This window comes from Amblyomma mixtum, chromosome 1, assembly GCF_055824585.1.
Source record: "Amblyomma mixtum isolate Tamu chromosome 1, ASM5582458v1, whole genome shotgun sequence".
In the NCBI taxonomy this organism is placed as follows: Eukaryota; Metazoa; Arthropoda; class Arachnida; order Ixodida; family Ixodidae; genus Amblyomma; species Amblyomma mixtum.
In genome coordinates this window covers 290,153,939-290,225,817 of record NC_143012.1, presented here as the reverse complement: position 1 = coordinate 290,225,817, position 71,879 = coordinate 290,153,939, and the positions used below count along the sequence as shown (strand labels likewise).

Below are 71,879 nucleotides of genomic sequence, written 5' to 3'. Positions count from 1 at the left end.
GTGTGTCTTTTGCCGACCTGATCCTAGACTGCTGTAGTCGTGCTCTCCCGACGCGCAAGATGCCTGAGGACGTCCAACACCAGCCCTACAAGTGGGCCAGGCTGTCATCTGTGCCGGCTCCCTTCGTCAACGGGACCCGACCATTTTCAGCGGGACTGACGAGAACGATGTTGAAGATTGGCTCACATCGTACGAGCGGGTGAGCGTATACAACAAATGGGACGATGTGACGAAGCTAAACAACGTCATCTTTTATCTCGCTGGTGTGGCTAACCTCTGGTATCGCAACCATGAGGCAGATATTCAAACCTGGTCCACCTTTAAGACTAAATTTGCAGACGTATTTGGTCGACCGGCTGTCAGGCAACTCCGAGCCGAACAGCGATTGCGTGAACGATCTCAGCAGGCTAGTGAAAGCTTCACTAGCTACATTGAAGATGTCGTCGACTTGTGCAAGCGGGTCAACGCTCGTATGTCGGAAGCCGACAAGATCCAACACATCTTGAAAGGCATCGATGACGACGCTTTTCAGATGCTTCTAGCGCGCGACTTGCGTACCGTTGCTGAAGTCGTCACGCTGTGTCAAAGCTTTGAGCAGTTGCGCAAGCAGAGGATTCTGACACGCCAGCGGCCACAGCAGGTTGAGTCGCTCGCTGGGCTCACGCCTGCTCCTGACCCCTCGCTGCTACAGCAGATTAAAGACTTCGTGCGGGAAGAAGTGGCACGTCAACTTTCCTTTCTGCCGAGCGCTCACGACCGACCATCATATCTGACACCAGCGCTCCGACATACAATTCAAGAGCAAGTTGCTGAGGCTCTTCCACCGGCTCATCCGTCACCACCTGTCACGGTTCCGCTGACATACGCTGACGTTGTCGCCAGACCACAACCTGTGGCGGCTCCGCTCACATATGCCGAAGCCGTCGCGAGACCGCCTCCTGTCTCGGCTCCAGTGACATATGCCGATGTCGCAAGACCGCAGCCGCCAATCTATAGTGCGCCTCCGGCGCATTTGCGAGGGCCAGTGGCTTACCGTCGACCTACTCCAAGGGTCAGCGATTCCTGGCGCACAACGGACAATCGGCCGATTTGCTTCTTTTGTGGTCTCCCAGGTCATGTAGCTCGGCATTGCCGCCGTCGTCTCCCGGACGCGGAAATTCCTCCCCAAGCTCCTGGGTACTGGCCCCCACCGAGTCAGTACTCTGTGCCAGCTGCGCCGCCGCAAAGTCGTACTTTCTCGCCAGACCGTTCTACCCTCTCCAGCCGCCGGCCCTCTTCTCCACGACGCCGGTCTATCTCGCCTATGCGACGTCGCCCCACCGCTAACCAGGAGGAAAACTAGGCACCGCAGTTCCTGAGGCGAGAACTGCGTCCACAACGAACTTCGAAAGGCCTCATCCGTCAGCCGCTAACCTCATTGAAATTTCCGTCGACGGCGTTTCTGTCATGGCGCTTGTCGACACTGGTGCTGCCGTTTCCGTCATGGACGCAAAGCTGTGTAGTTCTTTACGAAAAGTAAGGACGCCAATTGCTGGACTCTCACTGCGCACTGCCAGCGCTCAGAACATCCAGCCGTCAGCAGCGTGTACCGCTCGCGTTGTAATTCAGGGGACCATCTATGCCGTCGAATTCGTCGTACTGCCCTGCTGTTCTCATGCTGTTATCCTGGGCTGGGATTTCCTATCGCGCCATGCTGCTATCATCGATTGTGCTCGAGCCGAAGTCGAGTTCTCTCACCTGCCCGAAGCTGTCTTGGACACTGCCCCTCCTGGTGCCTGTGTTAAGGCCCTCGTTGCCGAAGACATTGACCTGCCTCCCTGCTCTTCAGTCCTCGTACCCCTCTCTTGCGGCCCTCTTCGCGACGACACTGTCCTCTTCACTCCGTCCCCTATCTTTCTGCACCGCAAGTGTCTGCCTCTGCCATACGCCGTACTGACTATATCCGCTGGCCTCTCCGTACTGTTCGTGTCTAACCCATTCTCATTCCCCAACGCCTTGCGCCTAGGTGAATGTCTCGGCACGGTACAACCATTCGCGTCTCTGCTCATCCGCGAAGAGATGGACGACGCGCCGCACCTCTCCATAGCCGCACTCAGCCCACCTACTGCTGCGCCCGATCCCTCCTCAACCGAAGCATTCCTTCGCTCCATCGACGACAACCTTCCAGCGCCGCAAAGGGCACAGCTTCTCACTTTACTTAATCAGTTTCGCTCGTCATTTGACTCACATCAAAGTTCCTTGGGCCAAACTTCCACTGTCACCCATGCCATCGACACAGGTGACCACGCACCGCTGCGACAACGTCCCTATCGTGTGTCTGTCGCCGAGCGCCAAGTTATTGAAGACCAAGTCGACAAGATGCTCCAGAGCGGCGTCATTCAGCCCTCAAGCAGCCCATGGGCGTCGCCTGTGGTGCTCGTCAAAAAGAAGGATGGCTCCATACGCTTCTGTGTAGATTACCGCCGCCTTAATAAGATTACGCGCAAAGATGTCTATCCCCTGCCGCGCATAGACGACGCTCTGGACTCTTTGCAAGGGGCCGAACTCTTTTCCTCTCTCGATTTGCGTTCCGGGTACTGGCAAGTTCCTATGAAAGAAGCCGATCGCCCCAAAACCGCCTTTGTGACACCGGATGGCTTGTATGAATTTACGGTGATGCCCTTCGGGCTTTGTAACGCCCCCGCGACTTTTGAGAGGATGATGGACACCATTTTGCGCGGACTTAAGTGGAAGACATGCCTTTGCTACCTCGACGACATTGTGGTCTTTTCCCCGGACTTTGACATCCACCTCTCCCGTTTGAAGCACGTCTTGACCTGCCTCTCTGACGCCGGCCTGCAGCTGAACTTAAAAAAATGCCGTTTTGCCGCCCGTCAATTAACCATCTTAGGTCATGTTGTCTCTAAGCAGGGCGTCAGTCCCGACCCAGCGAAACTTCGTGCTGTGGTTGCCTTTCCCAAACCTACCTCCATCAAAGACCTGCGCAGCTTCCTGGGTTTGTGCTCGTATTTCCGCCGGTTTATTCGCAACTTTGCGTCCATTGCTGCGCCTTTGACTCAACTGCTGTCTGGAAGTGCGGATTTATCACTGTGGTCTCCAGCGTGCGACGACGCATACAACACCTTGCGCCGTCTCCTCACGGCGCCGCTTATTCTGCGCCATTTCGACTCGGCCGCTCCTACCGAAGTTCACACGGACGCCAGCGGTGTTGGCCTCGGCGCTGTCCTCGCCCAACGAAAACCTGGCTTTGACGAATACGTCGTTGCTTATGCTAGCCGCACACTCACACCAGCAGAACGCAACTACTCCGTAGCTGAAACAGAGTGTTTGGCGATTGTATGGGCCCTCGCGAAGTTTCGACCGTACATCTATGGGCGCCCTTTTGACGTTGTGACCGACCACCATGCGCTCTGTTGGCTTTGCAACCTGAAAGACCCCTCTGGCCGCCTCGCTAGGTGGGCCCTTCGCTTGCAAGAATATGATATCCGCGTCGTGTATCGCACCGGCCGCAAGCACCAAGACGCTGATGCACTGTCCCGCTGCCCCCTTCCAGCCGAGATCGCCAGCCTTTCCACCTCCGACGCTTCTCTGCCCTTGCTTCGCCTCAGCGACATGCCTTCAGCGCAACGCATGGATCCATAGATCGCTTCCCTTCTTGACTTTCTCGCCAACCCGACGGCTGCTTCACCGTCTCGTGCGCTCCGCCGCCAAGCTGCCCATTTTGCGATTCGTGACACCCTACTTTATCGCCGTAACTACAACTCCGAAGGCCGTAAGTGGCTGCTCGTTATTCCACGTCACTTACGCTCGGAGATATGCGCATACTTCCATGCTGCCCCCCACAGCGGTCACGCGGGCGTTTTCAAGACCTACACCCGCATACGGCTGCGCTACTACTGGCGCGGAATGTACACCTTTATCATGAGGTACGTCCGCTCATGCATTCCCTGCCAACGTCGCAAGACACCTCCCCATTGTTCTGCTGCTGAGCTGCAGCCGTTACCATGCCCTCCACGCCCATTCGACCGCATTGGCATCGATTTATACGGTCCGCTTCCATACACTGCAGCCGGCAACCGTTGGGCTATAGTAGCGGTGGATCACCTTACACGCTATGCCGAAACTGCTGCCCTGCCGGCTGCCACAGCGACGGACGTCGCCTCCTTCATTTTGCACCGATTCATCCTTCGCCACGGTGCACCTCGTGAACTGCTCAGTGACCGAGGCCGCGTGTTATTATCTGAGGTGGTGAAGGCGCTTCTCAAAGAGTGCAACACGATTCACCGAACTACCACCGCCTATCATCCGCAGACCAATGGCCTCACTGAACGATTTAACCGCACACTCGGAGACATGCTCTCCAAGTACGTCGCTTCTGACCACACGAATTGGGACCTCGTCCTTCCGTACGTTACTTATGCGTACAATACCGCTACGCAGTCTACCACCGGATTCTCTCCTTTCTTCCTACTTTACGGCCGCCAACCCTCTGCTACTATCGACACAATTCTCCCTTACCGCCCTGATGAATCCGAATATCGGCCTGTTTCCGAAGCCGCGCAACACGCTGAAGCCTGCCGCCAAATTGCCCGGTCACTCACGACTGACACCCAGCATCGCCAGCGCTCCCGCCTCGACCACGACCAAACCTCACCGAACTACACTTCTGGCGCACTTGTGTGGCTCTGGATCCCTTCAGGAACTCCCGGTCTCTCCTCAAAATTTCTTGCGAAGTACCATGGTCCCTACCGTGTGCTGGAGCGACCTCTCCGGTTAATTATATCGTGGAACCCCTCACGCCGTCTCCTCACCTCCGCCGCCGAGGACGGGAGACCGTTCATCGTGGTGGAGCAGCGCAAAGGACGGGACACAAGAAACAAGGAAAGACGTACACAGGCGCTGACTATCAACTGAATTTTTATTGCGAAATACAGAGAATATATAGCGATCATGAGGGGGTGGAACATAGATAAAAGGTTGCTCGGTCACCGGAATCCAGAAGACAGTCACGTCAGTAGATAAAGTATGTTGGTGAATGTGGTGGCGGTGAAAGACGATAAAGAGAAGCGGAGGGTGTATAGGGCCAAGGCGCGAAATAACGGATGATCGGTAATGAAAGATGAGGTCGCCCTAAAGGGGCTAAAAGCTATAGACAATCACGATGCAACAGCACGATGCAACAGCACCAACTAGCCCAGCAACTTGCTCTTCTAGACCGTTCATGTCCAGCGCCTCAAGCCCTACTACGACCCTGCCGTCTTGCCATCATCCTAAGTCGCCAGGATGGCTCCTCTTGTCCCCGGGGCGATTGTAAGGATAAAGAAGATGCGTCTGATGATTTGAAAAGACGAAGACGAGGTGACAGTGTTCTCGAGAGTTTTTGCCATTGCAACGCTTGTGTGTCTTTTGCCGACCTGATCCTAGACTGCTGCCGTTGCCGTTCCCGTCGCCCCAGTACCTCGTAACAAACCCCCCGTTACAATTTATTTATTTATTTATTTATTTATACAAAATAACCCTAAGGGTCCTCAGTTCGAGGCTATTACGTGGGCGGGGAGAGGGGGGTACAGGCATGTAATCAAAAGTAAACAGGTAAACCACAATTTCAATAAAGTACAACAAAAAAGATAAAAGCATATGAGTCATTGCAAGCAAAATAGAAAACACAAAATTAAACATAAAAGCGTAAAGGAGAAAAAAAGCATGAACAGAGCAGCAGACAGTAACATTAATACAAGTTATACAATGTCTCTCAAACAACGACATGAAATTAAAACAAGAGTCATCAATAACAGAAATACAAGACAGGATTAGCAAAACGTTCAGTTGGGCGAGTTGGTAGATATTCATGATTTGAACAGCGCGAACTACAAGGGACAAGGAAAAGAAGGGACACAGGACGAGCGCTGGCTCGCAACTAAAAGGTTTATTCACTGAGACCTTCTTATATGAAGAAACAATCAAAGGGAAGAAACAACAAAAAAACTAAAAACCATGAAACGCAACATTCGTCAGGTGCTCCCGAGAAAATTAATCTCCCTATCGCAAAGGAAAACAGATGGTTTGCTGACGCAATTCAGTTGATCCCCTGCGATGTGAAAAGCCTCGACAACTTCTCGTGTCGTCTGATCACTGTGGGTGTATAGTACACGTGTTTGATTGAATAATGCAATGCATTTTTTCTTTTTCTTTTTCATGTCTTTACATTCTAGACAATGTTTGACCAAATGTGAAAGGTCATCACCATTGTTTAAGCTGTTCCTGTGCTCTTGCAGGCGCTTGTTAAGGCAACGCCCTGTCTGACCAATGTAACGCGATCCACAGGAAAGGGGCACACTGTATACAACACATGTTTTACAGGCCACAAACTTATCCCTGTGCGCAACGCCACATCCTTCTTTTTTCTTCTTGGCCTCTTTCTTTCTTTCAATGGCAGGACATATCTGCTTGAGCTTGACGGGGGCTGAAAGAAACACGCCAACTTTGTACCTACTTGCTACGTTCTTTAGTCCGTGGGAGACGCGGTGAACATATGGCAAAACGGCAAATTTCTTCTTTTCAGGCTGGACGTCTGTCGTAAGCGGAGTGGCCTGACGCTTTAATGACTGAATTAAACGAGAACACGCCCCTGCTATCATCTGGTCTTGATATCCAGCAAATTTAACCCTAGACAACTGGGTCTGGAAGCTATCTTGAATGGCGTGATGACAGGATTTGGCCAAAGCACTTCGCAAGCAGGAACTGATTATGCTTTTTTTTACCAATTTGGAATGACCGGAGTGAGAATTAAGAAGTGTCTTTGACGACCTCGGGTTATACTTCCAGCAAACATGGTTCTGCTCGAAATGCAGCCGCAGGTCTAAAAACTGCAGTTCGTCGTTAACTGGTGCCTCAAAAGTGAACTGTAACCCCGACCCACACTCCCTGAACACTTTTAGAATGTCAACCATTCGAGCCGGAAAACGCCCACGTTCTACAAAAATAAGATAGTCTGTGGAAAACTTCCTAGAATTGCTACGGTTTTATTTGCATTCCACTTTCATAGGGTGGCAAGGCAAGATATTTGCGCAGAAATCCGGAGTGTGCATCGGGTCCAGCGTCGCCCCTGTCTTAAGTGACATTTTTCTGTTGTACGTTGACAGGGATCTGGAAAAGAACCTGTCTGGCCTACATCTCAAGACCGTCAGATATGTCGATGACTATCTTATTTTTGTAGAACGTGGGCGTTTTCCGGCTCGAATGGTTGACATTCTAAAAGTGTTCAGGGAGTGTGGGTCGGGGTTACAGTTCACTTTTGAGGCAGCAGTTAACGACGAACTGCAGTTTTAGAGCGCAGCTCTTTGGCGTCCGTTCCGGGGTTTCGCGTCGTCGTCGGCGTCGGCGTCGGCCTCGTAACCAGCTCCGCCCCCAATGTCACGCTTTTCAATTGGTCGAAATGCTCGTGACGTCACAGTGCGCGAATTTCAAATGGGGCCAATTGTACTTTGGCTAGTAACCATGCAACCAATCAAAGGGATCGTATAGTGATGCTGCAACTAAGTTGGACTGAGTTTAGTTAATTGCTTAATTAATCAATTAACCTAATTAATATAGAGGAGAATGAAGAGGTCAGAAGAAAAGAAAAGAAAGACGCGCGCCGCAGCGACAACAAATTCCGCGGAAGGTGACGCTGCTGAAAAAAAACAGATAAGTACGAAGCCGCGTTCCCTCCACCACCACGCACTTCCCCACTCAGTAAGACGTTGCTCGTTTCATATACGTTGTGTCGAACATCCTAGACAGTTCCAACAATTGACAGGTTAATGACAGGACACGATGGATAGAAATGCAAGAATATAAATATGAAATAGCCTAATTAACCTTTCTAGTTAGACCGCATAAATCAATAAAACCGAGAACGAAATTGGTCGAGTTGGGAAATCGAACCAGGGTCTCCGGAGTGCGATACGAGCACGCTAGCCACTCCGTAATGCCAGCTGAATGGTTTGGAATGAACAAAGGCGCGTCTAGCTAATACGGCGTCTTCGTTCACTCCCATCTTCCCCCTTTCCCTTACGGCGAGGTGCAGGTGTCCACCCAGATATGCGAGAGAGATACATTTCCTTTCCTCAAAAAATAAATTTACCGTCCAGCAAGGCGTACAGCCGAATTGGCGACGGCGTTCTGTGGACTCCTGGCAGCGTTGCAAGACGCTGTCGCGTTCCACTCTTACAGGCGAAGCTTAACATGTTAACCACACATCAGTAACACACGCAGACAGCCAATGGACGCGTCATTCGCTGGCAGCACTTCATTCATCATTCACAACCACATTCTTAACGTACGCTCCCTTGCCGCACATGCCAAGGACGTACACCACGATCACATTCTGCGCCATTCCTCTGTACTTTGCTTTGCTGAAACCTGGATGGATCCCGAAGAGCCTCTCGAAATCATAGATTTCCTATACTGCTGTGGTGCTCGCAGAGACCACAACAGAGCGGCGGGAGTCGCTATCTACTTGCGCACAGGTCTCTCTGCAATACCAGTCGAAATGTTTGGCACGTCACATGAAGTTGGCGAACTGTGCGCCGCAAAGTTGCCCAATGGCTTGCTGGTAGTAGCTGCCTACTTCGCCCCTACCGCACTCACGAAAGACGTCGTGCACTTCCTGCAACTCGCATTAACCGTCCATCGATCCACACCGATGTTAGTAGTGGGGGACTTTAATGTTGACATAAAGACAAACAGCAATTTCCTAACACTTATGCGGGAGAACATCCCGTTCCTCTCGCTCGTAACGCGTCCCACGGCTGTGACAACCTCGCGAGGCACTTGTATAGATCTCGTCTTTGAGAATCAAGCATTGGTGTACCAAGTCGAACATATATCAGTCTATTTCTCCGACCACAAAGCTTCCTTCATGACTGTCAAGAACTGTTAGAGGAGTCTTTGTTAAAGGAATACGTGTGAAAAATAAAAAAAAAATTCTGTGATAGCGCATACATGTGTTGCTCGATTTCTTTGCCTCAATCTATCGAAAAGGTGAAACAGCTTATTTGCTGCGCTCAAATTTCGCATTAGGAAGTAACGTAATCGTCGGTAATTTTTTAGACCTGCGGCTGCATTTCGAGCAGAACCATGTTTGCTGGAAGTATAACCCGAGGTCGTCAAAGACACTTCTTAATTCTCACTCCGGTCATTCCAAATTGGTAAAAAATAGCATAATCAGTTCCTGCTTGCGAAGTGCTTTGACCAAATCCTGTCATCACGCCATTCAAGATAGCTTCCAGACCCAGTTGTCTATGGTTAAGTTTGCTGGATATCAAGACCAGATGATAGCAGGGGCGTGTTCTCGTTTAATTCACTCATTAAAGCGTCAGGCCACTCCGCTTACGACAGACGTCCAGCCTGAAAAGAAGAAATTTGCCGTTTTGCCATATGTTCACCGCGTCTCCCACGGACTAAAGAACGTAGCAAGTAGGTACAAAGTTGGCGTGTTTCTTTCAGCCCCCGTCAAGCTCAAGCAGATATGTCCTGCCATTGAAAGAAAGAAAGAGGCCAAGAAGAAAAAAGAAGGATGTGGCGTTGCGCACAGGGATAAGTTTGTGGCCTGTAAAACATGTGTTGTATACAGTGTGCCCCTTTCCTGTGGATCGCGTTACATTGGTCAGACAGGGCGTTGCCTTAACAAGCGCCTGCAAGAGCACAGGAACAGCTTAAACAATGGTGATGACCTTTCACATTTGGTCAAACATTGTCTAGAATGTAAAGTCATGAAAAAGAAAAAGAAAAAATGCACTGCATTATTCAATCAAACACGTGTACTATACACCCACAGTGATAAGACGACACGAGAAGTTGTCGAGGCTTTTCACATCGCAGGGGATCAACTGAATTGCGTCAGCAAACCATCTGTTTTCCTTTGCGATAGGGAGATGAATTTTCTCGGGAGCACCTGACGAATGTTGCGTTTCATGGTTTTTAGTTTTTTTTATGTTGTTTCTTCCCTTTGATTGTTTCTTCATATAAGAAGGTTTCAGTGAATAAACCTTTTAGTTGCGAGTCAGCGCTCGTCCTGTGTCCCTTCTTTTCTTGTTCCTTGTAGTTCGCGCTGTTCAAATCATGAGTACAAGACAGGAACCTAATGTACAAGTAAGTTAACAATGTGCCAAAAAATTAAGTAGAGGTAGTGCCAGCCAATAGATTATAACATTTATCCGCATCAGTGACGGTAGCAACATATGAAGGCAGAGCGTTCCAGTCAGTTAGATGCATAGCTATATGTACGACATGACAAGTGCTTCACTTTAAATGGAGGGTCGCGGCGGTCCAAAATGGAAGAAAGGCAAAGAAAAAAATAGTCATTGTGAAGCGTTGAGTGATGATACAGTTTATGAAAATGTGATAAACGTGCAACTTTACGACAGAGACATGGATCCTCAAGATCAGCGCATTTCTTCAAGGCTGGTATGACGCGAATAATCAGAGAAGATGAAATGAACTGCGCGACTGCAGGCAGTGATCAAGGTAGTGGGAGGGTGAATTGAATCAAAACATGTATACTACAATTTAAGAAAAATGGACGTGTTACTTAAAAAAAAAAGCTCACGCTATGATTGTTCTTAGTAACAAAATATCATGAAAATACTGTTGTAGTAATTTTGGTGCAGCTTGTATTCTAAGAGTGGCTCCCACTTTGTGATAGAGGCAATATTGAAACACAATAAGGAAAACAAAGCCATGTTTTAAACCTATGAGGAAACGATCACAGATCGAGTTTTATTGTATCAATTGCAGTGTACAATGCGCTGCTATTGCTCTGTTGCAGCACTGCCATCCTACCATTCCTCTGCGGCTCCTTGACTTTCATCCAAAAAGGTAAGTATATATATATATATATATATTTGCACCCGAATTGCGGCACTATATGAGCTTTCTGAATGTAACGTGCTATAGCAAACACATGGGACAAAGGGTATTGCATTATTACCTAAGTAGAACTGACGAACTGTTTCATTCCAAAGTCCGGTTAATAGAACAAGTTTCTGAAAGTTTTCAGCCTGGTGTTTAATGATGGTTACTGTTCACTTGTAAAAATTGTAAAAACGCCTGATGAGGTGTATAATGTTTGCAACTTTCAGAGCACATGTGCTTCGCTGCTTTGGCAGTAAGCAGTAATAAATACAGCAGGCGCACTATATCGCACATAGCATCGAAAAGTACCGAAGGGCATGACAGCGCAATAAGATAACGCTCGAATTCATGTATCGTGTTCGATAAAAGTGTAGAAAATGTTCGCATTTCTTCTAATTTATTTTAATGTCCTACTGAAAGAGTTTTCTAGTAATTCACGTCACTACTCTCAGCATCTTTATTAAGTTAACAATATAAGCATCTTTAGAGCCCCAGAAGAGGTTCTTGTTACGCTGTACCCGTAATCACACCTAATGAAAACCTTAGTTTGCTAACTTAGGTGGCCAAAAGTCGCTGCATTGTCTTCACGCAAGGCCATAAGAGCAGCTGGTGAACCATGATTCTTGTGGACAGCCAGCAAAGCAACGGCACTGGCTTGAACTGAAGCTGAGGCCTTTAACACGGCTGAGTGGTATCCTGACGCCTTTAAGATTGCGACTGCCGCTATTACGCTCACTTATTCCGTCCTCGTACATTGTCACAGTTCTGCTTTTCATGGTTAGCATGCCATAAAGATGGTCAACATTTGTTTTGTTTAGATTTTTTTCACTGGCTACCACTTCTTGTGCTGTTTTGTTTCAGTGACTGAACCTAAGCCCACGCATCGGAAAACTGTTAAATCATTCAACGCCCTTCCATGAATGTGCGCTTTCTTTTTCTTTTGTTGTTCCTGCCTTTGCCGGTTTACCATTTCGCGCTTTTCTTCTCGCAGCTTCTGTGGGCTGTACGGAACAGGGGCGTAAATGAATGAATGAAAGGGAATGACTGCCCGGTCCCCGTGAGGTGACTGTAATTGTCTCTAGTTGCTAAACCCTAGCTTCGTATCATGTTCGCATCCTTTGGCATCGTGCTTCCTCATGCGTGGGCACTGTGCGTGGTCGTGACCGTTTCCGGCTTAGCAAGAATGGCGAGAGAGGCTGCCGACTTGGTTGGAATTTCTACTTTTCGCATCAACTTTCCCTACGCGCCGCTTTCCCCGCCTGGAGTTCTTTCGCGAAAGAGTTGCTGTTTCTTGCAGCTACTAGTGTCATAAAGCTCGTTTCCTATTCCCATTATCTGTTCTAGTAGAGCGCAAATTCTGATTTTTATTGAGTTTTTTTTACAACGGAATCAGTTTTACAGAGCCCTTCCTTTGTAGTTCCACGCGCAGCCCATGATGACATCATTTCAAAGCCGGTATCGCGTCATTTGAATGTGCCAAGAAGCAGTATGCTATGAGGTCGTGATCTACCGCAGACGGCGTAACACACACGGCTTTTCTCCTGTTACTAGGCCGATTCACAACGGGAGGAAGAAGCCCGGGATCGCCACCGCCGCTCTTCTTAAACGCATTCTTAAGCCGCCGTTCACTTAATTGCATTTTTAAGCGTATTAATCGGCTAGAAGTGATTAATGGAAAGAGCGAGAGCCGCTAATCGTAGCTTTGCCATTTTTTTCTCTGTCACCTAGAGAACGTTGTTGGAGAACCATGCAAGGTACAGTATATTATTGCCTGCCACTGATCGTTACTTATCGCTCGGGAGCGAGCAACTTTGAAAATTTCAGCAGTACCACCAAAACTGAAAAAAGTAATGGAATTATGTCCTTTTTTTTTGGTTGATCGGAATGGCTGCATACTGCGGCTTTGAAGTGTTCCGCCAAAGAAGGGTAGTGTGAAGCGCTCTGCACATTACTTAGATTATCATGAAAGGGTGAAAAGCGGCCCTTGGCATCCATGAAAAAATTTCAACATCATGATGATGCTCCAGGAAGTAGTTACCTATTTATTACTTCGGGAATATGCCGATATAAGAAAACTTCCCGCTTACTTTAACAGCGTGGCGCTGCTTGCGCAATGAGATAAACATGGATTAACGGCCCGAATTCGACTTTTCGAAGTAAGTTGCAGTAGTAATGTAATGTAGAGTAATGTAGAAAGCGTGATTTAATTAACCTCTAACAGACTTTCGGCACTTATAAGCCTCCTGTACCCCGCTGTCTTGCGCCCTTGCTTCCTTAATCCCGCATAATTTACTTGTATCAACCAATAACGCAGATAGATTATTAGGAGCTCATAGAACAATGTAGGGACGCTGGCGCAGGACAAGTATAATGTGGTCGAGAGATATGAATCCGAAACAATGTCTCAAAAACGGATACTCCTCGCCGACTAGTTTCGCTGTCTCTCTTCAGTTTCCCATTGGCCGAGGAGAAGTAGAGAATGGGTTAGACCCGCTCACGTAGACGATGGCCTTTGCGGCTCCGCTTGCGAGCAGGGCACGGATCTAGATCAGTACAAGAATAGCCATTCCTACACTGCCCACCCATTGAGCACTCTGCTCTACGCCCAGGGCAGATATGCGCAAGTCCTCCCAAAAGTACAGGGGCACATCTTTATTTCGTTTCGTTTGGCTACCTCTATTAATGTACATATTCCCGTTTTTTTTTTTTCGCAGCTTGCCACGAATCTGAAGCCTCATTCGTGTCACAACTTTGTTCCCATTTCTCCTTGGAGAAATTACTCCGGAGACCGGGGAAAAAAGCCACGTTATGACTTGGTGAGGGAACAAGGAAGGTCAGCGAACCTTTGGGTCAAGGGCTTTAGCCCAGCGAAGCCTGGATGGAGAAAATGAAGGAGTAGCATTTTTCGATTGACCTCACTGTCGCTGAATCTTACGAATCTATAGGCAGCCGGGAGGCAAATGAACCGGTAATAACATCCAAAAATGCGTACCCTTTCGAATGACGGAAAAACTGTGCTCGGGGAAACATTAAAAGCTTTGTCCAGCGTTTTGATGTATTTTTTCCCTTTTCTGCTACGTTCTGCTACCTTTTCTAGTACGCCACGTGAGGCTTCTCGAAATGTCAGAATGTCAGTGGTTAAGTCGAATGACCGTAATGTTTTAGAGAGCCACCAGAATAGGAATGCAGCTGACCTCAATTTTTACCATTGCCTGTTAGTAGAGTCTTGCACCTGCGTTCCGGAGAAAGGAAACGTTAACTGCTGCTATTTGCTGCTATAAATCAGTGAGACCTAAATGACCCGATTAGTGCTTAAGGCGTGTGTAAAATTATCGTGGAAATGAAAGATCCTTCCTCCTATTTGCAGAATCAAGCTCCGTGACATCAATGAAGCTAATGTTTGTAACCTTTATTTTGCATGAAAAAATCGCGTAAAAGAAGCGGACTTGTGTGCCTTCAGCTGATGTTCGTTATTATCCGTGTACGCCACTACTACAGGATGATACATCTCTGAATTGCCACATCAAACGAAGCTTCGATATTCGATGATAAAAGCATCACCGAAATTAAGTTCTGAAGGCATTTAGGATGTAACCGATGTGCTACATTGTGACATGGCTGCATGGGACGGATCATCGTCGGAAGTACTGTACTTGGAGGCATGCTGAACAGATGACGAGGAAGGCAGTGGACGTGAAAAGATAAGCAAAGAAGCTTGAAACAGACACCTGCACTAACAATATATGATCATCTGCGTGACTTTGACGGAATATAATACCGAGGAGTTAAGTTTCCGAAATTTTTGTCATTTTTGCCTCCATTGGATACTAGAAGTAAGAATTCAGTCATAGGGCAGAAAGCAAGTTTTCACCCACAGTGTCGCAGTGTACACTTAAAGAAGTGCAGAAATAGCTGTTAGCAAACGCGAAATGCTTGCAAAGCAGAAATAACCTTCGCTGTCCATGGTAAGTTGCCTGGCAGGCACAATTCTCTACAGAGTTGCTGCTTGTAATTAAGTATTCGTTGATGTAATTGAGGACCTGCAGCCCCAAGCCCATTTCTCATAGCACGATCCTCCAAGCACCCCAAAATGTGGCTAAGAAATGCTGTTCCAATGTCATTAATTACCTGTTGAAAGAGGCGTTCTATCGGCAGTTCCTTCATTTGTTCATGCGGAAAAGAAAAATCGAAGTAAACTATATGAACTATGAAGCTACATACTGTGGTGAATCCCCACACGCGAAACATATTTTAACGATACAAGTGTTGGCATACTATGCGGTCAAAATTTAACCGTCGGGCAAGTACCATCGCAGGGGAACAATACAAATGAATCATGCACGCTGCAGCTTTATTACATATTGCGTAGGTGGATTATGTAAGCTTTTTAAGATTCGCGAACGCTGCATTTTAAGCGATAGCAGCATTTCCTGTGTATAGGAATACGAAGCTTCTCACCTCAGGTGAAAAAAAAAATGCTTGGCGTCATTATTGTCTTCGCAACAAAGTAGCGGGTGCCAACTTAAACCATTTTTAGCCCTCAAATAATCCTCAAATTTGCAATTACTAGGAGAGCAAATGATCTTTCGAAAGCATAATTAAATTTCCGGAACTGCAGGTGAAGTGATCATATCCTTCTCAGCAAAGTTTCCTTTATCTCGTGGACTATCTTCGCTTGGCTGCTCAGCCTGAACGAGTGCGCCATCTTCTCGCCGAACGACAAACCTGCTGGTGCATTCCGCGTGGAGTGAATCGCATTGATCTGGCGGTATTGAGGTAACTGCTCCACAGATGGCGATACGTGTACGTCGCGCTCCGAAACTTTACTTGGTGTGCCAGTGCAAATGGAGGGGGCGGAGTAAAATTGCAGATAAGGAGAAAAGGAAATAAAGACAAATCGCAAAGAACACCCGCCACCGACGAATGAACCTTTCAAGTAGAGGCAGGTGTCTATAGGAGTCTATAGAGTCCATAGAGGTGTCTATAGAGCTAAGGAGTAAGAAGTTAAACAGAGGGGCAGGAGAGAAGGCTTGAAGCGCCTCTATAAAGAAAGATTACTGGGAAGGACCTACAGTCAGCGCCCCAGGGCTTGAAACAGAGGCGGCAGGGGAACTTTCGTCGACCCCCTGCTTATTACCATATTTTAGTTAAAAACATGAACCTCCTGGCTCAAGAAAGACTTTAGGCGCTCCATGAGGAGGCAGCGTCGGAAGAGAAATAAACTAAGGGGTAAGAAAGCCGAAATTGCAGCCAGAGGTCGCTGTTTGCCGCTGTGGCGACAGCCTGTGGAAAAATAACGTCAGCAACAAAAATATTGATATGGAACGCAGTCAGAGAAAAAAAAATAGATCACAACACTCGAATCAAAAGGGCATTGCCGGTACAATGACCAGCAAGGTAAGTCGAACAGCGGAGCTGTTCAGGGCAAATGAATTCAGTGGCTCAGTGGTTATGGTGCTCGGCTGCTCGGCCACGGCAGTCGCATTTTGTTGGCGGCGAAGTGCTAGAGGCCCGTGTATTGGCCGTTGTACGGGCACGTTAAAGAACCACAGCGGGTCTAAATTATCCGCAGCCCTCCACTGCGACGTCTCTCATAGACTGAGTCACTTTGGTACGCGAAACCTCATACAAAAATTAACGCACGACTTCGGCTTTGAGCGCGTGCGAAAATTAATGTTTGACGTGTTATTATGCTGTAGCCTAGGAACACATGACTATCACCCGCTTAAGTGCGAACCGCCGCAGGTTTTAACGATCAAACTGTTGACCTCGTGTACACCTCCGGGACAGATTTGCCAACGCTGCGGTCACACGTGGTCGTGACGGTTCCTATCCTAGGAAATGCGTCCCTTCAAGATGTACAGAATATTCAGAAAACATGAAATCTCGGATAATTAAGAATGACCTTTGCTTCCAGTTTTTGCACACCGTTATTATTACATTTGGTGATACTTGATACGAACATGCCAGTTATGAAGCAGCACCGCAGCTATTAATCTGATGGGTACAAGATTAGGCCTGCGCGTTTTGGCCGCATTCGCATTTGAATGGGGTTGGTTATTAGTAGCAACACACAGGATACCTTTTACGGCTTCTCACTCGGTAATTTTCACGCGCATATTAGAAATTTTCGAATAGCAGATCGAATGTCCACGTATTCAGTTCGTCCCACAAATGAAATAGTGCATGTTCAGAATTATTCAAAACGAATCGGACGTGCACTGAAGTTTTGCAATGATTTCTCAATATTTGGCACGCAGTTCGAATAAGACACTACGTAGTTCTCTTCGACGGATTAAAAAAAAAATTATCGACGATTACGTTACTTCCTAATTCGAAATTTGAGCGTAGCTCATCAGCTGTTTCAGTTTTTTGATAGATTGAGGCAAAGAATTCGAGCAAGTCATAATTGTAGAATTACAGACGTTATTTTTCACACATATTCCTTCTTCAAGAAACACTCCACTAACAGTTCTTGATTGTCATGAAGGAAGCTTTCTGGACGGAGAAATAGATGGATAGATGGTCGACTTGCTGCACCAATGCCTGATTCTCAAAGACGAGGTCTGCGCAAGTATTTCGCGAGGTTGTCACAGCTGTGGCAGCCGTTACGAGCGAGCGGAATGGGATGTTCTCCCGCATAAGTGGTAAGAAATTCCCGCTTGTCTTTATATCTACATTAATCACCCACCCAGCCACCCTGGCCGGTGACAGTGTTACTGGCACAACGTTGTCAATGCCAAAGCATGCAGCGCACATCTGTCACTACCGCCACGTAGCTTAAAGCACGAATGAGGCGTCCACTGTTGGTTACAACGGACAACGGCGACGACGACGCCGTGAAACGCAGAAACGGGTGCCTAAGAGCTGCACTCTAAAAAAAAGTATGGGGCTGCTCCGATGCCGCATCGGTCGCTATGCGCTGCGGTCGATCTGCGCTGGATGGAGCGTGGTTCATCGTAGCGACATGGTTCGTACCACTCTGAGAGTCCCTAAAGCTGATAAACGAACTCTAAGGTTGGACGACATGGCTCGCTCAGGCAGGCTAAGCAAACCTTGTCTCAATGCCCCAACTCGGAGGCAACTACTGATATGCAGCTCTCTCCCCTCTCGTCTACTGAATGTGATGTTAGAATTTTCACTGCGGTCATAAGAAGCAAAGGGCTATTTCCCAGCAAGTATAATCTGAGGGTAGTGAGCTTTCACTCACTCACTCACTCACTCGCTCGCTCGCTCGCTCACTCACTCACTCACTCACTCACTCACTCACTCACTCACTCACTCACTCACTCACTCACTCACTCACTCACTCACTCACTCACTCACTCACTCACTCACTCACTCACTCACTCACTCACTCACTCACTCACTCGCTCGCTCGCTCGCTCGCTCACTCACTCACTCACTCACTCACACACTCACTCACTCACTCACTCACTCACTCACTCACTCACACACTCACTCACTCACTCACTCGCTCGCTCGCTCGCTCGCTCGCTCACTCACTCACTCACTCACTCACTCACTCACTCGCTCACTCACTCACTCACTCACTCACTCACTCACTCACTCACTCACTCACTCACTCACTGTCTCACTCACTCACTCAGTCGGTCGGTCGGTCGGTCGGTCGGTCGGTTGGTCAAACACAGGACATTATTTTTCTTAAACGCACTGTTGCGCAGTAAGGCTAATTTTTCGCATCGTTTATTTTGCAGTCACAATTTTTTACCGCTTCGCGACCATCCGTTCTCATCCATCAGAGAAAAAAGTTCATGCAACTGCAGTGTTTCTTCATTTTCTAGGACGCTCCGTTCTACCGCAGCAGCAGTACCGTAGCAGTTCTACCGCAGCACTCTTTTCCTTCGCTACTTGCGCGAAATTGTTCCTACTCATCCAATCGCGAAGAGAGGCCGCCCTGTTTATTCCCGAAACAAGCGTGCACGTTATAGTAAAAAACGTGCTCGGTGAGCAGTTGTTTTCGCCTGCCGCTTCTGAGGGCAACGCGAGGCCAGTGAGTGTTTTGCCTCTCAGGCAAAATACTAGGCATAAATTTGAACCAAACGCATCCTTCACGGATTGAATGTCAGCATTCATGAACTTGGTGCCCTCCATTTCGATGCAAATGCCGCTTCCGAAATAAGACGAACCTGCTGATCCCTGTGCCGGTCGTTAAGTATGCAAATCATCAAGACGGCGCTTCAGACTTGCACCCGTGCCCATGACATTGCTGAGCCATCGTTTTCTGCGTCGAACAAAAGCTGTAAACTTCTCAGTGCGAAACGTACACATTTCTTAGCGCGCATCTACGGAACGAACTGCATGCGTCACAGGAATTGCCTTCAGAGGGGCTTAAGACTTCCTGGGCAGATTATTATGCTTGGGCCGAGTATTTGACACATTGACGTCTTTCGCTTACTTATTGGGTTGCGCTTAAGTTCTAAACGCTAGGAGTTTTCTATGCGACGTTTACTTAAAGCATGTGCTGGGCTACAGCCGCTGCCGTTTCTGTCCCGGAAATGTTGAGGACATAATATAAGCTGAATTTTAAGAACTAATGTTACTTTTGGTTTTTATCAGCGTTGAAACCTAACTTTCTTAAACGCTATTCAATGAGTCAAATGCTTTTTCGCCCTTTAGAAATGCCAGGAAGGCCCGGTTTTTGAGGAACTAGCAGGCGAGCTTTTCTGATTTGCTTGGTGCTTGTGTCATCCGAGATAAAAAGACTGCGATTTCGCTTTGAGAAGACAAGGTTTTTGGCAAAGGCAAATGAGAGATTGGAAAGATTTGTTGCACATCTCAACTGCACCAGCTAGACGGTCCTATCCATGACGTCGAAAGAATTCTTCTTTTTTTGTTGGAAGACTTTGCATGCGCTACCCTTATGGCACGGCTTTCGACAATCCTTTGTGTGGTTTAAATTAGCTTCTGTGCTCAGGAATTAGATCGTGCGAGGTTTTCAGGCTAGGCTTGGTTTTCTCCGCATCGCTTTGTAATTCTTTTCCACAAAGCATCTTTGTTGTTTGTTACAGCTTTTGACCTGATGTTTTTCACTGTTTATTCCTCGTAAGCTTGTCGTCTTATTTTGCCCTTAGTGTGAAGTAAGAATTTGTTTTAAATCGTTTTCCTCTTGTAGTGCCTTTTTCACCGTTTTAAAGCATGACGTAGCCAATCTGAGTTGTTGTACAGTTTTTACGTTGCTTTTTAGATTCTGGACCTGTTGCTTTTTTTTTCTCTGTGTTTCTCTGTTTTCTGGACATAAAATTCTAGTGTTGAAGAACGGTTTGTACGCTGTTTTTGGGTTTTGGTTTTTGTCTCGATGCCTTTCTTCCCTGTGTCTCAAAGTGACCTGGCCTTCAAGCGGTCATGCTCGGTTTATGCGTTGTTGTTTTGAAAAGATCTTTTCTTCAAGAGATGTTTGTCGTTGTTTTGGCTTAACCAAGTAGTTCCTTTGTTGGCTTTGCAGAGCAGTTTTACTTGTATGATTGTGAGTCACCTCTCAGTGATAACTTCACTTGCCACTCTTCATTTTTTGTTTTATTCCGGAATATTGCAAGGACCCCGAGATTATCTTGCGTATAACGTATTTGACAAATTTACCAGCGTGCAACAGAGAGCGCCTAAATACGCCTTTCGCTTCCTTGAAAAAGAAAGTTGACATTCTGCGCTTCTAAGTGTCCTATGTGTTTTTCCCTGTTGTCCTAACGTTTTGCGCATTTAACCCTTATTTCTGTGAATATAAGCTAAGAAAGGACAATGCTATTGCAGTTAAAGAAGATTGACAGGGGAAAAAAATAAACAAAACCCAGTGCCGTACGTGTTATAGGTACTGAGAAACCATCTTGAAAAATGACAGAGAATGTTCACTACATTCGAATCGCTGCTGAAGCACGGATTTGTGCTACGCGAAAGATGGCCGGGCATTACCGCGGGACGGTGTGTTAGATCTTCTCGGACATACAAGAGTCAAGAGACGATTTTTCTTGGGTCCGAACCATCGGTTTAGTGCCAACTGGAGAACGATAATCAGCGTGCAGTGCCGCGGGACGGAGGGCTCCTGCTTCTCAGACATGCAATCGGCAAGAGACGATTTTGCTAGGCTGTGCAACTCAGGGTTAGCGCTGTCGCACTAATATTCCTCAGAATGTTTGGGAACTGTATGGCCTACACTGTGCTCTTAAATTCCTCGCGGTGATTTGACATGCACTGTAGTGGACAAAAGACTGGATTCCGAAAGAATGCAAGCGTAGCAGGGGGCGGTAGAAAGCTAGCTGGGCGGATGAGATCAAGAAGTTTGAGGGGATAAGGTGACCGCGGCTGGTAGAGGAAAGGGTTGCCTGGAGAGCTATGGGAGAGGCCTTTGCCCTGGAGTGGGCGTAGCCATGCTGCTGCTGCTCCTGATGATAACGATGATGTTGCTATTGACGACTGAAACACGCTCAGAAACACACAAACTTTACTGCAAAATAGCAGAGTTTTACTTATGAGGGCTGACAGAGGAATCTGCTGAAGTGAAGTTCTGAATTGGCTATAACTTCTTGGTGTGATAGCTCATCGCGGCATCGTTTGATGGAAAAGCGGCACGAAACCATGCTCATACTGTGAAAGTATTTGCCGACCAGAGATGTTTCCAGCAATATACTTATACTCGGAATTTTATGTACCGCCGGTTTGTTGCATGAAGATGCAAAGAAAAAGTTTTCTGTAGCAAGGAACTCCATTGTTACCTAATCGATGAATTCAAGAAACTTGGCGACTTTTGTAATTCGTTAATGAATGAATTAATTAATTAATTAATAATGGACATTTATTGGCAGAAGTGCTGGCTGAAGCTGCAGCGGGAGGAGCCCTTAGTCCAAGGACCCGGTAGAATGGTCTGAATATATCGTCTTCTGCAACACTATGACGTCAGGTACTGGGCTTATCATTTCTGATACCTGGCTAACATATAGTGGGAATGCAATGAGGAGGTACACATTTAGGAGCGCTGAAACGGTTAAAAGTCGGTAAAAATATGAAAAATTCCCCTGTGCGTTCTTTCTTGCAATAACTGTATGCCTCATGACATGTACGAGTATAACATAAAAAGCCCCTCGATTCCCTTATCCTTGTGTGTTGAAATTACATACACAGGGTGTTTCCCCTAAAACTTCACACAAATTAAAAAAAATAGGCTTTCTGAGTTAGAAGGGCGCTTTTTACTGAATAGAATTGTCTGCGGAATAGGAGGTCAGAACTCAGCTAAGGCCTTCTAACCAGCAGGCTGATAACTCATACTGAATAGTGAACTTTTTAACTATTACTGTTAGGCACCTTAATAATTGACGGGCGTGTAGCCCACCGTAAGTGATACTCATAACCGCTTTTAGAATTTCGAAAAAGCAGTTACCTTCGGCGCTGTACCTCAGCAAACTTTGCCTATATCGTGCCTTAATACACGCGGTTTCAAGAAGCTTACAAAAAAAGGAACCTCTCTAGTTCACGTAACTCGTCGAAATCGCCATATTTTCTAAGCCCCAAGGGTAGCCGCATTTTCAAAATTCTAAAAAAGGTGATATGGATATTACTTACAGAAGTCGACACGGCTCTAGTTACCACGTCTTAGCTGTATTCTGACGTACTACTCCGCTGACAGTGCTATGTCGAAAAAAGGCTCTTCTAACTCAAAAAACTTATTTCTTAATATTGTGCAAAGTCTTAGACGAAACACCCTGTTTGTCTCACGATATGATAAAACGTTCCTGAGTTCCGCACTCGTATCCAGTGATTCGATCATTCTGTAAATTGTTTTACTTTTGAATCCTGAGGTTGACAAATGCACCAGTTTTCTTCTCAAATTTCTGAGACTGAAATCTTCTGCTGTGCAGCACAAACAAGCCCGTATGTTTATGCACCCGTCATGGCCACAAAAGATGCGGCGGTTTTATAGGTGCAGGCCCGTAAAATCCCCCCCCCCCCCCCCATTTAAAAAAAAAGTCATATTACATTACGTAAGCTCGAGCGTCAAATCACAGTGCTTTTTAAAACAAACCTGCGGAGCCTTTAGAGCCCTATATTAATACTGAGTGGATGTTTGAAGAGCATTCTTTTTTTCGCGCGCTTTGAATTGGTTTTTTTTTCTTGAAAGCGAGCGCACGGCATGCCATCCGAGATGAATTCTTTGCTCTCGAGCTTTTTTTTGTGTGTGTGTGTCGTTCCGAAATTTTGCCTGCTGGTAATTTCTTTCTTTTCCTCGGTACGAAGATTTGTTCCTCATTGCATAGGTAAGGGGCGGCCCGCAAACTGATTACTTTGATTTCCTTTCATACTTTGTCGTACTGCTCTTTTTTTCCTTCGTTCGCATGCGCATTTGCGTGGGTCTTCGTCGGGGAAGTTTTTCTTCCGAGAAATTGCGTATCACTCGCTTGGATTCAACTTATCCGGCTGCGATCTCATTTGATGCGCCGAGCTGGATTCACGGTACGTGCGCAAGTACCGCGTTCTTTGCAGTTTCGTCATACTTCATCGAACTTTGATTATTTGGGATGAGGATGCCGAGCGCCGTCGCGCCTTTTCTAGAGAATTGGCCGCTCTAGCTGCTACCGATGTCGAGACACTTTAGAGGAAAGGCACTCTCGAACGCGGAGCAATACTGCCCTCCTTTATAGTTTGTATATTTAAGTTGGTATTAGTTCAGGCTTTTTTTATTCACGCCACATACATGTGCTAGTGGCCGTCTTGGATGCTTATATTTCAGAATAGTGTAAAGAGCAGAAGCAATTATCGGCCCTGTCTCGACAGTGCTGCGTAATTTTCAGAAGGCAGTCTAATATTATATATTCCAAACGGGACACTGTGAGAGTTCTCGGTCAATTTTTTTATTATTTTAAACTTCAAGTGGAGTGAAGTTTATAGCAATACTTTTATCACTGTTCATACGTTAAAAGAAGTATGGATACATACGGATATATGAAACGCCATGCATTGCTGTCTTTTAACAGATATAGCCTCTTCCTTCTTTTAGCCTCTACATGAATATTACTATCTTCAAAAACTGTGCAGAAAACGTCATTGTTTATTTCCAGATATTGTATATACTGTATCAAAAGGAAAAAAAACTGATTAATTTTTTTTTTTCAATTTGCTAGCGCAGACCTGGATCACAAGAGTGATAAGACTAGAAGAATAAGAATAACGAGGAGCGCATTTGGCAGGTTTTCTTAGATCGTGAATGCAAGTTTACCAAAACTAGGTTGTCGGTGATCGTTAAGGATAACGAGCTGGATTCCAAGAGAAGTCACGCATCCCAGGGGGCGGTAGAAGGTTAGTTGGACGGATGAGATTAAGTTTGTCGGAATAGGGAGGCCGTAGCTGGCAGAGGAAATGGTTAATTGGAGAGATATGGGAGGGGTCCTTGCTCGCAGTAGGCGTTGTGAGGCCGATGATGATGATAACGTTCCTAGAGAACGCCTGCATTCCAAGGTAACAAGAAAACAGTAAGGGCTTCATTCTGTCCATGTGACAACGAACATTCATAAGCCGTCGCGATGGCTCAGTGGTTATGGCGCTCGCCTGCAGAACCGAAAGACGCGGCTTCGACCCCGGCCGCGGCGGTCGAATTTCTTTGTAGGCGAAATTCTAGATACTCGTGTACTGTGCGATGTCAGTGCACGTTAAAGAACCCCAGGTGGTCGAAATTTCCGGAGTCTTTCACTACGGCGACCCTCATAGCCTGAGTTCCTTTGGGACGGTAAACCCCCATAAACCAAACCGAACATTCAGATGAAGTCACAAGTGTGCCAGCTCTCAAAGCACGGGTCTGCACACAGAGCTTTCTAACACCACCTGCATCAGGTGCGCGTTTCCTTCTAGACAAGCTTCCAATTACTCTCTCTGTCCAGACAGCATCCATCTTCATCTTCTGATTGACTGTCACGAAGATCATCACTATCGTAATATTCTTCACTCAAAGAACAGAAAGAATATTCTTCATCGCGCTCACTGAAATCATAGGCATCACTGATCTTGTGTTCAGCCCTGATCTTGAGCGCAGTGCATGAGGATTTAAATTCGCGGACAAAAAAGAAAAAGCCTTTCATTGCCAGTGCCGCCATCTGTTGGCAGAACTGAAAAATGGCGTTGTAAGAGCCCTACCTTCCTTAAACTGGTCACAAAGGGCCTGAAAACTCACGACGAGCTGAATTCGTCTTAAGACAGAAGTGACCGCCGGCTTATAACGAGTGTGGCTCGTTAGTGTCCTCCAGTGGTTAAGCACGAAATATTTTTAATTTCCATTCTCAAGAAACTGACGTCTCCATCGTCCAAATACCCAGTGTCCGCAATTAAAGCCGAACCTCAAGCGTGAACTTTCCAGAACTTTCCGAACTTTTCCGAATGACATCTGGCAGAAAAGTACTTTACCATATCAGCACCGTGACTGTGTTCCGAACCAACACCGGCAAAAACAGAGCAGCTCTGCTTCTGAGACAACTTGACAATTATAGCAGCGTCTTGCTTAAAGTGCTGTAATTGATATAGGCGTAGCACTTGCTGTCGAAGTAATCGTCGTCACGGTTTCCCCGTTCATTCTGCACTTACAAATACTCAACAGCAGCAGCACTGCAGCCGTGGTCATGTAATGGAGCTGCATGAGTCAAGTAATGGGAAGGCTCGCTTGTGTCGCCAATACCAGCATTATGTAACCGCACACGAAGATAAGAAGACTGCCAAGGCGGCCGAATGCGTCCATAAGGCCAAAAGAGAGGGGTCAGGCGCTTGCGGCACGGAAAGAAGCAGAATCACTCAACGCTGCTGTGCCCAAAGACTCAGCACGAAAACGGAATGTGGTTAAACGCGACGGAAGGTAAAGCACCAAAGGCAGCGAGGAATGGTCAGCATGGTGTCCAGCTGGGAGAGAAGAGGCTGAACGCTGCGGCTCCTCAAGCTGCGAAAGCAGCTAGAGAACAAGCACGCTACTCAGCTCGAATAGCTGAAGCGGGCGTAGGTAGCAGTCTCTCTTGCAACTAATGGACCTTGACCGACAGCCCAGGCCGTCTACCACCATTTGTGAGCCGTCCTAGAATGGGCTGCGCTTTTAATCCTTCGCAATGGTTCAGTGGTTAGCGCCTACTGAACCGGAGTTGCCAAGGTAGAACCCGGCCGCGGCGGCCACGTTTCTGAGGAGGCGAAACGCAAAGGTGGAGGTGGGGAAAAACATTTATCAACGATTTAATAATTACAGACAGGTGATTGCGGTAGGGCCATATTGGCCGTTTCCCCTCACAATACTAGGTGGGAGCCCCTATTCTGGGGCCCCACTGGCAGGCAACGCCGCCCGCGTCCGTTGAACCATGGCTTTTTGAGCCTTGAGTTCTTCACAGCCGTGCAGGACCGCCTCCCAGTCCTCTCTGCTGGTATTGGGGTTTCGCCCGTGTGTTGTGCGATAGATCCTCAGGTTGTCGAAATTATTCCGGAGCCCTCCACTACAGCCTCTCTTCCACTCTTTCTTCTTTCACCTCCACCTTCCTTCCTTTCCTTAGGTGCGGTTTGAGTGTCCACAGAGATGTGAGACAATTACCGCGCCATATGCTTTCCGAAAAACGAATTTTCCAATTTTCTGCTGTTTTACTTCAATGATTCTCATTTTTACCCTTCCTCTCAATGACGAAATGAACCACGAATTTTTTTATTCAATGATTGAAGCAATATTTATTGATGCTCGAATTTGGACGGACCGATATTAGGCACGCATTCTGCAAGGAGATATTGGAAGGGTTGACCTGCCTTCCAACGACATGCCTGTAGACGATACGTCCTATGAGTTTTGCGCAAACATTCGGCGAATGAACAGTGCAACGAGCAAGGTGCCGTTCGCGCTATTTTGGAAGTGTACGTGCTCGGCTTGCAAATCCTGTCCCATCGTGACTTTAACCACGCCACACGTGGCCCGGAATATTGGATCTGTGGGTGTTGCCAGTACGCAGGTGTACGTGGCTGGCGTTCTAATAGGCGTCGCGCAGTCTTGCTCTATAAGCGTAATGCTAATACAGAGGGTACGCAGCTCAGCAAACGAGTTTATCTCAGTTATCGGCCATGCATTCATTCCCCCGGATGTCATTTTGTCTCCTAGCACAAAATATAAAGGTCATGAATAGCAGCACGATAAGCTCAATCAGATGAAGGAAATAACGGTGTTCCAGAACTTTACTCTTTTCCTGTGGCTGCTATGATTGCGACAGTAATGCTTGACGGGCTTCATTTGCGGCCGCACCAGTAATGGTATTTCATTTGTTTTGCATTTTCGAGTGCTAAAACAACAAAACATTCAATATAATAGTTCATAAAGTGGCCCTATAATTTAAAGGTGGTTGAAAAACATATCTCGCAATCGCTTTGCCGCCGTGTTATTACATTATCATGGCGTTATCGCCGAAGTCTAGAGCACATTTTAACGCTTTGTCCGAGGCCGACATTGCGATATGAAATCCACGTACTTCGAAAGATGCCTGTAGAAAATTATTATATATGCATTCAGGAAATTCAAAATATCAGGCGCCATTATCCTCCTTGAACAGCCCTAACACCAGTACTTGCTGAACGTTGATAACTGCTGTCGCTACAAAGCGCTTGATTTTATACGAGGCCTTCCCTCGCGCTTTAAGTCAACAGGCCTTGCAAGCGAAAGTTCATTAGCACTGTCAAATGACTGAACTAAGTTGCATGCTTCCTGCCGACTAACAAAACAAGTTCACCCGCATGATTTCTTTTATTTAGGGAAGCCTAGCGCCGGTCCTGCACTCTCCAAATGGAACACAAAGCTTCCTCCGGGTACGCAGGATTAAGAAGGAGCATTACTGCAGCCGAGTATGAGGCTCGGTTATTACCATAACCATTATCATAATACAGGGGTGGGGGAGGTGGAGTAGGGACCCATGGCTTAAAATTTCGTACTTACTCCCGTAGCGAAGCGTAAGAAACACTATCGGAGAGAAGCCTCACAGTGGACCAATACAGAGAAGTAAACTTGGTGATAAAAAAACACACATGCCTAAAAAAATTGAATCAGCGGCGCTGCATGGCCATCAAAACACTACATTAGGATAAATGTTAAGAAGACATTAAGTAAAAAAAAAAAAGGTGTGGAGAAGCCGCCAGTGCTGCGGAACGACATGCATCAACACCGAAATGAAAAGATAGCGTCCAATAAATAATGTACATGACGGCGTATTTATTCAACAAAATGTGAAGATATTTCAAGCGACGCCAAGGCAACAATAAAAACTGAACTCTCGTTTTGAAGTTTTCATAAAAGGCGGACGTACAAATTTATGGTGAAAAATAGGGCCAGCGATGCTTTGCCTATACTCGTGCCGCTGGCTACTTAGTTCCGAGCGTTGTGACCTTTCTGCGTCGCCGCCATTAAAGAGAGCACTCAAACTCATGTCGCGACAGTCAAATACGTCTCTTGTTGCTTTCTTGTTTTCCTCCAGATCTTGTTTTCCTGTTCAAGGTGGACGACGGCGTCGAGTCTGACGCCAGCGACACTGTATATACGTTTACGCATCTTGGCGTCCAATGAGTGTTTCACTACCTTCAGGGAAAGAGACGCGGTCCTTGGCTTGTAATAAACGTCGCGTCTCGCGGCATATAAAGTTACCTTACCTTGCTTTTATGGTCCTGGAAAGTATCTGTTCTCGCTTCGGCGAGCGCGGCTTCGGCCGCTTATCTGTTTTTTGAGCAGTTGCTGCGACGCGCGTCTTTCCTTTCCTCTCTCTCCTTCCTCTGATCTTTTAACTCTCTATCTCTATCTCTCTATCTGCACGTGGCAGCGGTGGTGGCTTGGCTCGAGCCAGTAGCAGGCCCGTGCAATTTCCTTTTCATCCTTCTCTCAGTCACAACAACAACAACAACAACATGGTCCTGGATAGGTTCGCACGCTCCGTCTAGGAGGTGCGTCTCACGCAGACAAGACAAGCGCAGCCTGGGTAGTAGAAGGCTCCCTCCCAATGGCGATTGCCACACGTGTCGTTGTTCGTGAGATGGACAGTGTCCGATTTTGCTTATTCTTTCGCAAGCAGAGAAGAGATTGCTCCTTCCCTCGGGTGCTGTATTTATTGTGTTCACGGTCTATGTTATTCACTGAGTGTTCTTTACTCTGCACTGTTTGGTGGTCAGCAAAGCAATTCTCACAGTCACGTCCTGCACGCTTGAATCTATTATCTAATTAAATATCTCTAATCCCCTTCATGGCTTTTTAGTTTTTATGCTTTGTAAGCTATATATATATATATATATATATATATATATATATATATATATATATATATATATATATATAAGAAGGGGGTGAAGATCGGATGGATCCGGTAGAACATAAACGTAATTCGGTTGACACACGGTAGAAAAACAACAACTTTATTCTAAGAATAAAGTTGTTGTTTTTCTACCGTGTGTCAACCGAATTACGTTTATATATATATATATATATATATATATATATATATATATATATATATATATATATATATATATATATATATATATATATATATATATATATATATATATCAAAAATGATTTCTTGGCAGCTGATTGATTAATATCAGATAAAGTCACCAGAAACTGAAAAACATAACAAGATTTACATACTCGCAAGATTTAATTCACGACGTTCGGCTGGAGGACCAGGCTATGCCTCCAGCCGAAACGTCTTGAATTAAATCTTGTTGTGTTTTTCAATTTGTGGTGACTTTATCTTTTATATATATATATGCGGGTCGAAATTTCTGGAACCCTTCACTCCGGCGTCTCTCATAGCCTAAGTCGCTTTGGGACGTTAAACCCCATAAACCAAACCAAACCATCTAGTAATAGACTAGACTGTTGAAAAGAGCTGTGTGGTTTTATGTGTATGTTCTAGTGTGTGCCTGTGCGTACATGCGCTTGCCTGTGCCAACGTGTAAGGTTCTCGGGAACAATGCGCAAAATGGCGTTCCACGAACATGTGATCCTCACAACATATCATACACAAGCGGCTTGTGTACTCTGCTCAAAGGCGAGTGTTATACCACAGAGGCGTTGTTTGGTATGCCAGTGTAGGATAGATTTTTATTCAAAATTTTATTTTACACAATCTCTTCCACAACTCCACCCACGTGAATTGAGGTCTTTAAAAAAAATGTTGCACCTTGTGTTCAAGTAATACACGTAACATGCGAAACATGCGACTTTGGATTGTTTTTGGCTCTTTACATTTATTACTGCCCACTTTTCAGCAAGCAGTGTACAATTTGACACCCTTTCATGGCCTGTGCGAAGTCAATATACGCCGAAGAACACAATTTTAAAAGAGACGCTAACAACCTGATAGATCCGGAAAGTATCTGCTATCGCATGCAGAGTTAAATAAGCAGTGCTCATGATGTTTGGTAGGCTTTTCGAATTAATCGGGTGCCGGGAAAAAGCGCGTACCTTTTTCGTGTTTCCTTTAACGTATCTTCCAACTAGCGGGATTCGGAGGATATGGGCTTATCAACGCACATTAACACAACGCGAAACGTAAACAGGAAAAATTAATAAATAAAGCCACTTGCACGTGTGCAATAAAACAGACAGGGCCTATTTTATCGAAAGTGAACCACATGACCAGCGGGTTGCAAAAGTTAGGCGTGTCTAGCTGCTGCAGCCGCGGAAGAAACGAATGGCGAACGGCTGTGAAAGCTGTCGTTTTCTTCTCATGGCAATGAATAACGTTCAGGTAAGGAACGCTGTTTATGCATGAAGTCGCTACAAACACCTCTGAAAGCAGCATTGGCCTTCGTTTTCTTTTTCTTGCAATAATTTTTTGCAAGGAAAAAATTGTGAAGATTAAGTTACATTCGTTATTATTTTTATCGTTGCGCCTACAGCTTTACGCTACAAATCTCATGGAATCACAACATTAAGTTGGACTGCAAATGCCTTTAGCCTTCAATTTTTGAGTGCGTATTAAGTCGGTCTTGCCTACAACATAAACGTTGTATAAGGAAATTCTTTAGGTGGTTTAGTGAACTCCAACGGTCCTCTTTTTTTTTCTTGTGGAGCGTTCGCAACCGCAAAGGGCCTGTACAGCCAGCGGTGTCACAGCCATGCTTGCTAACGATTTATGTTTAGGAACTCATTGAAAGTGTAAGCGTAAAGTTACTTCCACGTGATAATTACACTTAGAAGTAGAGCGGCGCTCCTCCTATTCCGTGGTGTCCAATGCCATGTCCAATTCCGTAGCCTAAGCCAGGCGCCACGCCGTGTAAGATCGGCCGGCCTAGAAAGGGCGCTACTGCTTGTGTGGCTCCGTAGCCGCCGTAGCCGCGGTTTATCGCGCCTCCGTAGCCCCCCACGCCTCCGTGACCATAGCCTCCGTATCCCTTGCCCTGCTGTGCTTGTGTCCCGTATCCAGCTGCTTGTCCATAGTTGTTGATGCCCTGCACACCTCCTCCGAATGTCTGGCGTCCGTGCTTGCCGTAGGCACCTTGTCCGTATCCCTTGAACGCCCCGTACTGTTGGTTCCCGTACTGGTTGACTTTGTCCTGCTTGCCAAAGCCTCCTTGGCCCGTGAAACCCCCGAGGTTGCTGTATCCCTGGTTGAAAGCGTCCCGGTTCCCGTTCTGGAAGCTCTGGTCTACTGCGTACACCTTCTCCTTGGCGAAGACCTTAGGCACGAAACCGGCAGAAAACACAGAAAATGGAAGAAGCGGGTTAGGCCAACGTAGGAGGAGGAGGAAGAGGTTGAAGAGGAAAGGCAGGGAGGTTAACCGGAAGAATAATTGGTTTGCTACCCTACACGAGGGGAAAGGGATGAGGGGGTGAAGGCCTCCAGGGCACTGCTCCGCTCCTTGCGAACCTGTGGCCTCTACGATAGGGTGTGCCTTCAACGAACACTCACTTTTACGTCAACATACGTGATGAGGAATGCCTATGGCTCCTTTACAAGCGTTTTCGAGCAGCTTCCTTTTGTTTACAGTGCTGCCACCTGCTGCCCAGAAGCACTTCATTAACGCAGTCGCTTAACGGGCGTATTTTCTCGTTTGGATTTGCGCGTCTTCACTTTTTTGCACGCTGCGTTCCTCCTCTTTAACTGTGCCTCACTGTTTGTAGTACTCAAATTTATGTGCTTGCTGGCCCCCTGTAGAATCACCTAATTATCTCCTGTCCTGGCTGCTGCGTTAACCGAACCACGCGTGTCGGTGCATTTATGTGTGTTTATGCGCCTTAGCATATGTCTGGCGGGGTGGCTGCATTAGGAGCGTTTGTGCGAATGAACTATAGCCAATAGCTGCGCGAAAAAAAAATGGTATTATATCTGAGGTTTAATATCCTAGAACTGCACAGGCAGAATGTAGACGCCGTAGCGGTGCGCTCGGCAATAATTTCGACTTCATGGGGTCTTTAACCGGAACTAACATCGCTGAGCACACATTCATTTTTGCATTTTGTGTCCATAAAAATGAAAACAACTTGGCCTATATTCGATCCTTAGTTCTTGGTCTAACGCCATAGCCATTAATATAAGCCATCACGGTGGGTAACGGTGAGCCAATAAAAAGCCCTGGGCGAGGCGCATAGAAAAACACGGCGCTTAATATTACATCCAGCTTTTAAGAAGTCTCTGTCAGGACCTTGCGATGCAATTTCTATCAAATATCTGAATTCTGCCACAGCAGGCGGCCAAACCAGGCTGAACTCCGTCCAGTACCTGTGACGGCAGTATAAAATGTTCATACCGGAGCCCTCCACTACGGCGTCTCTCATAGCCTTAGTCGCTTTGGGACGTTAAGCCCCATAAACCATAAACCATACTGTTTAAAGCTTGGTGCGTAAAAGTAGCAGAAAAATTGAAAAACGGCGGCGGCTGGCTTCGTGCGTGTGCTGCGTTTTGTGGAATAGATAAAGAATAATGCCTGAGACTCTCCATGAGCGAAACACATTTAGAGATGATAGTCAGCTAGAAACTAGAGGAGCGCACCTCTTTAGGCATGACTTCGGTGATTAATGATGATTGTACCCCATGACCGAGAGACGAGCCCAATCAAAAATTAAATGAAAATAACTGCCGAGGAAAGGAAAGGCAGTAGTAACTGCCTCATTTGATGGTGGACACATCAACCGCGACGTGAGTGAAGGAATGAATGGGGGAATGAAGAGAGAGAGAAAGGAATTTTAATGAGGGAAAGGTGAATCAAAAGGCCCCGCCGCCGTGGCTCAGTTTTTACGGCGCTCGGCTGCTGACCCTAAAGACGCGGGTAAGATCCCAGCCGCGGGCGGCTGAATTTCGGTGAAGGCGAAATTCTAGAGGCGCGTGTGCTGTGCGATGTCAGTTCACGTTAAAGAACCCCAGATGGCCGAAATTTCTGAGCCCTTCACTACGGCGTCCCTCATAGCCTGAGTTGCTTTGGGACGTTAAACCCCCATAAACCAAACCAAAGAATCAAAAGACAACAACGCGCCGCATTGGAGGGCTCCAGATAAATTTAGACCACTTTGGGCTCTTTAACGTACACTTACGTAGTACAGTACCAGGCTGCCTTTCGTGTTTCGACTACATAGATTAACTGACTGAATGAGTGAAAAACTCACGTCACATCAGCGGTAACTGAGGACGGGCTACGTCCGCCGCTTAAGAGCGTGGGTGGCGCTGGTGAACACTCTAAAAGGTTGGGTTTTTTGTAAACATAAATACCCCCGAAAGCAAATGAACTGACAGCTGTCGCCGTAGCTCAGCGGTAGAGCACCGGACGCGTAATTCGGAGGTCGTGGGTTCAGATCCCACCGGCGGCATGTGGTTGTTTTTTCTTCTGCTTTTGCAATCAATTAGCTTTAAGCGACAACATATTCAGTAATATTATGAATCGAACAACAGCACAAAATAAATAAATTAATTAAAAATCCCTCGTGTCCCTTGGTTTCTGTGGCTGTTGGCTTCTCTCATATTTATAACGAGCCTCTCATCCCCCTTCTCTTGTTTGCTTAATTGCTTAGCGAGGGCCTCGGTTCTGGCAGCCTTGACGCCATAGGAAGCATAAGAGGGTTCTCACACAGCTTCCACTCTCGCCGTTCGATGACGTTCTACGTCACATCAGCGGTAACGCATGACGTGCTACGTCCGCCGCTTAAGAGCGTGGGTGGCGCTGGTGAACACTCTAAAAGGTTAGGTTATTTGTAAACATAAATACCCCCGAAAGCAGAAGAATTGACAGCTCTCGCCGTAGCTCAGCGGTAGAGCACCGGACGCGTAATTTTCGGAGGTCGTGGGTTCAGATCCTACCGGCGGCATGTGGTTGTTTTTTCTTCTGCTTTTCTAATCAATCAGCTTTAAGCGACAACATATTCAGTAATATTCTGAATTGAACAACAGCACAAAATAAATAAATTAATCCCTCGTGGCCCTTGGTTTCTGTGGCTGTTGGCTTCTCTCATATTTATAACGAGCCCCTCATCCCCCTCTTTTGTTTGTTTCGTCCTAGGTTATATATGTTCCAGAGTGTTGCGCCCTTGCATAAAAGCGCTACAGCCGGCTAATGAACCAATACGAGGAAGGCATGAAGGAAGGTGCGGGTGGTAAGTGGTATGCGAAAAGACTAAGCCTCGTTTTGGGAGAAGAGCGTTTAAGAACTTGCAGGAGCCTACCACTGGAGCAAAGCTGCCTGATTTGGCGCATCGATAATGCACCTAAAAACTCTGATGGTGTGTGGGTGCGGGGGGCAGTCATCGACTGGGCATGTACGGCAAGGGCTTGGAGACACAAGGCTAGGCAGTATCTGAAGGCAAAACGAGCGATTTGCGCAAAATTGCTGAGCAGGATCAGTATGCTGTTGGGCCACTGCTGCCATCGGGGTTGCTTGAAAACTTGGAACATATGGAAGCGGGTCAAACGGATTAGCGGCAGTTTGTGTTCCTTAGAGTTTAAAACGCTTTTCTAGGCACTTCTCTTTCGTACCATCTAATCTCTATTTCGCCGTTTCTTAGAATAAGTGCTCATACCCAGAAATTCTGGGGAAAAGCATTTTTGAGCGGGTAACCGTTTATGAACGCAAATTTCTCATGTAATACAAGACCTGACTATAACAATCAATATATCCGCCGATCACTTGATGGCAGTCTTACATATTTTTTTTCTATTAACGTTTTTCCCCGCCAAAAGCGTCCCCCATTGGTTTTCTATGGCACTTTTCGATGAGATCGATGAGAACTTTTCGATGAGATCGATCGAAACGGTTAAAAATAAAGATTTTGCTACATATCAGAAGAATGGACCATTATCTTCAATATTTCCATAAAAGTGTCTGGCAATTTTTCAATTGTTCTAAATTTTTGTATGAGAATGCTGGACATGTTTTCCAGTATGCCTTGTTGTAGTGGGCGTACATGAATCAAAAATGATTTTGTGCTAAACGCGCCAGAAAGACGTAAAACTTGACAGGCTAGCGCAGATTTTGCTCGCACATGATGCAGCAATGATTCTGTACTCTGATGGCTGATTTCGGTGGATACCTTTGCCTCAGCGGTGGCTCTTGTTACTGCTTACTCGAGCCTTGCTTTTCGCTTCCCACTGATATCAAAGCACCATCAGCCGGTAAACCTAAAAGCATACTGCCTCGCTAACAGTGCTGAAAAGACACTAAGAAGATTGCTTTTTATGGTGCGAACTTTGTGTTCTGCTGGTTGCTTAAATGTAGTACCGTACTTAATCGCATATTAATCGCACTAGCGGAATTAACGCACCCTTGATTTGGCTTTTTAAAAGCATAACTTGAAAAGCACTCCCCTCCTCCCCCCTTCCCTAATTATCAGAATTATTTATTTATTGATCACAAAGTCCTGCACCACCAGAACACATTATTTCGGCGGGGGGGATGAGAATAGCATTTGCTGGTAAGGCCGAAGTACAACAATTAAAGTACCATGACACAGGTGATAATGCAGAATGAAAAATATGCACCGAAGGAGGCCAGCTGCGCTCCACAAGTACCATCACACAAAAGTAATGGAAAACACACGCAAGAGAATTGCGCGCTTCGTCACACATCTGATAAAAAAATGATCTGAAAAGATTTTCTGTGCAGCACTCAGTGACACCAGCCTGTTCCACTCATTGACCATCAGTGGAAAGGACAAGGTTTTATCTTTTTAGAAAAACTGTAATGGCTGCGTTTGGGCGAGTTGGTTAGACATGTTAAACCTGGAAAGCGCATAAAAACAACGGACAACAGAACAACAGAAAGAGAGGTCGTGTGTCTGTCTCTTTCTGTTGTCCGTTGTTTTTATGCGCTTTCCAGGTTTAACATAGAAAAACTGTACTTTCGTGCTGCCAATGAATATGGTAATCTGTCTATGGGAGCTGCAAATTTACTCGGCTCCTCCATAATGGTGTCTGTGATCATGTGCTTCCCATCGAAAAAAAGACGGCAGAATTGTACCAAAATTACGAGCAAATGTTTTTTTTTTTGTCGCAGCGACACATGTTTATGCAACATTGCAATAATTTTCGTTAGTGCTGTATTACTTTGCTGTTGTCCTGTCACTGTGACAAGGGACAGCGAAATACTGCTGATGCCGGTGTTGCTACTGCAAAAAATTTTGTTGTTTCTAGAAGTTCATGGCCAAAAATATTAGGAAGGACCTATACATGATTTTAGTTTCGATACCTGGGCGCCGCCATGTTTGTTTTACTCGAGCGCCGCCTACCGCCGACGCCATCGTGGGCTGATAATTTGCGGCCCGTGGGCTGCATCCGAAGCAGCGTGCGATCTCTGGAAGTGTCATTCGCCGGTTTTATTCCTGCCAAGCCTAGAAATTTTGGGTGGGCGTTCGCCTCGTGCACATCCTCGTGTGTGCTATGCCATTAGCTCCTGCAATAACCAACTGGGAACAAGCGACCATTCCTCGACGCAGCGAACGATCAGCATCGGTGAGTGCCAGGCTCGCAGTTCACGCGCGCAGTTTTTGTGGCCGGTTGCCTGTAGGGCAAATGCGGCACGATGTTGCATGTTAGAAAAACGAAAGCAAAATGTGTTGAAACACAAGATCGCGGAGAGCAATGAATATCTAGTTTTTCGTGGAGCGCAGTTTTTCATGAACGCTTTCGCTGCCTGCTTGGACATGGCAAGTGTGACAGTTTAGATGCTGAGCTTGCGACAGAGTACCCAGTTTACAAACTGAACATTTTGGAAACAGCGAGTACATGACTGAAACGAATCCACTTCTGATGATTAGAATGTTTGTTTGCGGAGATACGCGCGATGAAATTGAAATTCGGCCCCTCCTTCCGCTTGCGTAGGGCTGTTCGTACTACGAACGATACAAGCCAGTTGACTGAAAGCAATTTGCATTCTCGCCTTCTCCGCTCCCGCCAGCACTCACTGGTGCACAAATACCAGAAAATGTGCAATTACACGATCTAATAGGTTGGTACGCTAATGGAACGCTATTACCACTTACTGACAGGTAGAATCGCCTCACCTGTGTTGAGAATTCCAATCTCAATCGGGTCGGGGCACTGCTCAAGTCGCTGCGTTTGTTGTATCCCTGTTACGGTTATGCATAGTGTGGCTTTTTTTTTACAATGCATTCGATGCGATTTCAGGCGAGTAATTTATTAAAATGCATGGCAGAGTTTACCGTCGTGTGCATGCCATGTATTTTTTCATCTTACGTTGCCATGGCTGCATTTTTCCTCACTTTGCAGTTGGGTAAAAGTTCATGTCGCCGCTTTTATTCATGCTATGCTGTGCAAATTAAGTTAGTATTTTTGCACTAACGACATGTTCATTTTTTTTTTCAGGTGGCGATCCCCATACCCTCCTGATATTGACGATCATGTGGGGCGGCGAAACGAAGTTGTGGCCAAATTTGTGATGTCCTCACATAGTGTACTGCTGAATTAAAAGAGCTCTGCCAAGGCCGTCCAAATACTCCATCTCCTAAAATTATGCACAGAGTATAGTTTGGTAACCCACGCGTGGCGCTTCGTTCCGCGCCCGATATTAGACACAGGCGGTGGGTTTGTTTCTTTCTGCATTTAGTTCGCAAAGTGCGCTAACGTTTAAGCTTTTTTTTTGGCGCAAGTATTTTTTGTTCACCAACTACGTCCACTGCCAATGCAACTCGGGACCGGCGGAAAATCGGTGAAGAAATGGACACCGCAGACGTGCTGAGACCTTCGCATAACATGGTGCGCGTACATACTGGCGGCGTTTGTTTGTTTTTTTTTCTACTTTCGTCGACTATTTCCGCAACCGACAATAAAACAATAATGTCTAGAAGACGTTGGTGTTCCGTACAACATTGCTGCTTTGGTTGTACAGACGCAAACACGCGCTTGACCGGTAGCTAAGCAGCCGTGGACGTTGCTCCGCGCGCCGGATTATCAGACGGCAACAGTGGGGTGTCGCGCAGCGCACGTGTTTGAGAGTATTTCTCCCTCTCCTGCCCGCCACTCGTAAAATGGTGTATAGCGACGATAAAATTTCTGATTTCTCTTTCGAAAGGGAACTTAGAGTGAAAAATGAAGTGTGCGCTGCTGCGTTCCTTTTATATCTGAACCTCCTGCTCGCCAGGAGCTATTCCTTAGGTTTGATTTTCGCATCTTACACTTCAGAGCCCGTGAATGTGGATGTAAAGACATACATACATTACCCATTGGTTTCAGATATTTGCTCCCGAGCAACATTCATAAAACGGGGTTGAATTCAATTTTTGCCTTAATGGTCTCATTCGACAAAGAACAGTTTGGCTTGCAGGAACCTTTGAAATGAAGAAAATCTGAAGATATCCACGAGTGATTTCGAGAAAGTTGGCTAAGCGATTTCTACCACGACTGCGGTCTTCTTTCAACCCTTTGATTCCAGCGTCGTACCAAGATTTCTTAGTAAATAATTACGTTTCTCGCAAGTCAAGTCATTACAGAAAAAAAACTGAAACGCAATATAGGCACAAATATAGAATGAGTAGCCGGGACGTTCAACCTTCATTGAAGGGAATCGAATTAGTGTTCATTTATGCATGCGGGATTCGTGACTGAATCCGTCTAGACGTCGAATTTACAAACACGAAAAATGGCACTTCATTATTCTAGTGAAAAAAAAAAATCTAAGGAACAGAAAGCGATATCCTTCATGGTGAGCGTAATGCTACCTGGAACCGTTAAGAATAAGTTATAATGTCCTTTGGACTCTTTCTTTCTCGAGTCTTAGTCGCCGGTGTCATTTTCTGAGAGTTCAATGCGCACGCGGATTCACTTATGCCTAGCGCCCCTAAATGTATACAGGTTGGTCTGTCTGCGTTCAACAGATTTTTGAAGGCTGTGCCTTGAGCGTCAAAGTTTCATCCAGTACCATTCCTAACTACCTTTTCGCAGAGATTGTCTTTGATTTGGAAAGATTTTATTAGAGGGTAGCGGCCAAAATGCACTATATCTTTCCCTGTGATTTCATCATGCCATTTGAGAAAATGCTATTCAAACTCTGCAAGTTTCCAAATTTCAAGCGGCAGCTATCGCGCAGAAAGGAAGTTCTTGGGGTGTAGTTAGATCAACGCCTGGTGGTTTGCTTTCGGACGTGGAAGTGAACAGAATTCGCCTGGTAATATGAACAGAAGCTGTCTAAATCAGCACAGTAATCATGGTACAAAATCTTTCGATCAGCGCAGCCTGTAATTTAGGTCTTCTAAAGGCAATACTTATTTCCCGGGGGGCGGCCACGTGCTGCTCAATGCTCGCATATGCAGAAACATAACGAATTGCAGGGGAAGAAAAATCTATACCTGGGGATTGGTGAAAGTCCTGGGGAGAGATACCAGCAGGATGTTTTTGTAGATAAGTTGGCATCGGCGAGAGGATGACAGGAAGAAGTGGAGATCAGTGAGAAAGGGAGAAGGGAAGACAATGGGGAGTTCTCTTTGTCCTGCCCTTGGCGCATTCAGGCTGATCATTACAATCTCCACAGCGTCCAGTTTCCGCCTCCGAATTATAAATATAAAGAATCTATAAAAATGGGGACCTAGACATACATAACAAAGCCGCTTTTTTACTTGTAAACTTGGACAAGATCAGAATTTCCAATATATTTGCTCCTAGCTTGCTCCGACGTGCAGATATCCCTACGGCTTTTCCCTTTGGTGCCTTAGTTTATTCTTCGTTACTTTTCAACTTGTTTCGGACAAGTCTGCAGTGCGAAGGTAAAAAAATCCATTCCAAGAGGATTCAAAGGCGATGCCCATCAATTTGATGAGGTCTTAGATTTTGATGACTGTAGGTGTACCCCAATCTTCGTGAATTGAATATAAAAGAAGTGGTTTATGTGAGTCTATGATAAATGTCTATATGATTTTTTAAAAAAAACGTCTTTTATGCTCATGAAAAGGCAAAGTCTTAAGGCCGTGCACATAACTTGGGCAGACGTAGATTATACTCTCGACTGGAGAGAAAAAAAAATAAAGCGTCCTACTGTATTTACCAAGGCGTCTTAGAACGAGTAGTAACAGCACTCGCGCACGTAAGCTAATCATCTCATTAACTATTCAGGCATGTTTTTGTTGCTGCATTGTTTTATTTCCTGTAGTGCTCGGCATAGCGGCTTTATTTTAAACAGAGTCGGGATTCGAAGAGCTAAAGGAAAACTCAATTACCTCGTCGTTCTCAGGAGCACCTAAGATATTGCCTTGCTTGCACGTTAAGAAAAAGTAAGGTCTGGCCCCCTGCTCTGCACATGAGAAATAGCCTCGTTAGTGGAATCGATTTATTGATTGAACGCCCCACTGAGAAACTAAGACCTGTAGCTGCTCTCATTCAAATGCAAAAACGCAGCCGACACGGTTCCGCTTTTTCAGCATGTTTTTATGCCTTTGAGAACAGGAAGAGAGTAGGACGGAGTAAAAAGAGGGGAGTAGTTTCAGAATTGCGTTTTCTCATTGCTAATTTACCTGCGCACTTTGTCGATATAACGAGTTGTACTATTATTTCGAGTCAGTATCTTGAACCGTCGCTATTGACATTTCGAAGGAGACAGGTGGATCCTATTAGAGAGCATAATTATAGATAATTATAACATAATAGATAAGATTTGGTTCTAAAGAAACTTTCACGGGGGGTAAAAGGGCAACAAAAACTTCTGTTGACTCTACACTCCTCATTAACGTTTTTGGATCTGATACTAGAACAAGTTTGAACCTTTTCTCGTCTCCAAATATCTAATACAAGCATTGCTTCTGATGGTGATTATATAATAATTATGCATTTTGGTCATTCATAGCAAACTATTCAACCTAATCACAACCCAGCCGTTTCAGAGCGCATATGTGCCTGCCCTTTGCGTGTTGCAGCAAGTTTCCGCCGTATGTCTCTTCCAACAACTCCTGTTTCATGGCGCTGTTGACCTACCCAGTAACAGAGCAAGGCTGAAAGGTCAAGCGTAAATCTATATCATGCGCATGGCCCTTCACAATCAAGTGGGAAGAAAGGGTAGAGGGCGTTGGAGGGCCTTTGCTCCTTTTTGTGCTCGCTTTTGCGTCGCCCTTCAGCAGGTAAGAGGAAGACTTCACACTATAAGTCATCCTATACCCCGCCGCTATCATTTTTGCCTTTCTCAAGCCGATGCGTAGATGCAATACCTCTCATTTTCCTTTTTTTCTGCACCGCCCTTCTGTCCACAGTTGCAGTACTTTTTCATGAAACAGGGTTTTTATGCTCTTCTTTGGCTCTCCCACTTATGCTCTGCAATCTACAGAGCTGGCAACCCCTGCCGCCCTCTATCACACAAGAACTTTGAGTAAAAACTCATTGGATTCTGACATCGCGGCTAATTACTCTGAACTCATCATTTTGTAAATTGCTAGTATGTAGTATGCAGTGGCACCTATGCCGGGCGCTGACAGAAACAACTGTTGGTGCGGTGCCTCACCTTGTTGTGTCCAGCGTTGAACTGGTCCCTGGCGGCACCTTTTCCGGCGAACTGCTTGTTGACGCCGCCCTGGTGGTTGAAACCCTGGGCGCCCGAGATGCCGTGCAGTCCGTGAGCGGCCACGTTGCTGAGTCCACCTTGGCCGAGTCCTTGGTTGCCGAACGCCGACACCACGCCGTCCCCGTATGAACCCTTTCCAAAGCTGCCGCCCGCCAACGCCTGCGCATTTGCACAGCAGGGACATGCATGTACTTGCGGTTAACACGTGTTTTTGGTTAGCGCAGTCGAAGCTCAAGAAAAATTATGAAAATTAATTTTCCCCTTCCGTATGAGCTTTCGTAGGTCGGGTTTTTATTATTTTTGCGCGGTGCTCTGGAAGGAGCAGTGGAGTCAACAAGTTGGAATGATTTTATGCAAAATGTGGTCGGTACCTCCTCTGCATTGAAGACCTTCGCCAAACACGTGGCAATTGGAAGGTATAATTTTATTTCCACATTGATGGTGTCACAATTGTTTTCCTCTCATACAAATATTTCTCTTAGCAAAAGAATATCTTTTCTTGCAGCCTTTTGCTGTAATTTCTTTTTGCTGATCGATTCGCGGCAGTACGTATAGTACGTCTGATTGCTGCAGGATTTCTGTAAGGAGTTGCCGCGCTATGGAAAGGAAAATGGTAGGTGTAACGTTAAGAGATCGGAATCTGGCAGAGTGGGTGAGGGAACAAACGCGGGTTAATGACATCCTAGGCGAAATAAGTAGGAAGAAATGGGCTTGGGCAGGGCATTTAATAATGGGAAGGCAAGATAGCCGCCGCTCCTTAAGGGTAACGGAGTGAATTCCACGAGATGGCAAGCGCAGCAGAGGGCGGCAGAACGTTAGGTGGACGGATGACATTAAGAAGTTTGCAGGGATACGGTGGCCGCAGCTGGCGAAGGACAGGGTTAATTGGAGAGACATGGAAAAGGCCCTTGCTCTGCAGTGGGTGTAGTCAGGCTGATGATGATGATGATGAAAATATTTTACATTGCGCATGGCATGATGCGGTATGCACCTTCACTTCATTTCATGCATTGTGCACAAATGTTATTGTGCGCGACAGATGGCGAGCGAGAAAACGACTTTATTCAAAACACAGCCCTTAAGAGGTGTATGGTTACAGCAGCGCAAGCTAAAATAAATCTGCGGTTCATAAAAACATGCCCGGTTAGAAGTAGGATTGAAATTGAAGTCTGACGTTATGTCTGCGCATATCCTTTTGTTTGTGCCAGTTTAATGCAGGCAGAGCACCCTGCACTTTTTTGTAACGCAGCTCTTAGCTTAATCTGAAGCTGTGATCAAACTCCTAATTCATGTGCAGCTATTCCGGGCAACCCAGTAGTCTCAGTTTGTCTTACCGTGTACAGCACATCACTTTGAAGACTCAAATCTCTGGAAAATTGAGTGAAATAAAGGTGATTGCCGTATTTCACGCGCACCTAACCGATTAACCCAAAAACAAAAAGCGCTGCAGCAAGAATGAGAAATTTCAAGGCATTTCTTCCGAGAGCAGGCCGAGGAAACTATTCCTTCCAGCTCTCAGAAGTAACGAATACCTTCAAAACGTGGCACAATATAAGCAAGGACATTAAAAGTAAGCTGGTAATTTGAAATTCCTCTTAAATTCTGACGTTTTCTAGGGATGCATGGCTAAAGACGTTCTCCGTTGCGGTCACCGAAAGCTGAGCTAGATGGCGTTCGACTGCAGGTGGTCAAAGCTGCTTGTTCTGTGAAGAGGAAACTGCCCACGATTCTTGGCCATCCTCACCTTGTTGTTGCCGTAGTTTGAGAACCCTCCGAACCCTTTGCCGAAGCCTGCGTTGCCATAGCCGCTCTGGAAGCTATTGACGCCCTGTCCCACACCTCCGAAGCCGCCGTAGCCTCCGGTTCCTACAAGGCCGGTGGCGGCGGTCTTCAGGTCCTCCGCTGCAACCGCTGGCGATGTCTTCTCTTCCGATGTGCTCCCGGTCGCCGCAGCAGACGGCGTCGACAGAAAGACGAATCCCATGCTCGCCACAGCCTACACAGGTCGGTAGAGTATGCAGAGCTCAAAATGAGTGTATTGTGAAAAGTTCAAGTTGTTAACGCGCAACGCAGTTTAAAATATTTTTTTTTTTTTACGGCGCATCTGCTAGGGACTGACTTCATGCGTTAGCGTCGTCGTTGGCATAACGCATCACGTGAGCACTTGCAGATCACGAGGCTCATACAACGCTTCCGATTGGTTCTCGACAACATATGTCGTCCTTCGCTTGACCCCTCCGGAGCTTCTTATTTGTTCTCAGAGGCACATGACGTATTTACCTACTTTACCTCTCTTTTACTTTACCTTGGTAACCACATTTGATAGCGATTTCAACAAGTGTATATATAAGATAGTGTTGACAGTTTCTTCCACATGCTAATTGTTGATGATTTCAACGTTGACACCCGAAAGAACAAGAACTTGGGCGCTGAAGTTACAATGAACGTCGACAACTTAAATATGGTGATGTCGGAAAATGTAGTGACTGCAGTTTACAAAAAATCATCTGCTTTGTGACAAACACTGCCGAGTATAGTAATTGTCCAGTGTGTTTTAAGTGTTATGAATGAAACACTTCGGCTTCTACGCTGGCTGCGTTTTCATTCATTGGAGGGGGGCGGGGGGAGAGGGAGGAGCGATCGTAACTCGAAAAGAAAGGTTCCTTAGAAGCTGCATGCCTCATAAAGCACCCTGCATTCTGCTTTTTCCTGCCTTCAAAGGGGACATCTTCATAGTTTAGAAATATATTATAGATACGAGCTGTTTAAAAGACAACCGACCAAACACATGGAATTACATTGTTCATTACCGATAGGTCAGTTGAGAGGAGCTCATTGACGGTTGAAGCAAAAATGAAAACCAGCGTTAAAATATGAATTGAAATTCGAAACTGACAGTGTGCCATTAGAGATAAATTACCTACGTTTAGCATGTGTTCTTCATACTGCAATGAAAACGCGCATACAGCTAAATTAAAAAAAATCTTTCAACTGAGGTTTGTCAATCGGACCAGCCATACAGTTTACCGTCGAGCGTGAACAGCCGAACAGACTTCTATTTCTTTCTCAAAAGACCATCACCCCAAGGAAAATTCCGAAGGCGCGGTATACAGGGTCCCCTGCTCGAAGTGCTCGGCGTCGTACATTGGCGAAACCGAGAACTTCCTCGACAAGAATGAAGCAGCAGAAAGCGGATGTCAAACAAATGAACTGGATCGAAGTGTAATGGCGCAACACTGCGAAGCATGTGACCACAAGATTGACTTCGAGGGGACCATTCTGCTGGACACCAATCTGCGCACGCAAAGAAGGGGTTTACATGAGTCATGGTATAAATAGCAGACGCGGACAAATGTTAACCACTTCCCTGGAATCCTTCCCCCATCTTACATCACCGATCTACGACCACTGACGCAACTGACTAAACGAGTGCTTAAAAAGGCAGGCTGCAACTGGTCCGCAGTCACACCTAATGAAGAAATCCAGTAGGTTCTGAACCGCCGTGTGTTATTCAAGTTTTTGGTTGGTTGTCTTTTCGAACTTAAATAAAATGTATACGGTTACCACTCCTTGTATAGTATGATATTACTAACTGCTTCACTCTGCCACACTGATGTAGACTTCAAGCAGCACGTGTTATTGCGCGATGTGCTCTGTTTCAATCTGAACCAGGCGGGATGCGCTCCTTCTATGTCCACAAAACTGTCAGGAGCAGCATCTCCTACAGACCTGTCCTGCCTGTCTAGCGATGGTACAGATATCGCAACCCATGTGTTTCCAACTGCGCAGTCAGCTTTGTCTGGTATTTTAGTTCCACTGACGCACAACAAAGAATGCCGCGCTGAGACGCTGAGTCGTGCGTAGCTTCTGACATGTACGATTTAACGCCGAGGCCCATCGTAGCATCACGAATCAAACGAAGTAATGCAAGCGGAACTTGCGAAATGTTCGTTTTTTTATGGTTTTTCAATTTATTTTTTTACAAGATATGACTGGAACATTTCCTGGGTTGAAGCTCCCCGGGCAGTGTTGACTAAGTCCAGGATACCATGAATGCCAACGTCAATTACAACCTGTCTGGCGCAAAAAATATACGAATGAACACGCGTGTCTTCACACCGCTCTAATAAAAATATTTACAGCGCTTTCGCCGCAGTCGAAGGGATAGGCACTTTCACGATCGAATTTTCGGGGCTGTGTGCACTTTCAATTTTCTAGCAGAACATAACTGTTTTGGAGATTTATTTGTTTACTCCGCTATATATATATTCCATCCCTCTACATGAGCGCAGTCATTACGAAATAGAAGAACAAAGAGAGTTTATTAGCTTTGCTGTAAAGTCAGGAAGCAATTGCTTCTTCATTGTCCTCTAATCATAATGCAAACTCAATGCAAACTAGGACGAAGACAAACTGGGCGTCTAATTTTTTTATCAAACATTGAACGGCTACGCTCATCTATGGAGGCGAAGATGAGTTGAAAATTAAGAATAAGTGGGGAAAATGCAAACTTCAATGGAAATGGATGTGCCGTGCAAGGATGAGGTTGTGGGCTCATCATCATCAGCATGACTACGCCCACTGTAGGAAAAAGGCTTCTCCCGTGTATCTCCAATTAACCCTGTCCTTCGCCAGTTGCGGACGCCGTATCCCCGCAAACTTCTTAATCTTGACCGTCCACCTAACTTTCTGCCGCCTCCTGCTCCGCTTGCCTCCTCTTGGAATCCACTTCGTTGCCCTTAAGGACCAGCGGTTATCTTGCCTTCGCATTACATGCCCTGCCCATATCTTGGTTAAAGTTTGTTTTAGCAAACAGAGTCAATATCGATGCATATATCTTAAGTGTTTGCGTATAGAGTTGAGGGTGTGCTTACCTGTGTGCTTCATATAGAGTAAAGGGGGGAAATTTGGACAACCTGGTGGGGATCTCTTATGTTGGGGACCCGCAGAGGGTAAACACACAAGCATGAAGAACCAGTCGACGCGCTAACTACTGTCCAGTTTATGGCGAGGTTTTCATCTTGTCCTTCATCTTTAACTCTGTTTCGTTTTTGTGGTGCTCCCATGCATGTATTTGTAGGTGCGTAAGTGGGCGAGGCATAGAGGGTGTGCGCGCGTGTTTGTGTCGGCGCACCGCCTCACCCCAGCAGGTCTTGAGTAGTAGGCTAAGTGTACGGCAAACTAACCTCTGCATCATTCCCTCAATCCTGCATTCCTTCTTCAATGTGTATCGGAATTTTTCACTTACAACGTGGCCATATACCTTTAGCTAGAAGATACGTAAAAGTACCCCTTCTAGAATTGAATAACATGCCCTTCGGTGCAGAGAACGCTGCATATTGGCTCAAAATCGCTTTTATTGATAATGTTACACAGTGTGCTGCGCAAATAAAAGCGTAAAGACAAGTAATTTTTTCCAAGCGAAGCGAAATACCGTAGTGAGAAGCTCAGGGTTGGAAAGCCAGGTAAAACGGAAAAGAAAAATGAGAGACAAAAGAAAAGGAGAAGACGGATGAATGGAAAGTTTCTTCGGCCACCTCCATCTGCCCGTTCTTTCGCGGCGGCACACCGTAAGCCCGGGCCCCGCCTCTCCGAGACATATTGACTGGCCAGACGGCGCCACCCCGAGCGGCTTCCTTCGCAGTCTGCGGCGCATCTTCGCGTCTCTCCTGCCGGCGCTGTCTTTTTGAAGAAACGTTCATATTTCACTGTTACCTGCGCACCTTGCGGTTATAGCTTTGCTTCCCTGTTTAGCTTCTCCTGTGGCGTGCTCTCGACTCGTAAATTCGCCGCACGGCAGTAAAAAGAAATAACGGAGGGCTTCCTGGTGAGAGAAAACGGAGGAATCAAAAGATGGTGCCGTCCGTGAATAAATCCTCCGCTATATGTTCCTTTTGCTTCCCTTTTCTTTGCTGCCAATGGAAACGTCCGTGACGTGCTTTGATTTTGTTTTTGTTTTTTCCTTTTATGTCGTGCTTCCGTGACGCCACAACCTTGGTCGGAGAGTAGGCTTTACATAATATGTGTTTGAAGTCCAACCTCAAACAGCTCCAGATGAAGTGCTGCTGTATGTAAAATGACAGGGAAAATCTGGGCTTCGGTGGGGAACTCGGGAGCGGGATTTGCACGACGATTTTGGCGGAGACGGCTCAACTTTAGCGCTCCTGCTTCTTTCAGTATATAACCCTTAGCAATTTAAAAATTGTCCCCTTCGAGCTTAAGGAGTTTAGAACGCGTCTCCCATAGTACACTGCTTAAGCACTACTCGCATTTTTCTGTAAATCTTAGACAAGTTATCCTATCTCGAGAAATTTCTAACGCGTTGAAAAACTGCCGAGCGCCTGTATATACCTCACAGACTTCGTTACCACTTCATGAAACGTGGCTAACTGGTACAGCATCGTGACATGAGTGCGCTTAGTATAGGTAATATGAAGGAAGATGTACGGTAACACATCTTGGGCGGTAGAACAACAACTAACTTTTTAAACAAAACGACACTTATGTGGACACTGAAATATGAGCAGCAACTTTGGAAACGTGCATATGTGCCTCGCTATTGTAACTTAGATGTGCTTAGCCCAGACAAAATGAACAAAGACGTACGCTAGACACAAAGAAACGCGGTGCACGCATTCGTGTTCCAAGCGGTAGAGCATGCGCCTCTCATGGCGGAGGTGCGGAGTTCGATCCCCAATGCCGTCGGGCACCCACCGGTGATACAATGGGTGCAAGCTTTCCCCTGGCCTGGTGCTCGGCTTATCCTGGGTGAAATTCTTGGAAAAGGGGTCCTTTACACCACCTTGTGTCATGGCACTCCGTGGCCACAGATGCTCTTGCGCCACAAAAATTCTTTATCATCATGATAACAAAAGTGGTGTCCTTGCCCTATTGTCCATATAAATGTCCTTTTGCTGAATAAAAATTCAGCCTATAATCGTGCTCAGTCTCACTGTCTCTTCATTAATTTCGTCTATACTAAGCCAAAAACGGAGTTACGAAATTTAGTTACATTGTTCGCCAAACAAGAAATAGAACTGCCTTTTATGTAAGGCCGCCGCAGGGCCGTAAACCTTCAGTGCTTTTTTGGAGGTGGCTTAGGAAGAGATTTATTCTGATTTGCCAAACTGTCTCTGATTTATCTCTATTTATTCGAGCACCCGTAGGGCAAGCCAAAACATTTTCATTTTGATATAAATATCCGGCAGCTTCAGAAGAGAACGCAAAACTCTCTGCCTGGAAGATAACCTTGCCTCTGCGCTCAAAGGTCTTTTGATACTTTAAGGAAATTTTCAACACTGCAGTGCAAGCCAAAACATTTTCATTCTGATATAAATATCCGGCAGCTTCAGAAGAGAACGCAAAACTCTCTGCCTGGAAGATAACCTTGCCTCTGCGCTCAAAGGTCTTTTGATACTTTAAGGAAATTTTCAACACTGCAGTGCAAGCGCTGGGGCGAAGATTGCTACAGCATGAACAAAGAGGAAAGCAAGAAATGCACAACTGAAAACAGGTTAAGCTCGTGCTCCAAAACGGCGCCGCTCAAGCGGAAATATATAACCATGTCACAAGGTTTTATTATGTACGTTGTAAATTTTTGAAGTTTAGTGCTGAACGCTGTGTTCAGAAGCAGGAGAGGCGTTTGTGTCTGTCTTCACAAATGCGATCGCATGAAGCCGTGCGGTAATTATATTTGCAAGCATAAAATATATGCAGAATGTCCCGCTTCACTTTCCGCTGAAAACTATAGTAGCAGAAGTTAGCAGATAAATTCTCCTTTCCGTCAGTTAAACTCCTCAAACTTCGAAGCAAATGCATCCTGCAGTTCCTCCGTCACGCACTGCTTCTTAGCTTCGCAGCGATATTCAGGAACGCTGCTTTCATGTGTACTGAAAAAATATGAAGAAAATAATGCTCGCCCACTTGCTTTCACACAAGGCTGTAATTTCCTGAAAACTAGTGTCTACGCATGGTGGATTTGATGTGTCACGCGGTAATCAGGAGTGATTACAGCATTCGTTTATAATAGATGCACAGAGCTAACATAGCCATGACCGTAGCGGAGTGCGCGCCACATTCGTAGGATGCTTCCCTTACATTAGAATACGTAATCATAGTGATTTTGCACTGAGTTGTCAAATAATTGCAAATATAGAACTGACATGAGCACTGCCTGACAAGGCAAAATAGATTTCCGCGCATGAACGGCTAGCATGCTGTTGCTTTCTAAACAATGTGGATATCTGCGTGGCGGACAATCGAGGTCGTTAAAATAAGCCGGCTAAATCGAAGCTGTCTTTAATAAGGATAAGGACAAATTTCGATAAATGAACTTGATGATCTCGCGTAGTGTTTGCCTTAGAAATTGACCAATTTGTGAAACTTGTCTGTTCAGAAATATGACTATTGCCATATTACGCTTACGTTTGCTTTTTGACACTAATCATTCAGTGGATATTGTTGTTGTATATACTTTTTATCAGTGTTTTCTGTACAAGTTCGTTTAAGATGGGGCGCGGCTTTTAAATCCCAAAGTGAGCCAAATGAAAATTATTGTATCCGCTTGTATGCCATGCTTTTGTATGCTGTTCTAAAGTAAGTTTCTTTGCTGAAATCTGCTGGGAAATGCTTAAAAAAAGTTTTTCGTGAACCACGGCGGCTCTGTATCACGGTGAAGCACTCGGGAAATGGGCGTTTTTCTCCGTTACTGTGTTCTGTCTACGTACGCATCGTGCGTAGCAGATTTATTCACGACTGTTTTATTTGCCTTGACCCCATTTGTTTTGTTGCACTCCAAGGGCCATACTGCAGGTCAAGGCATTCTATGGTTTTCAAAATTTCCGAAATTAAAATTTCTTGTGGGAGATTTTTCTGCCATTCTTGATTTGTCAAAGACTCTACATCGCAAAAATGAAAAACCAAGATTTGTGCTTTGCGAAAAATAAAATCTGACCCCAACATTCTATCCTACTACAGTGTAATTCTAGTGCACAGGGCTCTTTCACTGGTTTAAAAAAATCCAACTCATCCAACTTTTCTTCCACTACTCTGAATATGTCTTGACCTGTAGTACGCAAGTGGCAACGCAGTGAGGGTTAAATAAGCCCTGTGCCGCATTTTTTTTAACTGCGCAGCCTTTCCTCAGGGCTCATAAGAAAGAATGTATTACAAAACATTTTTCTCAAGGCATAACCATGAAATGTTTTGAGTAGTCATGAATTTTTTTCTAATATGGCCATAAAATATTATGGAAACTCATCAAGAAATCAAAACATTTCGCTGAAAAACCGCATCCCCTATTAATGCTCTCAATGGGATTACAGCGCAACTATAAGCCTGCCTTCTCTCTTTATGTTATCTTTTTCGGCAAGCTCAGCCATATAATTTTCAGATCGGGGCTCAGTAGAACAGAGCCTATTCTCTCTTTCAGGAAAGGGTTAAAGTGAGCTCTCTACTGCCCTTGATTTCGTTTCCTCTGTAGGTCACTGCGTTTAAAATTTTATTGTAGGTATTCCTGATGAAATATGAAATGAAATGAGCCCAATATTTTGTATTACTGAAGAGTTAAGCTTAGTGAAATTTCTACTCATAAGGACTGTACGCTGCGCACTACTTAACCGTGATCAAGCCCGCTACACCCTGTCCTTTTCCAGGAATGTTCTTGGCAGCAACGAGCGAATTTGCTAAGCGGTGCATACGGACTTCATTTTTTCCGAAGCCCGAAAAGTTTCATTTATCGCAAGCTAGCTTCCCCTGAGCAAAAAGCTGTTTTGTCGAGCCAGGAAAAAGTAGGAGGAATAAAAAAAAAGTAAAAACGAGACCGCATTCCAGCTTCCTTCCCCTTTCATCCGTACCCTCCTCTTCCGCGCTGTTCGTTCTCTCTCTCTTTAATTAGACGTCCGTCAATTGCTGTTCCTCTCCTCCCTGAAAGGCAGTCCGCGCGCGAGTTCGCGTTGAGTTTGCCACGAAGCCACTTATTACCCGCCGTGATTTATGGAACTGGCGCTAATTGCGCAATATCTTGCTGACGGCGGAGTGGCCCGCTGCCGATATCTGGCATACGCGAGAGCCGCGCAGTTTCCCTGGCGTCCGGCTGCCTCACCCGTCTGCGTGCACCCTGGCGTGCGTGTGTAGGCGTCATCCATCTTTTGGGCTCTTGACGCAGGTGCCCCTCTGGGCGTTGTTTGCTCTTATCTGATATATTCCTTCACTTCTTTTCCCCTCGCTATATTTGGCCGCCTTGCGACGTGACGCTGTCCCCCTCGCGCAAGGACTACCTGCGGTTGACACCATGATGGCTAGCTAGCTGCCTCTCCAGCTCGGTTGGGTGGTCTTAGTTTCTGAGTTTTTAATCTTGCCCTCTTTGCTTGTTGGCGCGGGCACAAGTCTATCTGCGGTGAAAAATTACAGATTTTAATCTGCGCCGTAATGTTCAAATACTCGCTAAGTTCTCGGCTCCTTGGAGAGGAACACATGCCTCCAGTTGCTGTTGGAAAAGCAGACACGTCTTCGCGTTCACTGCGTTAACATGGATGTGTCGAAGAAAATGCTTGAGCATTTGAGCAAGTTCCTCTGAGGAGTCCTTTTTTTTCTGCACCGGCATTTAATTGTAGAATGTATAAAATTGACTTACTAGTGCCCGCTCACTATGAGTGATTATCCTTGCGTCCTCAATGAATATTAAAGGGATGACATACAGTGAACAGGACGAAGAACAGGACCAGGAATATAGATAAGTGCATTGCAGTAATGCAGGGACCTCGTGAGGCGTGAATGTGTCTGAGAAAAACCAAGTTGAAAACTGCCGCGACTTAGCGCATTTGTGCAACTACAACTTGTAATTCGGCAAGGTTTTAACCGTTCAGACGACGTTAAACCTTTGAAGACCTTAAGCCCAATGTATGGAGAACGCAATGCTAATTTTACTGCAGTCCGCTGTGTTTTATGCAAGTTTTATGCTTCGTATGATTTCCTCGCTGGTTCTTTCGCGGTCCTCAGCAGAATTCAATGAAAAAGCGTATTCTTGGCAGCAGATTGGACATGCTGGGAAATTTCTTGCAGTGCAGGTTAAGCTGTTTCTTACAGTCAAGTCGACAGAGCGCCTGGGCTATCAAAATCATAAAGTCATTGGAAAAAGAGCTTCGGCTCAGGGGGAATCTGAGAAATTGTGAAGGAACGGGCGGGATATGATTTCCTCGAAGAAAAGAGAAAGCCTCTCCGCTGAGAAATGCGCTTAGTTCCTTTTGCTGCCGAGACTTATTGCAGCGTAGGTCTATTGTGTTGGCCGATCAAAAGCTGTCTGAGTTTTTACTGCAGTACCGGAATTCCTTTGTGCTGTCGTCATGGCAACGCCGGCTTAATTTCTTTCTATAACCGTCTTATGGGGGTCCTTTTTGATGCGCTTTTCCTCTAAGAGCGCTTTATTCGGACGGCTCAATCAATCCAAGGTCGTGGCACGCAGCTTCTGAGATCGATACTGTTCAAGCGGCTGAATCCTGGCCACTGAGTGCCCACGCAGTGACCTTATTTCCATGCCAAATATGTATTGGGGAAAATCTATACGCCGCAAAATAACCGCGTGCGCCGTTTATTTGTGCCCATGTTCACGCAGGAAAATAAATATTACTTAGCTTCATCAATGTACTTAACGCTGCACATTACAATCAAACAGAGAGCTACTTTGTGTCAGAAGCTCACTTTGGAATAAGTAGGAGATGGTGCACGTGCGGTGGCCACATTATTCGGCTTTTTCTGCATGAAAAGGTGTTTCATTGGTTTGTGCATACACCAAGAAAGCTGACACTGAATTTTCTCGAAAGTAAAGCATTTTGCTTCTTCACGTGAGTGGATTTCTTTGCGGCGAATCCTTCTACCTCCCTTTGGAGCAGGGCATCACGAGAGCATTGCAAACTGCTTGTACAACAGCGTTCAGTCACACTGTACTCCATGGAATGCAGACCGCCTGAGGGATCTTTGATTGATCTGCGAAGCGCAACGTCACTTGCGCCTGGCAATGTTTGTAGCATACGTGAAGCATTCCATATGCCGTTTCGCCATGTTATTAGTGAACAGAACTCGATGGTGCATCACGCACTGCACAGTATTAAAGGATCGAGGCACCCGCGACTCAAAAAAGCTCGACGGTTTAAAAGTCCGCTGTAGGATATTAGCTGCTTCACACTGGTAGCGGCGCGCATTAGATTGTTTAGAGCTCAGCAATACTGTTTAGGCGACCTACTTGGCAAAATATAATCGCTAGTTTACAGGATTAGAACAGAAACCGTGGAAAACATAACCGAAGTAGGGAACGACATTACCATGAAGTTCTGTGCGCATCCTCGTTCCATGCTTAATGCACTTAAAACTTTTTTGGTGGCATCTGGCGGTAGAGTCAAGGTTTTTCTTGTGTTATATAAAATGAGACTTTACGATGCTAAACATAAAGCACCTCTCTGTGTACCACGAAAACAATATGATACCAAATAGAATTTCTTGCCTGTTAAGTAATGCTGCTTGTGCTATATTAGAGGAATATCTGCAGCGAAACATGACAGCACCCTGTCTCAGTATTATACATTAACCAAGTGGGACTTCAAGAATCTTTAAGAGACGCTTTGAGCTCCTGGCCCCTCTGTACTGCCACCTGGATAATATTTTGCTAGCGTAATAGAGACGGTGAGAGATTACGAATTTCGCAGAGACATGATGACACAGTTGACGCAAGGCCCTGCTGATTGGATATTGGTGAGAAAGGCCGTTCTTTCATGGCGTACAATATCTTGTTGAGGATGGTGAGAGTTTCGTAAGATTGTAACATTGCTACGACAGTGCTCGACGTTCCTTCCATACACGCTAATTAAAATCATGCCAGTTTTCATGACACTTTTCACAGCAGTCTCTTAAATATGTCATTCGCAAACGCGGTATTCCGAGTATTATTTGCATACTAGGAAAGAATTAGACCATTCGCTGATTGCATCTTTTTTTTTCTGGAGGCGAACCTTAGAACATTAGTGCGTTCTAGAGCATTCTACGCCTGCTGGAATTTATACGCCTGCTGGAAGCATTTTGACGACGATTTTTGTAAATGCTGCATCTGTTTGTTTTTTTTTCGGATGCGCAGTTTGATTTGCTGTTAAGCGGAACAAGCGATCGCGCCGCCATTGATCTTAGCGAACCACTGCAGCCCAAATCCGGCGAATATCGGTGACATATATGCCCAGCAATTTGGGAAAAATGCATTTTTGAGCAGGAAACCATTTGTGAACGCAATATTTTTTATATAATGTAAGATTTCACTTTAACAATCAATATATCCGCAGATTACCCGACGGGAGTCTTCTATCTTGTTTTCTATTAATGCTTTGGCTATCGTCAAAAGCGCTCCCTTTGTTTTTTTATGGCAGTCTTAACTGTTCTATGGGATCGAAGGAAACATTATAAAAGAAAGGTTTTGCTACAGATCATATGTAGGGACCATTACCTTCAATGTTTCCATAACAGCGGCTTTCAATTTCCTATTTCTCAGAATTTCTGCCCGAGAATGTTGGAAATGAGGGCATACAGAGCAATCCCGGCCAGCCGTTCATTCCGCGCATGCGCCTGGTGCAGCCCATTTTTGCAGGCTGTCGGCGCAAGCGCTTCACTAAGCACGCAGGAAATATATGCGATCGAATGTTCCCTTTAACAGTGGTCCCTACTGTACATCCAAGCACCTCTGTCCTTTTGTGCTCGACAACCAGTACTTAAGCTGGCAATATTTCCCCAAAACTAGTCACGGAGAATGTTACGCCGCGCCCGCTGCCTTAGGGTCAACCCCAGTATAGAACACACGCGGCGTCCACTCACCAGTGTCCTCAGTACGGTCGCTAGCATCGCGGCGACTGGCTGCCACAGTGAAAAACACGGGGACGCTTATCCCCTCGCCGAGGACCCAGTTTTGGGCTTATATAACCGACCGATTTTCTCGCGTCCCGTCGCGCCTCTCTCCCCGCGAGTGGCGGGGCTAATTTCTCCACCGGAAATTTCGCTGTCCGTCTTCGGTTGGTGCTGACCACCCCGGCAACAATGGGAGAGAGGGAACGTCGGTCTTCGGTTGGTGCCGACCTCCAAGCCAGCAACGCGAGAGAGGAATAAAGTGGGGGAGAGAAAAAGCGTGGAGAAAAGGGAGTTGTCGCATCTGCACACTGTGAGAGTGCGCTATGGCCTTTTTGTTCGCTGGCCATAGCCGTGGCTATTTTATTTCTGTTTTCCAGAAAGTACCACAGCAGCAGCTCTCCCAGGCTGCGGCTGGCATGTGTGGCCACTGCCAGCACTGGCTGCTTTCTCCCCCTTTTTTTTTACTGCTTTCCTTCTTTCTCAAGATACCACAACCTCAGCCGCGCTTCCAGAGTGGCTGTTAAGGTGACCACACACTGCGAGGCAGTTCAGGATCACCTCATCCCCTCACGAGAGGCCTCGCGCCTCCGGATCTGCGCTTCGGAGAGGAAACGCACCGTGTCCTCTAGTAAAAGACGGTGACGCGACGCAAAGCCGTGCGTCCTCATCCGGCGACTTTCCGTTGCGGTTACATCACCAGTCGCTGTTGCGCTCGCTTTCGCAAAGTGAAAGTACGATGCGTGAAAGGGTGAGGCTGTAGACCAAGACGCGGACCGCAGGAAGCCCTTTATAAACGACGACGGGGGCTTTCCTGACTCCCTCCATCGTTGCAATCGCGTTTTTCGCCTCACGTGCTTTTCTGTTTATGTTAGCGCTTTCTTATTCTGACACTTCCGGTCACGATGGTTGAAGACAGATGGAGATCTCGAAGCACGAGCGACGCGGTCAAGGCTGCATTCTTGCTTGGCGGTGCATGGTTTTGCGGAACGTAACTCTGTGAAGCAACGTCTTTCAAGGATTTCAAGAACTCAGGATGGGAGCACAGAATGCATGAGTTATATACCTCGGGCATAACTCATGGTCAAGACTCAAGTGTAGCGTGCATGCCTAGTGAATATTGTAGTTGAGAACGCATAAAAAGAAAACGCATTGTGTCCTTCATTAAAATGTAGCCATTCATTAAAATGGTAAGTTTTAGGGTGTTTAAAGTTCCAAAGCAATTCATGCTAAGGGGGACGACGTAGTGATGAGATTCAACGTCGCGGCTGTGAAAGTAAAAATATCGCCCAAATTTTCAAATCCATGACTAATACAAACAGTATTTCAGCATTAATACAAAAAAAATAAAGTAAAGCAGCTTCTTTGTGTAGAGGAGGTGCTTGATGGTGAGATATACCTCCCTAGGAGGAAATAACATCAGCTTCGAGGTGCAAAAACAGATCTTCGCATACACTGGTGGAAGCGATAAAAAGTCTTCCCGTAGACAGTTTACAAAGCAATACTTTAAGAGTCATCTGCCGAGTTTTCAAATCAGTGCTCTAATTTCTGAATGTGGGCTGCTCAGTCGCTGCAGAACAAAGAGCTGCATGGTGCCGTAATTGTAGCTTGTGTTTCTATCACTTTTTTCCGAGGAAGCCTGTTCGATCGCAGGCATTGACGTTTTCGAGTCAGCCTGTCTGTTGTCACATAACTTCGATATAGAAGGAGCGTATCACAGTATAGTTTCCTACCTGGACTAGCCATGTGTCATTATTCCTCTCTTCTTAAAACACATATGTAAAATATCGCAATCAGATTACACGTGAGTTTGCCCAAGCCTTCTTTCCTCTCGAAAAAAAAAGTAATTTATTACATAAGAGTGCCTTCTGTTATCTTTTCTAGCGAAGAAAAGAGGCTTCTGAGCACCGCATAATAGCATGGCTCTGAGGATACAAGTGCTTATTTCCAAGTGAAATCTGTTGCGAGTCTGCGCTTCTCCCGTAATCTGCATTATCCCTGTTATTTCTCGCGCAGTCTTTTTGCGAATGACCAAGAACCGAATCACCCTTCAACGTGCCAACTTCGCACATATACGCATGAAATTTCATCCCATGTTTATTTATTCAAAATGCCCGTGTGACCCGTCTTCCGAGTGTATTACTTGTTTCTAACGTCTTCTTGATTGCTGTTCGTAATGGTGCGCTGTCATGTCGACATCATGAGACCGTCGACATCACCCTGGTGTTAAATAGAATGCGCGACGATAACAATTTTTCAACGTGCCACTCACACCGACGGCGGCTACAGCTGCTCGCGCCAGCCAAAACAACACGACGAGCGTCTTCGTCGGAGCGGGCCCCGCAGGAGCGTCAGTGTGACGCACAGGTAGCCCAGAAGCGTTGCCGGCCTGGGCGCCGATGTTGCCGGGGGAGGGCTTCAGTGCGCTGCAGAGCGGCTCGGTGGAAGGGAGGACCTTTCGGAAGTGGTGCTGCTCGGGAGGGGGGTGCGGGGGTACACGGACCCGGTGCCGGCTGGCCGGGTTCCGCCAGACTCCGGCCGAGCCATTATCGATCCCCCCCCAGCGGGCTGCGCGCGCATCTCGAGGAGGGCCCAGCGGTGACGGAGGAGGGGAAGGGGTCTGCCTTTTTGCACGCGTCGACTGCCCCAACGTCGGACGCGAAGAACCCGCGGAGAGAAACGGTCGAGCGGCGACAACAGCTGGCACCATGTCGTCTTCCTCCGTGGTCCTCGATCTCAACGTGGGCGGCACAACGTACAGCGCGTCCCAGGAGACGCTGTCCCGCTGCCCGGTGCTCGGCGAGCTGGTCGACTCGGGCCCGCGAGACTCGCAGGGCCGCGTATTCGTGGACAGGGACGGGCCCCTCTTCCGCTTCATCCTGGACTTCCTACGCGACGGACGCCTGCTGCTCCCGGAAGAGTTCCGCGAACTGGCCAGGCTCAAGGCCGAGGCCAAGCACTTTGGGCTGGACGCCCTGGTCACATGCCTGTCGGCCACGTCCGACGTGCCTGTCAGCGTGGGTCCGTTCCCGGGCCAACCCGGGTACATCACGCTCGGCTACCGGGGCACCTTCGCATTCGGCCGCGACGGGCTGGCCGACGTGAAGTTCCGCAAGCTGACGCGCATCCTCATCTGCGGCAAGGTGACCATGTGTCGCGAGGTGTTCGGCGACACGCTGAACGAGTCTCGCGACCCTGACCGCGGCCAGGACGACCGGTACACGTCCCGTTTCTTCCTCAAGCACAACTCGCTCGAGCAGGCTTTCGACTGCCTGCAGGAGTCGCGGTTCCGTTGCGTGTGCGCCTGCGGCACCGGCACCTCATGTGGCGGCGGCAACGAGCCGCTCAAGCCGGGCGTCGACTCCGAGGAGAACCGCTGGAACCACTACAACGAGTTTGTGTTCGTGCGCCCCTAAGGCACCCGCCAGGCGACAGCTTGGCTGCGCACCGAGCCACGGCGTTGGAGGCTGGGTCCCTGGCCGACGGAGCATATCATTTGTTTTCCTGGACAGCAGCGCGCCTGTTGCGCCCCGGTCGCGGACGTGATGGCTTGACGGACGACCGTTGTTGATCATGATCTCGCGCCAGGGTGTCCTCCTCGAGCATGGTATTCCATTCTTTTGCTGCGGCTCTTATTCCGGGCTTTAATAGCCGCTGGCTAAGTGGTTAAAGTAGCGCTTACTGTTACTAGTATTGAGTTCGGAAAAAACAGAGTAGTTATATGCGTTACAGGTACGTTGTAAAAAAAAAAAAAAGAAAGGTCTTAGCAGTTTTGTTCATCGGCATTGTGCGTAGAATAGAAAAAAAAGTTTTGACGCTTCGCTTTACACCAACCACCACTCGATACGATGTTGAACTGCGTGATCTATTTCAAAGCGTAGAAGTATAGCGCACTGGCTAAGCATTTGTCGTTAGCCGTGGCCAAATGTATATTACAATGGGCTTTGACTTCCTTCCCGTTAAAGATACAATGATCAGGGGTGTCCTGACCGTAGTTATCTGGACACCGCGGAGATAGAGTTGACCAAAAATCTTTGCAGATACACCTGTTAAAAACAAAGCTAAAAAACTCGACTCCCCGCCTTTCTGGAAGGATGGAACCCATTCTCGCCCATTTTGTAGCATTGCAGTTGTATGCGCATTAATCATATAACACACCAAAAGTTATTATTGGTTAAATCTGAAATAAATCTTTTTATTTCACATTATCTACAGTAGACAAAGTATAGTTAATTTCCTGTCTACAAGATACATAGCACGCGAAATATTTTCGCACCTTTTCTTCCTTAACCGCGATGTAATGAAGTTTTTCGACTGTTGTGGCTGACAGGCTATCGGTTTCTTGCTTATTGTCGAGATACAGCATCTTGAGTGCGGGCACTACAGGCCAGGTATTACTGATTTCGCGCCGACTTCAACGATGAATCTCATCATGTAGAATGTGTCCATACCCTTTTGTATCCTGACTGACGCGAATAGCATTTTTTAGTTTCGTAGCGTGTCACTCATTGGTACATGAATCAGCGTACAGAATACTGCAGCTTTGAATGGCTCCTCATGTTACGTTTTCCTATTGCTTGATGCAGGTCCTAGCTTGCAATATGAACGGAAACATGCCGCAGACGTTTATGGTTAGCCACACATGTTTTGAATGAACGAAAAAATAACAAATGAAATTGCAAGCTTTAAATCGTCGTACACTAATTTGAAAACAAAACAATATTTTTGTTTATCTTTTCTTATATGAAACCATTGTGAATAAACGCGACGTTAATAATGAAGCGAATTGCGGCACATGGATCTACTAAAGAAAAAAAGCTGCATTGAAGTGTTTTACTTGCCTGAAAGAAGGTGTGCATGTCGCATAACATGCCTCCTAAGGTATGCCCATTTTTCAATTAATTCTGGCACACTACTAGACAGTCGCTTATGATAAAACATTTTGCTCTTCTGAAGACGAGAGAGAAATGTATGTGACGTGTTTCCTGTCTCTTATAATTGCACGGTTTTTCGAACCTCTCTTTCGTAAACATGGTATGGTGTTCAAAAGAAATAGTTATTTAGAGAGCCATTTAGTAAAACAATGTGTTGGGGTATGGACAAAGCAGTAAAGTTTTCTCTGTCACATATCACTTTTGGAAAATGACATTCATTGCGCAGATAAAATTCATGCCCAGAGAAACGTGTACACTGTTGTTCACTGATGTCACTAGAGTTGTGCAGTATTGGTGTCGTTTTCGATGAGCATATATCAATAACATTGCTCATTTGCAGTGCAAAGAAATAGACATATTTAAATCTTCAGCCTAGTAAATACGTCTTAACATGAACAGGTTTCACAATAGATTGGAGTGTTTGTTAAACACTTGTTGGGGCGGAAGAAGATGTGTTTTTAGCACGTACAGGACAGCAAAAAGTTGAAACAATTGTTGGTCGGTTCTAATACTATTGCAATTTAAAAAACAAATAAATTCCTAAGCGAACTTTTTATCTGCCCTCGCACACGTGTGCAGACACAAAATTTTAAATTCAAACAAAGGATATGATGAATGCAAGCAAAGAATATGATTTTTTTCATGTGCGTAAGTAAGGAGATGCCTGGTAGCAAGTTCCAGTCGCAGGCGTTGAGTGGAAAATGTTTTATTATAATTTCCAGTGTTTTTCGAGGAGCCGCTCGGCATTTCCACCGAAATCGAGTCAAGATGCATTTGACCGCCTTATTGTGACGTCACCAAATCCAGACGGAACAACCAGTGCTTGCCGGTGATGCCGACGTCGCCAGAATTTGGTAGCCTAGATTGGCAGGTCGACCGTGGCATTAAAGGTGCACTCCAGGTCTGGCGTGGACAGAGACCGAAACTGCCGGCATAAAATCATTTGTAAGTAAATATTCACACTCGGCACTGGTCTTTTAAGCTCATTTTCACTCTTGCTAGGCTTGTGGGCATTTTTCAAGGAAAGAACAGGCACCGCGAAACTTTGCGTCTGCGCCCCTTTAAAAGTGCAGAACCTGCTGTCGAAGATCAGTGCTAATGAACATGGTGTCAGTAGCACTACTGCGGACAGAAATTTTTCTCATCATGGCTATCTTGTTTTCCGCTTTGAATCTGTGATTAAAATTGGGTTTGGTTATTTGTCATGGCATATGTTGCAGTGCATTTTGAATAGTTTGAGTTTGTCTTTCCAAAGTTCGTCAGTTTCTTTACGTTTGCGTAGCCTTTGGCAGCTGCAGGATGGATACTCCGAGTTATTTACGGATGGCGCAAGCAGCGACGTAAACATGCGTCACTTCAGAGCAACGCAGTATGATGGACCATTGACATCTTCACATATCGCAGGCAACTAATGTCGGTCTGAACGGCGAATGACAATCCGCTTAACCTCGACTATACGAAAGCCGCGGCCTGTGCCCGGAATTACGCTTCTCTATCTCACGCGCAACGCATCACGGGAAACATTATCTGCGCAAAATACCCCACGAACCCTTGCTTCTCGCAAGCGAAAGATAATAAATGATGAAAAGCACAAGAAAAAAAAACAAGACTATGAAAGAAAAGGCGGGAGGAATCGCCGCACTAAGAGGAGCAGGCGCCCGCATCTCGGCCTAAGCTTTCCTGTCTCCCGAAAGTGGAGGGAAGTGGGTGCACGCCAAGCATCAAGCGATCTCCGTAACGGTGCCCGCAGCCGCCGTCTCCATCATCTGCTTCCCTCAGCGGCGCCAGAGGGTCTTTTCCGCGTCTATGTAGCGTCTGTAGTCTGTAACCAATTTTCGCGCTGCTGCTGCTTCAGTTAGGGCGGTCTTAGCTGCTTCCCCTCTGCTACGTAGCGGCGACCATGTTGATGTCTGTTCCTCGGGAGAGAAGGTCCATTGGCATCGCACGCACACAAAAAAAGGAGCGTGGGAGAAGAACATATGTCTTCTTTAACTAGACATGACAGCTTCTTGCCTGAATGCCACTTAGCGTCTTTGCGTTTTTAGCTAACATAGCTAGTGATGTGGTTCTACCTTAGCGCGGACAACAGTCAGATCTTCGATGGCGTTCTCATAGTCCCGAAGCGTCTACGTTGATCATTAATGCAAAATCCCTATTGCTGCTAAGGAGAGCCGTGACTCAGGCAGGTGAATGGTCAGGGACCGTGGGCTACACGTGGTTGCCCTCCAGCTGTATGCTCGCGATGTTAAATGTTTTGTCCGATACACATTCTATTTTGCCTTCGTCGGGGAAGATGGTGCTTTTTCTTTTCGAGTTCGTGCTAACGACGTAAAATCATTATGAGGAGAGTAAGCAACCCATCATTTTCTTTAGGGAGCAATCAGGTGACCTCGAAGACAGGCAACGCTCTAGAGGGTTAAAAAAAACCGTTAAAAACTGGCCCATGGATATTAGACTCTGTTCCCGTGAATTTCGAGGGAAAAAAATGTAATCCAAATAGGAAAGCGTGGGCCTGTTATTGGAAAAGCAGTGAAAAGCTGAGAGTCAGCCCACGTAGAGAGAGCGGCGAGAATGGTGCGAACTCTGAGAGGCGGGTCAGATTAGATCTTAGAATCGATAGGACTGCACACAAGAGCGAGGTTCACAGAGGTGGGAGGAAAGAAGAAAGAAGAGCGTCGCGTTGATCAACCGTCGCTGCAGGGTCTGCCGTCAAGGCCGGTATTTGTTTTGCTGTCTATTGGACACCGGCCCTTTTTCCGGCTGAAGGGTGAGTGCGACAGCCGAGTTCCGGGAAGTCTTCAGCCTGAGCACCCCAGGCGAAGGCTTACTCTCGCGTTCCGTGTTCGTTATATCGACCGTCGAGCGAGGTCCTGACAATTTTCTTACGTGGATGCCGTCAGTGTTCTTGTACCTGCCTGCTGCTTTTGAACTGCGCTGCAGATGCAGCTTTTTGTATCTGATTTCACTGCATGGAAGAATGAGACGACACAGAGTTGTTTAGTTGCCGGAGGAGCACATGCTCGGTCATTGCTCTTTGTACAACGCTTACAGGTACACGGACACGAAGCAACGACTGTTCCAGTCAAAAGAATCAGAGCAAAAAAAAAAAAAGAAGGATTGGGCTTTGGGGAAAAAATGACAGCGCAATGAGAAATTTTTCATTATTTGTTGTTTTTTTTTACTCATTGAGGTAATGTGCACCGAAAGCTGGATTGGTGATCTTTGGGTTCTGAATCCGCTCTTTATACAAAGCGTTTATCTTGCTGGCCTAATCAGTTTCCTGGTGGTGGCTGCAAGGTGTCCCGTGATGCAAAGTCTATTCTTTACGCCTTTGTCCGAACGCAGAGGAGGCGCATGGAAAACGCCGGGTTCAAAGAGTTTCGCTAATGGATGGATAGCAGCCAATCCGTGGAAGAGGCGTAGGCTAAATGATCTCAAATGGCATGGTGAATAAAATTCTTTAGACTTCACTTTGGCCTGTAGATAATGAAGGGCAAGTGCGTTTGTTAGAAAACAAAACTGTGTGCAAATGTGAATCTAAAATGAAGTCTTGTCGGAATACCACCTTCAAAGCACAAACGTTCAGAGTTAATACGGTTGGTATTGTTGATGCAAACAACAGCGGTGCCGGCATGCCAAAAAAAATCCAAGCCGCCACGCAAGATGATCAACACTGTTGACAGTTGACTCTGTTAAACGAAATAAATTTTCACTATTTTATGATATTTCTATGCTTGAAAGTACGCGAGTACAAAACCTGAAGCATTTGTAACAAAAGACGATATGGTGCTTTGTCGTTAACGAAGCGTTCGTGCGCCATTGGGTGAGAACGCAGTTGTATGCTATGAGCATGGGTGTTGTTGGGTCAGAAAGTACAGTTATGAGCAGATATCTCCTTCACGAGGTAAATAGTGTTACTGAAAATTAGAAAAAGCAGGTCCCTCTTTATTCGTTTTGTGAAGTGCGACATTTCGTGCCTGCTCCCATAGCGTTTGGGAACTCTTGATTGTACCTTGACTGCATGTATTGAGGTGCGTAGATTTCCCACTGTAAATACTGCTTTGTAACAAGGTGGCAAATGTAACAATGTTGAGAAATTATTATCTCGATCAACATGTATACTGATACTCATGTCCAACTGTGAACAGAAGCGAAGTGTGAATAAACATATAGTATATTGAATGGCTCCCCATATTGTGTTTGTTTCCTCACTGCGATCAGCGCTGTTTCAGCTACTGCGTCATTAAGGCCAGGATATTGCAATTTTTTTTTTGTTGAACACCAAACACGGTAATAGCTTGATTGAAATTTGGCGCATGCGTCGATAAGCTACAAAGTTTGGAGTAGTTCGAATGTATGTTTACGCCTCGTTTATGATGTGGAACTGGAAGTTGGGCCTTCAACCCCGCCGATGTATACAGCGGGAATTTGTCGCAAGATGGGAACTTTCAGCTGCAGCCGTTGTGAACGAAACGTACAAGTTGACGGGATGCTAAACATGAGTTCCTGCCTCTGATCACCGAACGTAAAATTTCCATTCAGGAAGAAAAAATGAAAAAAAAAAATAAATGTTCATTCTGGTGCCTACATGGTAGCCATCAACTGCGGTTTCTCCAGCGGTAAAAGCTGCGCGTGGTGGTAAGTATACAAAATATTCATGGCAGGGAAATTCGGAATCTTGATGACAGAACATCGATGGTTATCACCTTATTGTCTGATGTAAGAACATACATGTCCAAGATTCTTGTACAAAAAAATTGAATATTGAAAAATTGTAAGGTACTGCAACAGAAAAATTGAAGGCAACGATACATTCTTTCAATGTGTAGCAAAACATTTCTTTTAATGTTTTTCCATGGCTGGCATCGAGCAGTTAAGAGTGCATTAGGGAACCAAAGAAGAACGCTTTTTACGATAGCAAAAACGTTAATAGGCAAAAATTCCAAGCCTGCCGACAAAACATCTTCGGATATATTGATTGTAATAGTGGAATGTTACAATATATGAAAAAACTGCGTTGATAAACTCTTTCCTGTCCGAAAATGCCCTTGTCCAGAATATTTTGGTATGATAAATCAACGAGAGCAGAATTAGTGCACAACATATAATTTAATGTTTTTACATTGAGCACAGCGCTTCGCTAGTCGCGTACTAGGCTATTTATAACTGCCTTCCTTCAAGCGGTACCACTTGTGCTGTTATCGCACAACACAGCACATGACGACGAGACCGTCCCTGCACGGGGTTATATGGCAGTCAACGGCCAGCAGACAACTACGAACAGAGGCCGCCGTGATCTCTCTGGTGCCAAACACATACCTGTAGCGGTGCAAAGAACAACATTTCTTTTTAAGCGGAGTTCTGTATGAAACATTTTTCAATCAGTTTCAGTTCTCACAGCGCTCACAGCAAGGTGTTGGCATAGACTGCACACACAAGTGACTTCTATCTCACTTGGGTGGATCATAATCAACACTCACCAAAACAATACAATTCAGGTGCTTCGGATACGTGCAACGCTTTCAGACAAACGAAAGAAAAGAAGGAATGCCACAGGTACAGAAAACTCGATGCCCAACTGAACATCCACAGTACCAACGTAGGCGGTTCATTCAGGGCGAGCAAGACAAGGGAAATAATCGAAGAATCCCGCTATATTTGCCCACAGCAAAGAAAATAAGACCTAGTAGCTCATTCTGAGCTAGCAGTAAATGTGGGCAGCCGCTCACACCGCCCTGACAGCAGCCCCAACGAACTACTGCCGCTCGCGTTATTCCATTAATAGGAGTGGCAACGCGCTCGGATCGACTGCGGCGTTGGCCTTCTCTCCCGATGACGCCGGGCAGGACGCTTGATCGCACCTTTTACGAGCTGGCTCCCAGGCTTCTCCAGAGCGGCAGGTCCCGGTTCTAGTTTCCCGCTTTCGATGCGCCTGCCAGCTCAACCTTTGCGGTGAGTGACATAGGAAAGACTGTTTGCCCCGGTCCAGTCGAAACTAAACCTCCTCCACCCAGAATTCAAGGTGGTCTGTCGCGAGTAGACGCAACTTTAATAAACAGCCGGTCAGCCAGAGATGACCTGCCTTTTTTCTTTAGGGCGTTCCCTCTCGTCTCTACATTTCCAGCCGGCCTGTAGGAAGGTGCAGGGTCCGTCTCGCGTGGAACAGGGAATCGCCCTAGCTGCAGTAAATAATTCCGCGCCTTATTTTGTTAGGTACTGCGCCTTACTAAGGGTTTGAAAAAGCTCTCTTCGCTGCTAGCGCCAACTGTGATTATTTATTTTTATGACGCTATGAAAGTACGTACACTGCAACGAAGCAACGAAGTTCCGCTTAAAGTCAGCAAAAATGCATGTGAGGCGACCAGAGCGGCCAAAGATGTCCTTAAGAATCATTTTTCTTAAAGGCTTCACAGCGAAGTTTCACCTGTTTATTTTGAAGCTTACATCAGAGGGCAAGCCGGAACATCAGTGTGGAAGATACACCTTCGTAAGTGCTGTGAAGTATCTCCCCCTTACGCAAGTTCGCTGAAGAATCGGATAGTACACGCTTTTGTCAGAACTCATATCAAGAGCCAAATCCTTAATGTGCATGTTTCTGTAGAAAGGTGGGGAGAATTAAGCAAGCAACGGCTTCTGCCAAGATGATGAGATATCGGTCAGAATGCACTGCATAAAATTTGCTACAACAAAGCAAAAAGCAAACAACGTCTTTTAATTGCCGAAGGCTGGATTAGGCACAAAAGGACACAACTGACTAAACACAGCATGAACTCAGTAACTGAGTGCGGCGTTCAGAAGTATCTTCTCGGAGTACTTTGCAGTGTCGTTATCGGAGAGCGCCTTAACTGGAGCTGTCGTGCTAGGGGAGCTCACTTTAACAAACAATTTAAATTTTACACACACTACTCTCGCCCCGACAGCGACAAGAAACGCGCACTTGAGCAGCTAACAGCGCCATTAATTTCTCGGTGTCGGCGCTCTGCGAGCTTCTCCTTCCTCTAATCCCTCGCGCTCCGGGAGACATTGTCCTCTCTCCACAAGCTGTTGGCGCCAGACATTAAGGCCGGAGTACTTTGTGGCGCTTGAGATGCGCACAGGCTCAAACCGTCTCTAAAAAACTCGTTCCTAACTCGTTAGCAGACACTAAAAAGGAAAGCGAAAGGCTGAAGCAAGTCGGCTTACGCAGGTGGCGTGCGGACTCGATTGCAATTTTTGCTTCTTCTTAAATGCTGCGCTCACTTCCCTAAGGACGACACTGTGATATGGACTTGCTTGGTGAAGGTAAAGAGGACGATTCTGACAATTTCCACGACACCACTAGCTTATTGTTTTTTCAGGCTCAGAGGGTTGTTTTGAGTCAGCAGACTGCACTAACGGGCGATCAAAGAAGGAGCGGTGGAAGAATGAACCATGAGGATATAGTTACGTGCAAGTTGAACCATAACTACGGTGGCGTATTTTGTATCATCTTTGCACTAGCGATTCTAAAGTTTGAATATGAGCTTTTATAAACCCTCCCTTCTCGTTTCCTGGTGTATGTGTTCCAAGTATCAAGAGTATTGCCATGATTCTAACTGTACGCAGTGTATTTACCCACACAAGCCTCAAAGACCCTCTTTTAAAATAGATAGACGGGCTACTTGTGAGGCCGGTAAAATGCGAGAAACCCACCGAAAGATTGTTTATAAATGATTATCGTGAGGCGTGCTCAAAGGCGAGTGTCACAAAAGCCACAGCGTCAAGGACCAGACATCCGTTACATGAAAACGAAGTTAACAAAAAGGAGCAGTAGACAGCAAGCTGTGTGAGAAAGACAGTTATGAGAAAGACATTTAGTGTTTCCCCTACGCCCGTGTGTACACTGGTGCCATAGAGCTCCATCATATCTGCCTTTGATCAGCAAACACTTTTTGCAGTCTTCAGAAGCGCAGAGAAAATAATGAAAGGCAGGTGTGTACTGCTTCAGGCGAAACGCGCGATGAGTCACCTTATGACTATCATCTGAACTGACAAGGGGTTGCCTCCGCAATATTAGTTTCTTATTAGCATTAAAATGATTCCATAGCTCGCAGACACATCTGAGATCACCTGATCGGGATCCGGAGACCTTTACTGCGGATGCTAAGCTATCTTTACCTCGGAAAGCGCTACCTCGTCGAATCTGTTCATCCAGTGTTTGGACTGCAATTTTACAACGGGCCACACTGCTCTAAGCTCAGGTAGGTAAAGTAAGGCCCGAACGCTGCTGAATGAGCCGAAGGGCGCCAAATTCAGCAAAGCTGCATTCTCTGACCAAGTTTACGAGTGCCGTTCTCTTCCTCGTTAAATTCCCTAACTTGAAAAGGACCCGATTCTTCTGGTGCGGCGAGAACCACACAGATAGGCTAATGAAGTGTCAACAGTGACAGCGCACACTTTTATTCAGTTCCCCGCTATGCAGCAGCGACCCTGTAGCTGTCCCGACATGTATGCGATCGATTGAGGAAAGCAGTACAAAAATGGCCAGATTCTGCAGAGAACTACACACTGGCTGCGGTACTACAGTGCTCCGAATGGCCAAAGAAAAAATTATTTCATTTTATTCTCGGAGGGCGATTTCTGAGTATTACAAAGTAGTTGAATCAAGAAAGTTCGCTTGTAACGGAAATACTCAAAAAGTAGTAAATGGGTCCGGATTTCTGTGGTGAGACACGTTTTTATTCCTGCATGAGTAGAACGAATGACGGAGGAGAAGTTTAAACAAGAGAAGAGAATGGATTTGCATTTCAGATGTGTGCAAGATCAGGCAGCCGATTGCTTTTCTGAATCGATGCCCTTCTATTTAGAAATCTTCGTTGGTTCTGTCATTGCTGTTTTGCATGTGCAAGCAGTTAAAACTCCGGCGCATGTTTTATGCTATTCTAGGCTGTCTGTTATTTTGTACCGCATTTTGTTTCGCAACACCTCATTTGTCTCCTACGAACTGAAATGGTCTCTTATTGCAATAACAGCATGAGCATGTCGCTAGAGGAAATGCAAGGTTCCGCACACATAATCGGCCAATTGTTCCCGGTTTATACCATTGTTTATTTGTCTATCGTGTTCTACTGCTGCTCGTTCGTCGTCCAGAAATAGCGTTAGCAAGTCAACCTCTTCTTCAAACGAAAACAAAATAGAGCGACCGATACATTCTGTGGGAGCAAGTAACATGTGGGCAATATGCACTGAAACACCCGGTTTAATCATTAAAGTGAGGTTAATAGCACTAATAAAAAGCAAATAACTTAAACAGAGATGAGCATGTTATTGTTCGTGGCTCAACCCAAAGCCCTTTCTTGAATTTCTCATTTATTTATTTTTTACTCACTGATTTGTCCATTGAATGAATGAATGAATGAATGAATGAATGAATGAATGAATGAATGAATGAATGAATGAATGAATGAATGAATGAATGAATGAATGAATGAATGAATGAATGAATGAATGAATTTTGATATAGATGGCTGGTGTACACACTTTCTGGCTACGGTAACTTAAGATTACAAAACAAGAAGTTTCTCTAAAGATTCACGTAGCTCACTTGCAAGTCAATGGAGTAAGACAAGTGTTTCTACGACACCTTAGGCAGCCATTTTCCTTTCGAGGGAAGCTCGGCGACTACTGCGGTGTCAAGGAGTCAACGAAAATTTAACCTAAAGATTGAATGTACTTTGTATATACCCTGCGAACTCATTGTTACCTCATTACAGCAGGCGCCAGAAAAATATGTCAGCACGCCGTGATCCAAGGCTTCATAGCATTCTAGTACCTGTGGCGACCACGACGGCACTTTCGTCATCTCGATGTGTACTACCATGCTTTTCCTAAACATAAATCTTTCTACCAGCATCTTTGAAGTTCACATACTTTGTTTTAGAGATTGAAATGATTTGTCCTTTTTTCAGAAGGCTTCGAAATTCTGCGCACACGGAGTCAGAAAAAACTATAGTCATAGTCATCACATTGCTGTCATTAAATCCCGAATATCTTTTGCTCGGTTTATGTCCTTTTAAAGCTTCACGATTCGTTCCCTCCATTCTTTTATTTCTTTTATCGTTCTCAAAATTGGGGCCGCCGCGGTGGCTCAGCCGTTATGGTGCTCGGCTGCTGACCCGAAAGACGCGGGTTCGATCCCGGCCGCGGCGGGTGGAATTTCTTTGGAGGAGAAATTCTAGAGGCCCGTGTACTGCTCGATGTCAGTGCACGTTAAAGAACCCCAGGTGGTCGAAATTTCCGGAGCCCTTCACTACGGCGTCTCTCATAGCCTTAGTCGCTTTGGGACGTTAAACCCCATAAACCAAACCAAACCATCAAAATTCGGACTTTAAATGAAGAAAATATTTTTTTGGGTTAAGGGTAAACTAAGTGAGCATTACGGATGGTGCAAATGTAATTTGCAAGTACAGAGTACTCTTTTTTAAGAAATTATGATAATTAGGAATTTTAAAAAATGTTAGGACTAGACAGAGAACTTGTTGAATTATAGACCCTCCACAAAGCACGCTAATACCTTTATGCAATTAAGAATTGGCGTGTTCCGAACACAGCCTCGATCGGAGTTACCTATATGAAACATCCGTCGCTGCCACCAAACGATGCACACGCAGCATTTCACGTGATTCAAGCAACCTTCCTTAAGCATCGACTATAGAAGCCCGGTTCTCGTGCGTGCGAAAGACGAGAATCGCAGTCGCCGCGCACACGATACCTCAAAGTCGTCACAACCCTTAAAACATATCAGCGCGTCCGTCGCATTTAGCGGAAGCACACAAGGCGGTCCGCAAACATGCAACACCCCGGCCGCACATTCGCTTATACGCCGAATGATTAAGAGCCCTGCTCGCACGCGAGGAAATGCTTCGATGCCATTCAGGTTCGCCGACCATTCAAAATCGATGGCTGCAGAGCCCCGTGGAGGCTGTATGCGGGGCCGCCGCATCGTTACACAGAGAAAGTCGGGGCTGGGAGCCGCGGTGCGGCTGACGTGTCGAGGGTTCCAAATGACTTCCTCTTTCTCCTGTTGCTCTCGATAGCGCACCGCGCCTGTGGGGCCGCCCTTCTGCACTCCCTCCTTCTCTTCCATATACCGGGTCCCTAATTCCTGCCTTCTTACCGACGTGTCCACAGGAAAACACCCGTGTTACGAGCTTGCCTGAGCGGGTTAGTGCTCCTGCCCGCGTCCTCG

General features: G+C 46.1%; 3 protein-coding genes across 3 annotated transcripts in view; 2 read left to right on the top strand and 1 right to left on the bottom strand.

The window, feature by feature from the left end:
* The window catches only part of LOC149372013 (uncharacterized), a 15,277-nt gene extending 13,935 nt beyond the window's left edge, over positions 1-1,342 (top strand). Inside the window, exon 2 of the mRNA XM_089581469.1 lies at positions 84-1,342. Coding sequence (XP_089437595.1) covers positions 84-1,342 — 1,259 coding nt within the window. The remainder of the gene's footprint in view (positions 1-83) is intronic.
* Positions 1,343-30,762: 29,420 nt separating this feature from the next.
* On the bottom strand, positions 30,763-55,759 carry LOC149372012 (uncharacterized). The gene is made up of 4 exons (XM_089585578.1): positions 55,713-55,759; positions 43,609-43,860; positions 41,805-42,023; positions 30,763-31,562 (listed from the first exon to the last, which is right to left on the bottom strand). Exons 1-4 carry the CDS (start codon positions 55,737-55,739, stop codon positions 31,077-31,079), a joined length of 984 nt encoding a protein of 327 aa, XP_089441704.1. The 5' UTR covers positions 55,740-55,759; the 3' UTR covers positions 30,763-31,076.
* A 2,461-nt stretch (positions 55,760-58,220) lies between these two features.
* Ktl (BTB/POZ domain-containing protein Ktl) lies at positions 58,221-64,867 on the top strand. The gene has a single exon (XM_089566375.1). The coding sequence runs from the start codon at positions 58,448-58,450 to the stop codon at positions 59,153-59,155; it is 708 nt and encodes a 235-aa protein (XP_089422501.1). The 5' UTR covers positions 58,221-58,447; the 3' UTR covers positions 59,156-64,867.
* Positions 64,868-71,879: the final 7,012 nt, after the last annotated feature.

Excerpts from the sequence above, each read along its gene's own strand:
- LOC149372012 (XM_089585578.1), bottom strand. The coding sequence starts at position 55,739 with ATGCTAGCGACCGTACTGAGGACACTG. Across the intron at positions 43,861-55,712 it reads CGACCGTACTGAGGACACTG|GCTGTGGCGAGCATGGGATT; the intron begins GTGAGTGGACGC and ends CGACCTGTGTAG. Across the intron at positions 31,563-41,804 it reads TCAACGCTGGACACAACAAG|GTCTTCGCCAAGGAGAAGGT; the intron begins GTGAGGCACCGC and ends TTCGTGCCTAAG.
- Ktl (XM_089566375.1), top strand. The coding sequence starts at position 58,448 with ATGTCGTCTTCCTCCGTGGTCCTCGATCTCAACGTGGGCGGCACAACG.